The sequence below is a fragment of the Colias eurytheme genome, chromosome 22 (assembly GCF_061535395.1).
Source record: "Colias eurytheme isolate Ceu_HAF_F1 chromosome 22, ilColEury1 Martin Lab GWU primary, whole genome shotgun sequence".
Classification (NCBI taxonomy): domain Eukaryota; kingdom Metazoa; phylum Arthropoda; class Insecta; order Lepidoptera; family Pieridae; genus Colias; species Colias eurytheme.
Window position 1 is genome coordinate 5,609,185 of NC_143001.1, and position 71,122 is coordinate 5,680,306.

Genomic DNA, 71,122 nt, shown 5'->3' on the forward strand with positions numbered 1-71,122 from the left:
ACAATTGGTAAATGTACAAAATAAACATATACAAAGCAATATGATTTTTATCTTATTTGATCCTTAACTCCACAGATCAACCTTATTATTTATCTGCAATACATCACGTTGTTGTTGAATTTTGAAAATTTGACTGCATTACAAAGCTAGTACTTATAAAAATAACAATAATTGAATGTTTCCAGAACATTCGTCGCTCAAAGTTTGTACAACACTCGAGCCGGCTGAACTGAAAAACCAAACTATTGTTGGAAATAAATTTCAAGTGTTGAAACACGAGTACAATGAAAAAAGTTACTTATTTTAATATTGACTAGGCATTTCTGTTGGACTTTTTAACGGCGCGATTTGCAGAAAATTTTGCAGTGCAAGTAAAATCTTCTTCTTTTTAGCCAGTAAAAATTATGAGAAGTGATCTCTCTCTCTCTGCAAGTTTTATTTTGTGAAATATTTAAGCCTGCCTGCTGTTTAGATTATTACCAGATAAGCAGTGTACTTTATTATACATAATATATAGGAGGTAAGGGAGCAGACGCGTCTCCTAATTGGAAAGCTTCGTCCATATGCAACCAGGAGGCCAGGAACGTCGTGAATGTATTACCTACCTTTTATTATTTTCTTTATTTCGACGACTCAAAAGAGCTTTAGAAGCTTTGAGCTTTGAGTCGTCGAAATACGAAGTGTCGTTGAATAAATAAATGTTTGAGTTTGAGTAAATTCTATTCACGAATTAAGTATTGATTGAATATTATAAGTATCTACGATAATTTTAACTGAATGATTCCTGAATTTTCAGCGATATATTTTAATACACCTGCCCTAATAAAATGAACACCGCATAGTTCAAATAAAATGGAATACCTATTGCTAAAATAAAGGTTGTGGTTTTGCCAAAAATGTGATATACCCAGCCATGGGACATTGGCATGATTCCAACGTACATTTAAATAAATAAAAATAAAATAAATAAAACATTTATTGATAACAAACGAAAAAGTATACAAGCCACACAGAAACAGAAAAAATAAAAATAAAGTAAGAACAAAAACATGGTAAAAAAAACTTAAAACTAAAACAAAATATTACACAATCAAAAACTTACAACCTAAAAATTAGACAGGTACTGTGCGGCAACGTCTGTTATCAAAAGGGGCTTCTCAGTATAAAGCTGCAGTGACTTTTGAGTCAACTAGCAGCACTGATTTTCAGAAACCCCTATTGACAGTCGGAGTTACAGCCTGTGTGATGTGTGTGCATTTGGTGTCTGTTACGGACATGACACGGAATTTTTGTGGAATACCCGCTCGAATTTAATTAATTGCCCTCGACTTGCGAGCGCTAAAATCAAAGTTATGGATTTTCAATAAACGGTTTTAGGTTTATTAGAGAATATGGGTTTGCTTTTCCGGAAATTTTTAGGATGCATAATATTTTTTGGGAAGGTAAGCTATATAAAATATTGAATAGAGAAGACGGACCTTCAGCGAATATCTTTGAGATATTCTGAGTATAAGGCACGCTACCCTGCTCGACACACTCTCAATGCTTACGATGTTGTTGACGAGAGATTTATGGACGATAAACCCGACTCCACCTTAGGACTGTTAGTCGCCCTCCCGGTAGAAGAACAAATTACCAGACGTCAACGTTATCGTGTCCTCCCCCTCTCTTCGGACTTCTGATAACCCTATGACATCCCATCGTAATTTAATCAATTCTTCTTCCAGCTCAACAATCTTTTCGTCCGTCCTCAATGTGCGTGCATTGTATGTTACCAGGGCCAGGGGTCGTGTGGAGTGGTAGCCGGATCTCATCTGGTGATTCTTAGCACCCCTTGCCCCGCCGTTACCATGGCCGCTACCGTAGCCAGGAATAGCGGGCCTGCCAGGTACTAGGGACCTGGTTGGTGGTGTGCTATCCATGAGGGGATAATGCAAGTACTCGCCACGCTTGGCAGGCGGGTTGGCGAGCGCAGTTGGTGGTAGGTAATGAATCGCGGAACGCTGCTGCTCGTTCCGGTATGATGTATCCCTTAGTCGCCTTTTACGACACCCACGGGAGGAGATGGGGAGGTGCTATTCTTAAACCGGCACCCCACGGAAATATTAATTAATAATATTTAATTAATATATATTTTTATTTAATTATTGTTCCTGTTTATTGGCATCTATAGGTAAGCGACTACTTAAGATATACTATATGACCCATAATTCCGACTATTATCCTAATGTCCCATGGCCATGTCCTTTATAAAAATAATTTCCTTTATGTTTTAATTGCTGTCTATATAACACAATAAAAGATGATTTACCTGCATCAACAGCAGGCCAACAATGTACCCGGACCCTTGGCAGTACCTAACTTCCCTATCGTGCAGCGAATACGCCTTCATTACGTTGAAAAGAGACTTCTGTCCCAAGCCATCTTTCTCTTTGAAGAAATCGTACTCCGGATACGTGCGTGCTATGTCTCGACGTATCACCTTCTCGCACGCTGATTTGGCCTGTTTAATAAAATTATATAGACTTTAAAAAAAAACATGCTTTAATAAGATAAACTCATTAAATTATTGTATCGTCACCGATTCTCGATAGAAGTACAAAGTTTGAATTAAATCTGTCCGTTGAAAGTGGATCAGTAGATTCAATTAACTTTTAAAGGAGTCGGTTACAAACAAACATACAGCTAATATAAGCGTGTTAAAAATAGTAAAAAATAGAAATTTTAGATGGTTGTGTTTTGCTATTTACTTTTATCTATTCAATCATTATAACGCACAACATCAAAGCAAGACCTTCGGAATATCAGATCAAGATACATATTTACCTTAATATACGAATCATATAACTTCTTCTCTGGCGAGGAGTCCACTCCCGCCAGCAACTGCCACACGATGCCTCTAAAATGATGTGGCACTCACGAGATCACGCACGAACTGGTTGCGTTTCCTCCACTCTGTCTCCCAGTTATTAACCAGCCGGCCCCAGAGGCCCCAGAGATCCTCCTCTCCATTGCATTCGGTTTCTGGAAGAAGGAATTCATCATAAAGAGACCTTCCTTCTCCAGAAAATCAGCAAGTTTCTGGCCCCTCGGATTATGTTGCCCAAACCCAAATTGCCCCACTCTCAACTCATCATCGCCTCTCTTCCCCAACTTTGCGTTGAAATCTCCCATAACAACATTGAAGTGTGTTTTCGAGGTATGTATGGCTCTACTTACGTCCTCATACATAATCTCCACTTCTTCATCGGAGTGAGCCGAGGTCGGTGCGTAAACCTGTATGACCTTCAGCGAATATCTTTGAGATTTTCTGAGTATAAGGCACGCTACCCTGCTCGACACACTCTCAATGCTTACGATGTTGTTGACGAGAGATTTATGGACGATAAACCCGACTCCACCTTAGGACTGTTAGTCGCCCTCCCGGTAGAAGAACAAATTACCAGACGTCGACGTTATCGTGTCCTCCCCCTCTCTTCGGACTTCTGATAACCCTATGACATCCCATCGTAATTTGTTCAATTCTTCTTCCAGCTCAACATCTTTTCGTCCGTCCTCAATGTGCGTGCATTGTATGTTACCAGGGCCAGGGGTCGTGTGGAGTGGTAACCGGATCTCATCCGGTGATTCTTAGCACCCCTTGCCCCGCCGTTATCATGGCCGTTACCGTAGCCAGGAATAGCGGGGCTGCCGGGTACTAGGGGACTGGTTGGTGGTGTGCTATCCATGAGGGGATAATGCAAGTACTCGCCACGCTTGGCAGGCGGGTTGGCGAGCGCAGTTGGTGGTATGTAATGAATCGCGGAACGCTGCTGCCCGTTCCGGTACGATGTATCCCTTAGTCGCCTTTTACGACACCCACGGGAGGAGATGGGGAGGTGCTATTCTTAAACCGGCACCCCACGGAAAATATTAATTAATAATATTTAATTAATATATTTTTTTAAAGTAAAACTTTTATTACATCGTCTCAAACTTTTTGGTCTGTGTAGCGCATGTCGCGTGTATCGCAGCTGCCGAGTAGGTATACCTACTCGGCAGCCGACCGACACGCGACATGCGCTACACAAAGCAGTGTTCGGAACCGTTCGAACAGTTTCACTTTTACCGTGGTTTCATAAAACCACACAACATTTTTTTATTTAATTATTGTTCCTGTTTATTGGCATCCATAGGTAAGCGACTACTTAAGATATACTATAATATGACCCATAATTCCGACTATTATCTTAATGTCCCATGGCCATGTCCTTTATAAAAATAATTTCCTTTATGTTTTAATTGCTGTCTATATAACACATTAAAAGATGATTTACCTGCATCAACAGCAGGCCAAAAATGTACCCGGACCCTTGGCAGTACCCAACTTCCCTATCGTGCAGCGAATACGCCTTCATTACGTTGAAGAGAGACTTCTGTCCCAAGCCATCTTTCTCTTTGAAGAAATCGTGCTCCGGATACGTGCGTGCTATGTCTCGACGTATCACCTTCTCGCACGCTGATTTGGCCTGTTTAATAAAATTATATAGACTTTCAAAAAAACATGCTTTAATAAGATAAACTCATTAAATTATTGTATCGTCACCGATTCTCGATAGATGTACAAAGTTTGAATTAAATCTGTCCGTTGAAAGTGGATCAGTAGATTCAATTAACTTTTAAAGGAGTCGGTTACAAACAAACATACAACTAATATAAGCGTGTTAAAAATAGTAAAAAATAGAAATTTAAGATGGTTGTGTTTTGCTATTTACTTTTATCTATTCAATCATTATAACGCACAACATCAAAGCAAGACCTTCGGAATATCAGATAAAGATACATAATTACCTTAATATACGAAGCATATAACTTCTTCTCTGGCGAGGAGTCCACTCCCGCCAGCAACTGCCACACGATGCCTCTAAAATGATGTGGCACTCCCTGCCTCACGAGATCACGCACGAACTGGTTGCGTTTCCTCCACTCTGTCTCCCAGTTATTAACCAGCCGGCCCCAGAGGCCCCAGAGATCCTCCTCTCCATTGCTCCCAACTCTGGGCTCTTCATGGCTTGAACTCGTCGCTTTAATGGGTCGTAAAATATAGGTATAGTTTATGTTATTTATGTCGATGTTACCGGAAATGTATGTAATCCGTCATTGTATAGAATTCCTAGGAAATGTATGTTATTCCTAAAATCGCACGGAAATGTGTGAAATAAATTGTTTTATACACATTTCCTAGGAAATCTATACATTTCCTAAATAGCTATCGGAAATGAAAAAACATTTAAGATATTGATATGTCGCAGGCAAATTGTATATAATCTGGCCGTTTACAAACGATCGGCATTTTGTAGTAGGTAACTATGCCGATAATTCGTAATCAGAAATTTGTTGTTAAAATAACAACGTGTTTTATTACAGAAAGCATTTACTTTACACATTTCCTAATACGATATTGGAATTGTATACAATTGCTATGAAGATTATACATTTCCTAGGATATGCATGCATTAAATAGTTTTTTTAAACAATATTTTTTACATTTCCTAAATGGTATCGGAATTGTACGCATTTCCTAGGAATTGTATACAATTCCTTGATTTCAAACATGTCCGGTAACAGATATAATAGAGCGTTCAACCTATGGGTACTACACCATCAATTTAAATAATAATTTGATTCGTATGGCATTATGCATTTTCTGAAAATTTTCGTCTCTTCCACATCAATAGGCACACTTATAAACCTATTACAAAATCACCCCTTCAACGATCCCAAAGAAATATTTTCCACAAACATATTTAATATTTCCAAAGAATAAACTTCGAATAACCACTGAGATTCCAAGAAAATTAAGCAATTTCCTTGTAAATTTTTGGTGGGTCACTGATTAATGAAGGAAAGTTTTGCAATGAGGAATAATTGAAATATATTACCGGGATTCTAACTGGGTCGCTTTAGATTTGATATTAGAATGCTAATAGATGAAAAAATATTTTCTGAGCTGAAATTAGAGCGACGCGGCATTAATTACGCATAGTTTTGAAGTAATAAATGAAAGTTTTTGCGTTGGTATCATGGCAGCTAACTAGAATTGGATAAACTTTTTACTGGGTATATTAAAGTGAGTATTACCATTGTAACTATTGATCTCTGATATTAATGTTATATTCGAATTTTAAACAGCGGCTATATTAAATTATAGGTTAAAAATAGATACAAAAAAACTTGAGGGGTGTCAAGGGACAGCGGGATGGAACGAAGTTTTAAGTCAGAAAGAGAGAGAGACAGACAGAGAAACACGCGCATGCCGCACGGCTTACAATTGTAACAAAAAGTGTCGTGACAACTTTTCATCTTAATTTTTTCCGTATAGCCTCTGCAACACGTAATAAGGAACTTCGTTCCAATAAATAAAAAAAGATAACCTTGAGTGATGAAGCATAAAATTAGTATCTACCTTGTTAATGTAATCATTAAGTGTGATAATATCACTTAACAGAAACTTATCATTTTTGATTTAATTATTAAAAAAATAAAAACAAGATAAAACACAAAATGAAGTCACATTGTCAGGTGTAGATAGACAGGTGTTAGATAACGAATTGTCTTTGTCTTTAACTAGAATTTAAAGATAAAGATTATCTATAAAATCTACATAATATGCGTGTCATGCTGCATTATCGTCTAAGATCGACTTTAAATAAACAGCCGCTAAATAACTCATTTCAAATTTTGAATATGCAAGATAATCCAAAAAACCTTCACAAATCTCTATTCCATTATTTTAATATTAAAAGACTATCCTCTTACAATATCATTGAGCGGAACGAACTCAGCAAAACCTAGATTCCCGAGAAAATATATCGGAACCGTCACGTCTCGAATCTTCCAGAATATTTATAGCAAATCATCCTTTTAGTTCGACTTATATTAGGGTTTCCAATAAATCCTTTGTAAGGGTACAAAATAACAGATGCACATAACATCGATCGTCGCTTAGAAAACTCATATCTCAGGGCTGAGCAAATTTCATCTTTTTATACTGGCAATTTTTCATACAATATTTTCCTCGTGGGTAATGCTAATACGCGGTTATTTTGCTGGCGGGAGTACGTATTTTTTGTAGTTTCGGTTGGGATGAATTCATTAAAAATGTGTTATGGTACCCCGATACTTCATTTGAGTTTATTTGGAACAGGGCAATAAATAGTGAAGCCTTTTGTTTGTAAAACAGGTATTTTTCGTGTTCGCTGGAGCATTTTTATTACAGTCAAGTGGTTAAAAAGTCTGTCAGAGAAACAAACACAAAAACGAATACTATTATTAGTTTCTTCTAAAAATTCAACTTAACTATCGCAGTCGCCTTCGCTGTCCCTATGTATGCTTGAATCTTTAAAACTACGCAACGGATATTGATGCGGTTTTTTAATAGATAGAGTGATTGAAACAGGAAGGTTTATAATATTATGTATAATTTATTAGGATTTAGACACAACTGGCAAAGCCGCGGGTAGGCCGCTAGTATTCCTAAAAAGTATTTTGAAGGACCTAAATACATTTTTTTCTAAGAATGACTCATAGAAAATGCGTCATACAAAACTCAAGCGGAAGTCTCGTCAACCGCTAGTTATTGAATAAAAAGCTATGAAAATGCCTCGAACGTGTTATAAATATTCAGATGTGTAGATTTTTTCTTTGAACTGAAGTGCGTGAAGTCCTTTTCTTATGCGAAGTTATAGTTATAGTGTGGATATAGCCTTATTTGTGTCAAAGAATATCTTCTGTAGTTTTAAAAAGCTTTCATATTTTTATAAAAAAATCAGTGTTTGTCTAATTAAGATTTTCCTGAAATATAAATGCAATAAAGTAGGTATTCCTTTTTAAAGTAAATAAGAAGTTTCTAAAGCAGTGGCGGCGGATATGGTTTCTAAGAAAAGTGGTTATTTATTCTTTCTCAAAAGTAGACATTTCGATCTTTATATTTTGTATAAGTTATACTGTTTTAATGATATAAACGTTTTATTTTTTTATCGCAAACAGGAAACGAGCTATTATACTATTTTATGAGAACGACTCCTGCAGCAATATTTTTTTATAATATTACTAGCGGTCCGCCCCGGCTTCGCCCGTGGTACATGTTTACGTTTTCTCTACATAAGAACCATCCTCGTACTTCAAGGAATATAATAAAAAAAGAAGTATCGAAATCGGTTCAGTGGTTCTCGAGTTATGCGCTTACCAACATATTTTGCGATTCATTTTTATATATAAGATTTAGAAATCATTGAAATAATATATTAGTTATTCAACACACATTTTAATTTCAAATAATGACAAAACCATGTCCCCTTTCTAAATCAGTTTTTACTCTTAAAGCAGAGAACCATCTTAAGCTTAAGTCACGAAAAACGCATTACCTTTTTACAGTTCGTTCCGTGGCATTTGACATAATAAAACCTAGGAACCGGGTCTTAGAGAAAATCTAGTAAATTCTACGCAAAGATTTACAACAAAAAGACGCCCGAGATCGTTCTTTAGCTCTTAAAAAGTTCACACTTCGTTAAAGTACTTTATTCTTTGAGTGCTGGGGTATATTTAAATTCTATTATGTTAGAGATCTTGTATATTTCTTTCATATACTGCCTGTTCTTTTAAGAATCTATTTTAAAAGAATTACGCAAATAAGTTCGTATAAGCGGTATTTTCAGTGACTATCTTTTGATACATTGAATTTATATTATATACTAGCGGTCCGCCCCGGCTTCGCCCGTGGTACATATTTACGTTTTCTCTACATCAGAACCATCCTCGTACTTCAAGGAGTATAATAAAAAAAGAATTATCGAAATCGGTTCAGCCGTTCACACGTGATGCCGTGACAACGCGAAACGGGTTTCATTTATATTATATATATAGATTAATATCAGAGATTAATGGTAATACTCAGATTAATATACCGATTACCCAGTAAAAAGTTTATCCAATAGTTAGCTGCCATGATACCAACGCAAAAACTTTCATTTATTACTTCAAAACTATGCTTAATTAATGCCGCTGTCGCTCTAATTTCAGCTCAGAAAATATTTCTTCGTCTATTAGCATTCTAATATCAAATCTAAAGCGACCCAGTTAGAATCCCGGTAATATATTATTTTAATTATTCCTCATTGCAAAACTTTCTTTCATTAATCAGTGACCCACCAAAAATTTACAAGGAAATTGCTAGCTTAATTTTCTTGGAATCTCAGTGGTTATTCGAAGTTTATTCTTTGGAAATATTAAATATGTTTGTGGAAAATATTTCTTTGAGATCGTTGAAGGGGTGATTTTTTAATAGGTTTTTAAGTGTGCCTATTGATGTGGAAGAGTCGAAAATTTTCAGAAAATGCATAATGCCATACGAATCAAAATATTCTTTAAATTGATGGTGTAGTACCCATAGGTTGAACGCTCTATTATATCTGTTACCGGAAATGTTTGAAATCAAGGAATTGTATACAATTCCTAGGAAATGCGTACAATTCCGATACCATTTAGGAAATGTATAAAATATTGTTTAAAAAAACTATTTAATGCATGCATATCCTAGGAAATGTATGATCTTCATAGGAATTGTATACAATTCCAATATCGTATTAGGAAATGTGTAAAGCAAACGCTTTCTGTAATAAAACACGTTGTTATTTTTTTTTATTATAGCTCTTATTGATACAATCGGGTAACAGTCACACCGTAAAATTATAATAATATTATGTTCATATTATTATCTTACTAATTAACATTTTAAAAACAACTATCTAACTTTTAACGTAAATATCACAATATATCAATCAGTCCCCTCGTCCCGCTGTCCCCGCGTATATTTGACGCAGTCAGATTGTATAATCCGCCGTATTACGGCTAGCTGTTTTAATAAGCCGAAAATTCGTCTTTTTCCAAAATTCTACAAAAAGACGGTCGCGAGCTGACGGAGCCCAACTTCGTGGGGCTCCTATTTCTGTGTAGTTTTAAAAAACACGAACCTAACCTAACCCACCCCCTTATCCAAACCAAAAATTTCTGATTACGAATTATCGGCATAGTTACCTACTACAAAATGCCGATCGTTTGTAAACGGCCAGATATGCTGCGACATATCAATATCTTAAATGTTTTTTCATTTCCGATAGCTATTTAGGAAATGTATAGATTTCCTAGGAAATGTGAATAAAACAATTTATTTCACACATTTCCGTGCGATTTTAGGAATAACATACATTTCCTAGGAATTGTATACAATGACGGATTACATACATTTCCGGTAACATCGACATAAATAACATAAACTATACCTATATTTTACGACCCATTAAAGCGACGAGTTCAAGCCATGAAGAGCCCAGAGTTGGGAGCAATGGAGAGGAGGATCTCTGGGGCCTCTGGGGCCGGCTGGTTAATAACTGGGAGACAGAGTGGAGGAAACGCAACCAGTTCGTGCGTGATCTCGTGAGGCAGGGAGTGCCACATCATTTTAGAGGCATCGTGTGGCAGTTGCTGGCGGGAGTGGACTCCTCGCCAGAGAAGAAGTTATATGCTTCGTATATTAAGGTAATTATGTATCTTTATCTGATATTCCGAAGGTCTTGCTTTGATTATGTGCGTTATAATGATTGAATAGATAAAAGTAAATAGCAAAACAAAACCATCTTAAATTTCTATTTTTTACTATTTTTAACACGCTTAAATTAGCTGTATGTTTGTTTGTAACCGACTCCTTTAAAAGTTAATTGAATCTACTGATCCAATTTCAACGGACAGATTTAATTCAAACTTTGTACTTCTATCGAGAATCGGTGACGATACAATAATTTAATGAGTTTATCTTATTAAAGCATGTTTTTTTTTAAGTCTATATAATTTTATTAAACAGGCCAAATCAGCGTGCGAGGAGGTGATACGTCGAGACATAGCACGCACGTATCCGGAGCACGATTTCTTCAAAGAGAAAGATGGCTTGGGACAGAAGTCTCTCTTCAACGTAATGAAGGCGTATTCGCTGCACGATAGGGAAGTTAGGTACTGCCAAGGGTCCGGGTACATTTTTGTCCTGCTGTTGATGCAGGTAAATCATCTTTTAATGTGTTATATACACAGCAATTAAAACATAAAGAAAATTATTTTTATAAAGGACATGGCCATGGGACATTAGGATAATAGTCGGAATTATGGGTCATATACTATATCTTAAGTAGTCGCTTACCTATAGATGCCAATAAACAGGAACAATAATTAAATAAAAATATATATCAATAAAATATTATTAATTAATATTTTCCGTGGGGTGCCGGTTTAAGAATAGCACCTCCCCATCTCCTCCCGTGGGTGTCGTAAAAGGCGACTAAGGGATACATCGTACCGGAACGGGCAGCAGCGTTCCGCGATTCATTACCAACCACCAACTGCGCTCGCCAACCCGCCTGCCAAGCGTGGCGAGTACTGGCATTATCCCCTCATGGATAGCACACCATGAGGCGTCGAGACATAGCACGCACGTATCCGGAGCACGATTTCTTCAAAGAGAAAGATGGCTTGGGACAGAAGTCTCTCTTCAACGTAATGAAGGCGTATTCGCTGCACGATAGGGAAGTTAGGTACTGCCAAGGGTCCGGGTACATTGTTGGCCTGCTGTTGATGCAGGTAAATCATCTTTTAATGTGTTATATAGACAGCAATTAAAACATAAAGGAAATTATTTTTATAAAGGACATGGCCATGGGACATTAGGATAATAGTCGGAATTATGGGTCAAATAGTATATCTTAAGTAGTCGCTTACCTATAGATGCCAATAAACAGGAACAATAATTAAATAAAAATAAATATTAATTAAATATTATTAATTAATATTTTCCGTGGGGTGCCGGTTTAAGAATAGCACCTCCCCATCTCCTCCCGTGGGTGTCGTGAAAGGCGACTAAGGGATACATCGTACCGGAACGGGCAGCAGCGTTCCGCGATTCATTACCTACCACCAACTGCGCTCGCCAACCCGCCTGCCAAGCGTGGCGAGTACTGGCATTATCCCCTCATGGATAGCACACCATGAGGCGTCGAGACATAGCACGCACGTGTCCGGAGCACGATTTCTTCAAAGAGAAAGATGGCTTGGGACAGAAGTCTCTCTTCAACGTAATGAAGGCGTATTCGCTGCACGATAGGGAAGTTAGGTACTGCCAAGGGTCCGGGTACATTGTTGGCCTGCTGTTGATGCAGGTAAATCATCTTTTAATGTGTTATATAGACAGCAATTAAAACATAAAGGAAATTATTTTTATAAAGGACATGGCCATGGGACATTAGGATAATAGTCGGAATTATGGGTCATATAGTATATCTTAAGTAGTCGCTTACCTATAGATGCCAATAAACAGGAACAATAATTAAATAAAAATATATATTAATTAAATATTATTAATTAATATTTTCCGTGGGGTGCCGGTTTAAGAATAGCACCTCCCCATCTCCTCCCGTGGGTGTCGTAAAAGGCGACTAAGGGATACATCGTACCGGAACGGGCAGCAGCGTTCCGCGATTCATTACCAACCACCAACTGCGCTCGCCAACCCGCCTGCCAAGCGTGGCGAGTACTGGCATTATCCCCTCATGGATAGCACACCATGAGGCGTCGAGACATAGCACGCACGTATCCGGAGCACGATTTCTTCAAAGAGAAAGATGGCTTGGGACAGAAGTCTCTCTTCAACGTAATGAAGGCGTATTCGCTACACGATAGGGAAGTTAGGTACTGCCAAGGGTCCGGGTACATTGTTGGCCTGCTGTTGATGCAGGTAAATCATCTTTTAATGTGTTATATAGACAGCAATTAAAACATAAAGGAAATTATTTTTATAAAGGACATGGCCATGGGACATTAGGATAATAGTCGGAATTATGGTGGTTAGGGAGCCAGGTGAAAATTTGGTTAACTATTTCCTCTCAAGAGATAATTCGTCAGACGCATGAGAGTATAGTATTATAAAGCCTCGTGAACGTCAGCTGGCGCTCGGTTGGGGGGGTGAGCGGTTGTAGCCTCCCACGCACATAGGAAAAAAAATACATTCATTCATTCATTTCCTCTCAGCTAAAAATTTGTCAAATTGTAGCTAACCCAATATCTCAACGAAAAAAAATAGTCAGCTGGTTACAACATGGTGTATTATACGTCAGCTGGTGTCTCGAACATGAAAGTTAAATTTAAAGAAAAATTTATTTTCCGTTATTTCCTCTCAAACAAAAATTTACCTGATGATAGCTTATATGTAACTGTGGATAAATATATATGTCAGCTGGCTGTATCTTGGTGGAAAAACCGTCAGCTGATACGGGAGGCTACAACCGCTCTTCCCCCCAACCGAGCTCCAGCTGACGTTCACGAGGCTTCATAATACTATACTTTGATGCATTTTACTAATTACCGCTTGAGAGGAACTTGGTCATAAAATCTGCTGCTGGCTCCCGGACTATGGGTCATATAGTATATCTTAAGTAGTCGCTTACCTATAGATGCCAATAAACAGGAACAATAATTAAATAAAAAAATGTTGTGTGGTTTTATAAAACCACGGTAAAAGTGAAACTGTTCGAACGGTTCCGAACACAGCTTTGTGTAGCGCATGTCGTGTGACGGTCGGCTGCCGAGTAGCTATACCTACTCGGCAGCCGCGATACACGCGACATGCGCTACACAGACCAAAAAGTTTGAGACGATGTAATAAAAGTTTTACTTTAAAAATATATATTAATTAAATATTATTAATTAATATTTTCCGTGGGGTGCCGGTTTAAGAATAGCACCTCCCCATCTCCTCCCGTGGGTGTCGTAAAAGGCGACTTAGGGATACATCGTACCGGAACGGGCAGCAGCGTTCCGCGATTCATTACCTACCACCAACTGCGCTCGTCAACCCGCCTGCCAAGCGTGGCGAGTACTGGCATTATCCCCTCATGGATAGCACACCATGAGGCGTCGAGACATAGCACGCACGTATCCGGAGCACGATTTCTTCAAAGAGAAAGATGGCTTGGGACAGAAGTCTCTCTTCAACGTAATGAAGGCGTATTTGCTGCACGATAGGGAAGTTAGGTACTGCCAAGGGTCCGGGTACATTGTTGGCCTGCTGTTGATGCAGGTAAATCATCTTTTAATGTATTATATACACAGCAATTAAAACATAAAGGAAATTATTTTTATAAAGGACATGGCCATGGGACATTAGGATAATAGTCGGAATTATGGGTCATATAGTATATCTTAAGTAGTCGCTTACCTATGGATGCCAATAAACAGGAACAATAATTAAATAAAAAAATGTTGTGTGGTTTTATGAAACCACGGTAAAAGTGAAACTGTTCGAACGGTTCCGAACACTGCTTTGTGTAGCGCATGTCGCGTGACACGCGCTACACAAAGCAGTGCACGAGCGATACACGCGACATGCGCTATACAGACCACAAAGTTTGAGACGATGTAATAAAAGTTTTAAAAATATATATTAATTAAATATTATTAACTAGCGGTCCGCCCCGGCTTCGCCCGTGGTACATATTTCGCAATAAAAAGTGGCCTATGTCCTTTCTCGGGTATCAAAATATCTCTATTCCAAATTTCATGCAAATTGGTTCAGTAGTTAAGGCGTGATTGAGTAACAGTCAGACAGACAGAGTTACTTTCGCATTTATAATATTAGTATGGATTATAATGTATAATATAATTTCAATGTATGAAATTATATTATATATTATAATATATATATAACTAGCTTTCCCCCCCGGCTTCGCCCGTGGTCCTACATGTTTAAATTGACATTTAATTCAAATTCAAATTCAATCATTCATTAATCATTTAAATAAAAAAATATTCAGGACAATTTTCACACACGGCACGATCTGATCCCATACTAAGCTTTCGCTTGTGTTATGGAAACCAGATGGCTGATAAACATACATACATATATAATTTTAAATAAATACTTATATAGATAACTAGCGGTCCGCCCCGGCTTCGCCCGTGGTACATATTTACGTTTTCTCTACATAAAAACCATCCTCGTACTTCAAGGAATATAATAAAAAAAGAATTATCGAAATCGGTTCAGCCGTTCTCGAGTTATGCGCTTACCAACACATTTTGCGATTCATTTTTATATATAAGAAGATTAACACCCAGACACAGAGCAAACAACACAGAGTAATATTTGTGTGATGAACATAGATAATATTATGTTCATCACACAAATATTTGCCCGGGGTGGGAATCGAACCAACGATCTCTGGCTTGGAAGGCAGGGCCACTACCAACCAAGCCAACCGGTCAGTCATTTGAATTAAATATCCAATTTGTTTCAGTGATAATTTTCTTCACTGACCCACCTCTGAATCCCTTCGACATGAAACCTTTTAAAGAACTATTTGTAATACGTCGAATAATAATACGTCGTATAATAATACGTAGAACTCTTAACAGACAGGGTCTGAGAATTAACCGCAAATGCGACAAAATCAATTCCCACATTAAAGGGAAACAGAAAATCCCTATTGAAAATCAGTGACATGCCCAATTAACAGAATGTAAAGCCAAGCGAATTCTCAAAGGCCTACTATTTTAGTTCTAAACCGTAATCATGCAAGTTTCCGTTTGAAACAGTAGTGTCTCTAATTGGCAGATTTGACTTACAAACAAATTCTGTGACTATAGTAGAGCCATTTTAATAGGCAACATTTGACAGTTCAACAAAATTCAAGAACGTAACCTAGTAACGACGACATAGAATAACATGATATTTCGTTTTGTTAGAACTGCACATTTGCTTGACTTTTTTCAATTACGACTTCATATTTATAATAACAATGACCGATACAAGTAATTTTAAGATTTCATTTTACTGATAAACCATTTTAAACATAATAAACAATTTCTGAATTGAAGAACTGACGTCACTACAATTTTGTGTCAATAAACCTTTTTTCTTTTTAAATACCAGAGACGTTACTCTAAAAATCGAAATCTGACATCTAGAATCGAATGCATTGATTACTTGTGAATAAAAATTATCATAAATCAATAAATTCGATCGACAAATGTTTCAAATCCGTATCGATTAATTCACTTTAATCGATGATTTTAAGCAGGTTACCTCTCTTCGAAGATAAAATTGATAGACCTCAAATGTTGCCTATTAAATTGGCTCGACAATAATGACAGTTACAAGCTGTGTTTGTGTAAGCGTCTGTCATTTATTTTAGGCGATTTTCGTGGTTTTCTGATTTCTAACTCTGGTAGGATTTAAGATTCGTTACGATGCCTTCGATTTCTTGTACTAATGTTTTTATTTAAATGAACTTAAATGTATTTTATTTTGTTTTTATTTTGTACTGTTACTTGTGGTGTTTATTTAAATATCCTTCCATTTTTAAAGATATAGATGCGTTTAATGATCTAAAAATACGAACGAGATGTAATCTGTTTCATACGTAAGGGTGAGAGAGTGCGTCGTACAGTCCAGTCCAACTATTAAATAAAACCAGCAAATATTCTTGAAACAAACAGTTTAAAGGCAAAAAAAAACATTTCATAATAATTTTGTCAGTTGCTATGTTCGAATGAATCGAATGATTAAATCAAATAAATCTTTAATTTTCATATCACAAAAATAACAATCGTATTTTTTCCAAATTATCACAACGTAACATTTTCTCAGAACTTAATCAAGGGTGACTCAAGCACACCTGTCTCGACTTGGGTTGTTCAATCAATCAGGACAGGCCCTTTAGTAACAGATGTTAGTGCTTTGACTTTAAGAAGTGTATATATTTGACATTTAGTTTTATAGCATTCATTTGCTCTATATTTACTATTGCTTTTGAGTTGAACTTCTTTATGCGCGCTGAGAGTAAAATTTCAAGGTCGCATCGTGCCAGTACCGTCACTTATCTTTGGATCTTGTCAAAGAAGTTTAACCTCTGACACGTGTGTTCAGCACACATGCTCTTCTTTTAATTTATAGCTGTGTAATTGTGTAGGTATATTTTTATTCTTATCTTGCTTCATTTGTGTATTTCTAAATCAATATAATAATTGCTTCGGAATACTGTTGGGGCTTCCGCGCTTCTGTAGCACTCAGATGTTAGCAAATTGCCGGACCGACGATTTTCACGCGATAATGAGGAAGAGAGCAGCATCTATGCTGAAGAGAATGTGTGAGAGTTCCAATAGTATTCTGAAGACATTAACTGAGAAAGTAGACGGTCCATTCCTTAAGAGGTGGGCAAATTTACATCGTACACAATATTATGATAATAGATAATTTTTAATGGTTTTAATCTTGTTATTAATCGTATGAATTTAATTGTATGGAATGGTATTTTATAACACTTATTACTAACATAGTTTCTAAGATTAATGTATACCAAATATGGATGAATATCTCGAAATACAAAATTATTTATTATTATCAAATATAATATAATAATAGGCTAATACAGGCTATATCTCATCATGCGAATACCAATAGGAGCTGAGCAGTGCGGCTAAAACCGCGTGACACGGATAATCCATACTAATATTATAAATGCGAAAGTAACTCTGTCTGTCTGTCTGTTACTCAATCACGCCTAAACTACTGAACCAATTTGCATGAAATTTGGTATGGAGATATTTTGATACCCGAGAAAGGACATAGGCTACCTTTTATTGCGAAATATGTACCACGGGCGAAGCCGGGGCGGACCACTAGTTTACTCTCAATTAAATTATTTTTATGAAATCGTAAAGCATGAATGAACATCGTGGCAACAATATGATAATCATACAAGGATTAAAATGGTATCGAACGCTATGAGACTGCGTAATAGATACAAATAATTGATAGTAACACAATGATTACCAACTTTAGCCCGTAGTTTTGCTCGCACAGTTTTCCTATTAAATTAGTCATATTATTATGACTAATTTACAATATTATCTTTTTTAATATTTTTTTTTGCCTAATTAAGCACGTAAGTAATGTGTAGATCATACATAATTATATTTAATCGATATAATATTTGCTGATGGTAAAAATTTGTATAGGTACCCAGTACCCACCCGATAACTCTACGCAATAGTTAAAAGTAGGACGAAAATATCCTTTTCCATATTTAATTCATATGACAAAATTGTCCCGAATCCTCCCAAATCCGTTTATTTGTGTTTGTGCGGGGTAGTAAACGTCACATCTATAAAAACGAGGAAAATATTGTGAAAATAAATATGAAAAGACAGATTTAAGAACACATATAGAAAAATAAAAAAAATATGTGCGTGTATGTTCTTTATGACCTTATTTTTCAAAAAATAATTTACTACTTATATGCAACTTTACAGAAATAAGTCGAATCACGCGTGGTAGGGATAAGAAAAAGATGGCGCGTAACGGAATAATTTCAGGCGTAACGAAAGCGAAAACGTAACGAAAAAAAAATTGAGTGTAACATACACTCAATTTTTTTCCAACCCCGATAAAGAAGTTTAACTTCAAAAATGTGGCTGGAATTTTATATAAAAATATATGTAAATAAATTACGTATAATTAGAGTTTGCAAAACTATCAGTAGAACTATTTAACAATATAACGAACATAAGGTAACACAGTAACAAATAATATAGATATAGTAATTTAATCAGTTTATTTATCAAACCAGATAAAATAGCAATCTACGACAAATCAGTATTCATAATTGAGTTCAAATATTCTATCGGTGTTTAAAGCATAATGAAATTATTAAGTACATTTCTATCAATAGTTTTAATAGCAAATATAATTTCAACATCAAAAGCGGCACGAATATTAGCAGTATTTCCAACACCATCGATAAGCCATCAAGTAGCATTTCGACCGTTAACACACGAACTAGCAAGGAGAGGTCATGACGTCACAGTTATTACCCCAGACCCTGCCTTTCCCAAAGGTCAGGCTCCAGCCAACTTGACTGAGATCGATGTCCATTTCTCTTATGAATTCTTCGCAGGAATCTTTGACATGCATCAAGGAGATAAAGGAGGACTTATCAAGCAGATTCAGGAACTTGTTGAAAGCATTACGAAGATATTTGAAAAACAGTTGCAGGTACCAGAATCAAAGAAGTTATTTGATCAAAAGTTTGATTTGATAATCATGGAAGCGTATGTACGACCTGCTTTAGGATTAGGTCATTTATTTAAAGCTCCCGTTATTCAATTCAGTTCATTGGGAAGTGGTCCCACAATTTACAGTATGTTTGGAGCACCATCGCATCCTCTCTTGTATCCATCTCCAGCTGCGCAAAGGTTATACAACCTTACTCTACTTGAAAAAGCTGAAGAAATGGCAAAGAATTTATTCATTGAATATATAATTTCAACCACAGAAGAATTTGAATATCAAATGATGAAAAGAACTTTTGGTAACGATGTGCCGAATTATGAAGAGCTAGAGAAGAATGTCCAGTTGTTATTTTTAAATGAACATCCGATTTGGGCGAATAACCATCCTGTGCCACCTAATATTGTTTATATTGGCGGTATTCATCAAAGCCCAAAACGAGAATTACCGCAGGTAATATTTTTTGGTAAATTATTGAATTAATTATTTTTTATTTATTCATAAATATTATCGACTTATCTGTTAGCTAATTTAAAATTATTTATTTATCTAGATTAATGAATAGAATGTGGTTAAGTGATTGTAACTTGTGTTGCCAAACTTAATCGTGAAATTTAACATAGCATGTAAATCAAAGAACACTTTGTTACATAATATTGACTAAAGTTAATTACGTTAAATTCTAATAATTAATATTATATTATACTCAATATAAGTTTCAATTAAATATAACTTACTAGCGGTCCGCCCCGGCTTCGCCCGTGGTACATATTTACGTTTTCTCTACATAAGAACCATCCTCGTACTTCAAGGAATATAATAAAAAAAGAATTATCGAAATCGGTTCAGCCGTTCTCGAGTTATGCGCTTACCAACACATTTTGCGATTCATTTTTATATATAAAAGAAGATAAGATAAGATTTGTTTCAGGAATTTAAAACAATTTTAGATTCCTCAAAGAATGGAGTAATCTACATTAGCTTCGGTACCAACGTAAAAGCTTCCCTGATTCCACCAGAGAAAATCGCCGTGATGACGAAGGTTTTGTCTCAATTACCTTATGATGTATTGTGGAAGTGGGACGGAGAAGAACTGCCAGGAAAATCAAGCAATATAAAAACTTTTAAATGGTTCCCCCAAGTTGATCTTTTAAGTAAGTTTAGATGATTTCTAGATAAAATTAATTTAAATGATATGTTTTTGACTGATTTTTTTTTAAACCATTTATTGAACAGAAGAACAAAACATGAAAAATTCCATTTCTATTACCATTCCCTTGTGCTAACGACATCTCACGACATAATTTAGTTATTGCAGTCGTTGAGTCCATTAAACCATCACTACTAACTCATTTAATATTAACTACTAGTGGTACGCCCCGGCTTCGCCCGTGGTACATATATCGCAATAAAAGGTAGCCTATGTCCTTTCTCGGGTATCAAAATATCTCCATACCAAATTTCATGCAAATTGGTTCAGTAGTTTAGGCGTGATTGAGTAACAGACAGACAGACAGAGTTACTTTCGCATTTATAATATTAGTATGGATTATATAAAATCGTCCTTTTTAGGGTTCCGTAGCCAAAATGGCAAAAACGGAACCCTTATAGTTTCGTCATGTCCGTCTGTCCGTCTGTCCGTCTGTCCGTCTGTCACAGCCGATTTACTCGGAAACTATAAGTACTACAGTGATGAAATTTGATGGGAATATGTGTTGTATGAACCGCTACAAAAATATGACACTAAATAGTAAAAAAAAGAATTGGGGGTGGGGCCCCCCATACATGTAACTGAGGGATGAAATTTTTTTTTTCGATGTACATACCCGTGTGGGGTATCAATGGAAAGGTCTTTTAAAATGATATAAAGTTTTCTAAAAAACATTTTTCTTAAAGTGAACGGTTTTTGAGATATCAGCTCTCAAAGTCGTAAAAAGTATGTCCCCCCCCCTCTATTTTTATAACTACGGGGTATAAAATTCTAAAAAAAATAGAGGTGATGCATGCTAATTAACTCTTTCAACGATTTTTGGTTTGATCAAAGTATCTCTTATAGTTTTTGAGATAGGTTGATTTAACTGTAATTTATTATATTTGCTGCTACGGAACCCTTTGTGCGCGAGCCCGACTCGCACTTGGCCGGTTTTATTAATTTATTGAAATTTGTATCATTTTGTCAACAAAGTACCTTAAAAATCATAATAGTATTGTTATAATGTTAAAAGTATGAATTATCCAAATGTGGTATTTGATTCTTTGTAATATTTTTACAGAACACCCGAAAGTCAAGCTATTCATAACTCAAGGAGGTATCCAATCAGCAGACGAAACGATCAATGCGGCAGTACCTGTTATCGGTATTCCAATGATTGGTGACCAATGGTACAATGTCGAGAAATACGTAAAACATGGAGTTGGTCTGCAATTAGATATATCAGAACTAACTGAGGCAAATTTCGAGCACGCGGTGAGGACAGTTATTGAAGACGAAACGTAAGTTTGATTGTTTGATAACCGGGTGGTATTCTGACATTCTTATAAAAGATCTATCATTAATTCCAACTGAAATGCTTGAATCTAGACCATAAGTTATACTTATATATATATACCACTTCAATGTGAACGTATTAGAGCGTATACGCACTATGCGGGTAGCCGCATTGCGGGTAGCCATCCGGCTGACCGCAAGCACAATTATGTACGGAATATTCATTTCTATGCGCACTGTGCGGTCTGCGGTAGCCGCATCGCAGTGCGCATAGAAATGAATATTACGTACATAATTGTGCTTGCGGTTAGCCGGACGGCTACCCGCAATGCGGCTACCCGCATAGTGCGTATACGCTCTTACATTCCTTCTTAGTTGATCGAAATTCTTTTAAAATCATATTCTCGATTACAGTTTCAAGAACAACATGATAAGACTCCGTTCGCTCATGAGGGAGCACCCAGTGCCGCCACTAGAGCTTGCTGTCTGGTGGGTGGAGCATATACTGCGACATGGCGGTCAGCACCTGCGCTCCCCCGCAGCGGGGCTCACCTGGACGGAGTATTATGAAGTGCCCTTAGTCCTCACTGTTTCAGCTGTATGTTTGAGTGTCCTTGTAGTTATAGTTTTTCTAGTATTGTATGTGGTACGGATAGTGAGAAAGTATGTTTGGGACAAAAGTGATATACGGAAAAAGCAAAAAATGAATTAGATAAATTTAGTTAGTGAAATAAATATATTTTATAAACTTTGTTTTTAATTGTGTTCAAGTTGTAAAATTTTCCCGTTAGCCCGTTAGCGTTTCCCGTTAGGAGCATCCGTGAGTCGCAAGTAGTTCTAGTGAACTGTAGCTATTCTTCTTTATTTTTTGCCTGAGTTGACCAAACGTTTAAAGTTTTTCTTTAATTATGAAAGCAGTAAAAACATAATTAAATTTTGCATTATAATATCATTTTCTCGAAATTGATCACCAGTGCTATGATAAGCCGAAAATTCTCTTTTCTATGCAAAATGAGTAAGGTAGTTTGTATGGCTTTGTTCTGAAAGTTTTCTGCTGGTCTGGCTTGATCATAATATACAAAAACGTGAAACAGTGTTTCGTTTACTAACCTATGCTTGTACTTGTTAAATTTCGCTTTTGATAATATGATTTCATTTTGAAATTAATAAAACTGATCTGACTGTCACTGATCGATTTTATTAGGGATCAGCCTTCTGTCAGTCCTGATTGACCCTCGGTTCTACGCTCATGCGTTAACAGCTATGGCGGCAGGTGCATCTGGCACCATTTTAAGAATCACGGTAACATTATTCATTTTTGTAGATTGCATTATCGCAATATTTATTTGATATATAAAACTCACAAAATAATTAATTGATCAAAAAATAATCATAAGCTAACTGTTTTAAGTAGAATAGATATAATAATAATATAATCAGTTGATTAATTATCACACCAGGTTTAATATAATATATTTAATCAGTATGCGTATTTGGTTTCAAATAATCAGTCGGTGTCGAGACACAATGCATTTAAAAAGTTTAGTTCTAGTAATAGTTTTAATAGCAAATAATATAATTTCAATAACAAACGCGGCACGAATATTAGCAGTATTTCCGACACCATCAATAAGCCATCAAGTAGCGTTTCGACCGTTAACACATGAACTAGCAAGAAGAGGTCATGACGTCACAGTAATAACTCCAAACCCAGCCTTCCCCAAAGGACAGGCTCCAGCTAACTTGACTGAGATCGATGTCGATTTCCCTTATGATTATTCAAAGGAAAACTTGGACTTGAATCGAGGAGATAAAACTGGATATATCCGGCAGATTCAGGCCATTTTCAAAATCATAACAATCATGTTTGAAAAACAGTGGCAATTTTCTGAAGCAAAGAAGTTGTTTGATCAGAAGTTTGATTTAATAATCGTGGAAGCGTATGTTCGACCTGCTTTAGGATTAGGTCATGTATTCAAAGCCCCAGTTATTCAATTCAGTTCATTGGGAACTAATCCCCCTGCTTACAATATGTTTGGAGCACCATCGCATCCTCTCTTGTATCCACATCTATCCGCACAAAGGCTATACAACCTAACTCTCTATGAAAAGGCCGAAGAATTATTGAAGTATTCTTTCATACAATATATTATGTTAACCATAGCGGAATTTGAATATCAAACGATGAAAAGAATTTTTGGTAACCACGTGCCGATTTATGAAGAACTGGAGAAGAATGTTCAGTTGTTGTTTTTAAATGAACATCCGATCTGGGCGGATAATCACCCTGTGCCTCCTAATGTTGTTTACATTGGAGGTATTCATCAAAGTCAAAAACGAGAATTACCTAAGGCAGGTACTTTTATTTTTTCAAACAAATAAATGTAAGAAAGACAATATAATAGCTTTGTCTAATGTTATATAATATATTATATATTCCCGGAGCATGAGATGGCAAAACCTCTAAAAAAAATTTTTTATTTTTTTTTATAAGGTTAATTGTTTTAAAATATATCATTAATATTATTACAATGAATTGGTGCAGTGACAAGCTATCGTCATGTGATCTGATTTTATTTCAGGAATTTAAAACAGTTTTAGATTCATCGAAGAATGGAGTAATATACATAAGTTTTGGTTCTAACGCCAAATCTTCCTTGCTTCCACCTGAAAAGGTTGCTGTAATGACGAAGGTTTTGTCTAAATTACCATATGACGTCATATGGAAATGGGAAACAGACGAACTACCAGGAAAATCAAGCAATATAAAAATTTATAAATGGCTTCCCCAAGCTGATCTTTTAAGTAAGTGTTGATAATTTCTAGATGCAATTAATTTAAATTCATGATAATATGTATTTTTAATGCCATTTTCAACATCTCACGATATAAAGTTTTTTCAGTCGTTGATGACAGTGATAATAAAAGTTCTATTCATTTTGAAGCTACAAAAACCAACACTGAACACGTAATAATTGAGATATTTGTTACAGAACATCCGAAAGTCAAGCTATTCATAACTCAAGGAGGTATTCAATCAGCAGACGAAACCATCGATGCTGCCGTACCTGTTATCGGTATTCCAATGTTTGGTGACCAATGGTACAATGTCGAGAAATACGTTAAACATGGAGTTGGCTTGCAAATAGATCTGTCCGATCTTACTGAGACAACTTTTGAGACCGCCGTGAGGAGAGTTATTGAAGATAAAAGGTCTGTATAACATAACATAGATCAATAATGTTATTCTTGGAATGAATTATTTATGGAAGAAATTACTAAAATTTAACGAAAGTTCTTCTTTTCTACCTATATTTATCTTCTTTCTTCTACCTATATTTATCTAATTAATTTCACTCTAAATTTTTCAAATTACACTCGTATTAATATCATAATATTCATTACAGTTTCAAGAACAACATGATAAGACTCCGTTCACTCATGAGGGAGCACCCAGTGCCGCCACTAGAGCTTGCTGTGTGGTGGGTGGAGCACATACTGCGACATGGCGGTCAGCACCTGCGCTCCCCCGCAGCGGGGCTCACCTGGGCAGAGTATTATGAAGTGCCCTTAGTCCTCACTGTTTTAGGCGCATGTTTTAGCGTCATTGTAGTTACAGTTTTACTGGTAGTGTCTTTAATACGGTTAGTGAGGAAGTATGTTTCGGGCAAAAGTGATATACGTAATAAGCAAAAAATTAATTAGGTAACTTATGTTAGTGAAATACAATATTTTTTGGAAGTGTTGTTTTTTATTTATCTGTTATTGTACATTTGTTGTCTGTTTTGCGATCCCTATTTAACCCTTTTGGAAATTATATTTCCGAAGATCCTCCCTCCCTCTGCCTAAGCAACCTTCGTAATAAATTTTAACATTCAACCCTCAATAGTTTCGGCTATAAGTTGTTTGTCAGTGGGTCACTCAGTAACTCATAAAATGCCTCATGGAAGTCAATTGAAAAGAAAGCCATATCTGATTAAGATGGTTATACTTAAAGTTTAATTACTTACAACCAGCGTAGCGAATTCCCATCTATATCGTGAATTAAGTCAATACCTGTTTTATTTTGGTCATACGAAAAAACTAATATTATATTGGTAGCACCTTGGCCTCTAGACAAATGACAGAAACGCTAAATAAAAAATATCGATACCAAGTGACTGCAGCTTATGACGATTTCTACTAGTTCGATCACACTACCGACGACGACGACGACCACGAGCAAAATTCTGATCCAACCGAAATTTGGTAAAATTGTTTAAGACTTTCTATATAACAGTAATAATTATAAAAATTATATCCTTAATTAAACATTTGTACAATTAAAGTAGGTATTATAAGAATCCGTCTGCTTAGAGTCTTTAGACAGTAGAATGCTTATCAATTTAGATTTAATATTGAGTAACGTATACTGCTGTAAGTTAAAAATTCTACTTAATTTGTTATACAGGAATACAATTTTGGAAACATGTTGCATAGTTAAAATCTTCTTTAGCAAATAAATAAATAGTGAAGCAAGCTTTTCTCATTGCATTCTCTAAAGAGGTAAATTTGCCGTCACACTTTAGGTATTTGCTATGCGTACCCAGACTCGTGGATATAATCAATATCAAAAAGAAGGAGGTTCTCAATTCAACCATATTTTTTACGTTTGTCAGAACTTTTGACTCGGTAAACCGATTTTGCTGATACTTCCTGTTTATTTAAAAGCCCGCAACTTTTCTTATTTTCTTCCATTTAAATTTTATCCAGGTTACTATGAAAACATGGCATCGTGAGAAAAAATAGCACCAATACGCATAATCAAGGTTTCAAAGCGCCATTTTAAGCATCACTGTCGCACTATTCATTTTTTTAGATTCAATCTAAAAAAATGTTTATCAAAAAAAAATTTTTTAAGATTGAATATTATTCATTGTCGCAATATTCATTTCATGTATAAAACTTGGAAAAAGATTAATCAAATGATAATCACAAGATAACTCTATTATAAGTAAAATAGATATAATAATAATATAATCAGTTTATTAATTATCATGCCAGGTTAAATTGTAATCATGTATATAATCAGTATGCGTTATTGGATTAAAATAATCAGTCGGTATCGAGACACAATGCAGTTAACAAGTTTAGTTCTAGTTATAGTTTTAATAGCAAGTATAATTTCAACAACAAATGCGGCACGAATATTAGCTGTATTTCCAACACCATCGATAAGCCATCAAGTAGCGTTTCGACCGTTAACACACGAACTAGCAAGAAGAGGTCATGACGTTACTGTAATAACCCCAATCCCGGCCTTCCCTAAAGGCCAGGCTCCAGCTAACTTGACAGAGATCGATGTCCATTTCTCTTTAGATGGCTCAGTGGAAGACTTTGCCTTGCCTCAAGGAGATAAAAATGGATATATCCGACTGATTCAAGATCTTTTTAAAAGTATAACAATAATATTTGAAAAGCAGTGGCAAATTCCAGAAGCAAAGAAATTGTTTGATCAGAAGTTTGATTTAATAATTGTAGAAGCGTTTATTCGGCCTACTTTGGGATTAGGTCATGCATTCAAAGCCCCAGTTATTCAATTCAGTTCAGGAGGAAACGGTGCCTCCAGTTATAGTTTATTTGGAGCACCATCGCATCCTCTCTTGTATCCATCTCCAGGCGCGCAAAGGCTATACAACCTAACTCTCTTTGAAAAAGCTGAAGAAATTTTTAAGTATTCTTTCGTAGAATATATTATGTCATCCTTAGTGGAATTCGAATATCAGATGATGAAAAGAACTTTTGGTAACGACGTGCCGAATTACGAAGAGCTAGAGAAGAATGTCCAGTTATTATTTTTAAATGAACATTCGATTTGGGCGGATAATCATCCTGTGCCACCTAATATTGTTTACGTTGGAGGTATTCATCAAAGCCCAGAAAGAGAATTACCTCAGGTAAGGATTATCTAACGCACTGATCTGACTTATTTAGAAAAAAACCTAATTTTTCAAACAAAGAAATGTGACTTATTTTTCCAAAAAAATAATACCGTATATGGAGTATGAGATGGCAAAACCTCTAAAGATATTTTGTTGTATTTTTTTTTTCAGGAATTTAAAACAGTTTTAGATTCATCGAAGAATGGGGTAATATACATCAGTTTTGGTTCTAACGCCAAATCTTCCTCACTTCCACCTGAAAAGATTGCTGCAATGACAAAGGTTTTGTCTAAATTACCATATGACGTCATATGGAAATGGGAAACAGACGAGCTGCCAGGAAAATCAAGCAATATAAAAATTTATAAATGGCTCCCCCAAGTTGATATTTTAAGTATGTTTTAAATATTAGTACACAAAGGATAGATATTAATGGAAAAATGTCAAATGCCCATATAATTTTCGGCCACTAAATTACCATGTTAAAACAAAACTTCTTGTATCCATATCCAGGCGCACAAAGGCTATACAACCTTGCTTTCAACATAATACATTATGAATTTTAGAGATTAACAGTGATACAATTTGTTCGTTAAACGAAAATCAGGATGTTTCATGATCAGGTTGATTGTATACGCCGTGAAAATTGCGAGTGTAGGCGTGCATCCAGCTCATTTCATATGAAATGAAACGTTTATTCATATTTTTGTAATTGTACTTATAAATAAATTAATAAAAAATCGAAAATTATCAATGCCATGCTGCTCGACTGTCATAATAAAATTAACAACATTTTTCGAATCCATATTTACATTTAGGTAATAATTGAGATATTTTTACAGAGCACCCGAAAGTCAAGCTCTTCATAACTCAAGGAGGTATACAATCAGCAGACGAAACTATTAATGCGGCTGTACCTGTTATCGGTATTCCAATGTTTGCTGACCAATGGTACAATGTCGAGAAATTCGTAAAACATGGAGTTGGTCTACAAATTGATCTGCCTGAACTAACTGAGTCAACTTTCGAGAACGCAGTGAGGAGAGTTATTGAAGATGAAAGGTCTGTTTGGACAAAAACGTTTAATTCTGCCACTAGAAAGAATGATGTGTAATTAGTTTCAACTGAAGTTACTTGCTTTTATAGCATATCATTTTGCACTTTTACGAAAACTTAGGTTCTAAATGTATCGAATAAAATTTACTCTTCATCTATAAAATCTCACTCACTAAATATTCTCGATTGCAGTTTCAAGAACAACATGATAAGGCTCCGTTCGCTTATGAGGGAGCTACCAGTGCCGCCACTTGAACTTGCTGTCTGGTGGGTGGAGCATATACTGCGACATGGCGGTCAGCACCTGCGCTCCCCCGCAGCGGGGCTCACCTGGACAGAGTATTATGAAGTGCCCTTGGTCCTTACTGCTGTAGCTATATGTTTCAGTGTCCTTATAGTTATATTTGTATTAGTATTGGCTATGGTACGAATAGTGAGAAAGTATGTTTGGGGCAAAAGTAATAAACAAAATAAGAAAAAAAATAATTAGATAATATTTTTCATTAGAGTAATAAAATATATTTTGTTCAGGTTGTGTTTTATTTGTCTGTTTAGGATGTGTTCCAGAAAAATATGCCATTATGTGAAATACATTCACCGCCTCTACAAACAGAACACATTTTTTAATAATATAAAGAATGAGTGAATTGTTGTGAGTGCCTTTCTTTTTCAGTATGGGCCACCGCTAATGTATAACAGCCGTAGATTTGCTTAAGGCTCTGAGATCTAAAGCAATACTGTTTATATTTTTAAGTTAAATGTTATTTTATCCAAATAAAAAACTGCATATTGTGTCGGTTAAGAATCACGGTCACATTTAAAATTTTCTAGATAACATATTTATCTTATTAATTATTGCAAACTCATTAAAAAAGAATTATCTAATTTTCATTTAAAAAGATGGGTAACATAATGAAAAACCTGTTACACACTATTTAAATATTATAGTTATTAAATATGAGTTATATATAATGAGCACAAATTAGTTTATTAGAACAGATAAAATAGCTATCTTCGATAAAATCAGTATGCATAATTCAAATGATCAGTCAGTGTCGAGACACAATGAAGTTACAAAGTTTAGTTCACGTAATAGTTTTAATAGCAAATATAATTTCAATAGCAAACGCGGCACGTATATTAGCAGTATTTCCGACACCATCGATAAGCCATCAAGTAGCGTTTCGACCATTAACACACGAATTAGCAAAGAGAGGTCATGACGTTACGGTTATTACACCAGACCCTGCCTTTCCCAAAGGCGAGGCTCCGGCCAATTTGACTGAAATTGATGTCCATTTCTCTTACGATTTCTTCCCACGAATCTTTGACATGCATCAAGGAGATAAAGGAGGACTTATTACGAAGATGCAGGAATATGTCAAAAGTCTAACAAGGATATTTGAAAAACAGTTGCAAGTACCAGAATCAAAGAAGTTGTTTGATCAGAAGTTTGATTTAATAATCGTAGAAGCGCATATTCGACCCACTTTAGGATTAGGCCATGTATTCAACGCTCCCGTTATTCAATTCAGTTCATTGGGAGCTAGTCTCACCAATTACAAAATGTTTGGAGCACCATCGCATCCCTTTTTGTATCCATCCCCAGCTGCTCAAAGGCTGTACGACCTAACTCTCTTTGAAAAAGCTGAAGAGTTGCTGAAGAATTCATTCATTGATTATATTGTATCAACCGCAGAGGAATTTGAATACCAAATGATGAAAAGAACTTTTGGCAATGACGTGCCGAATTATCAAGAGCTAGAGAAGAATGTCCAGTTGTTATTTTTAAATGAACACCCGATTTGGGCGAATAATCATCCTGTGCCAACTAACATTGTTTACATTGGAGGTATTCATCAAAGTCCAAAACGAGAATTACCTCAGGTAATGTTTTTCGGTAAATTATTGAAATATTTTTTTTACGAATTCTTAAATAAGCGACTTATCTATTCGTTAATTTAAAAGTAGAAGTGTTGACGTAAAAAAAATATTTAATAAATAAATAGAATACATAATATGAAACCTAAATTAAACATGTGTTAAGCCAAATTTAAAAAATCACTTTCTTGATTAAATGAATGTAATGTGGTAAACAAATTAAATATTGCGTTGCCGAACTTAATCGTAAAACTAATCATAGCATGGGAAGTCAAAACCTTATAGAACGCTTTGTTTTATTCTTTAAAGTTAATAATGACAAATAATTTGGAAAATCCAAAAGTGCACGCCTCATAATTTTTTTTTAATAAATAGTTATTAATTATTATTTTTGTTTATTTAATAACAATTAAACCACATCGAATCAGACCCTGAAAAATGAAAGGGTTCTATTCCTGAGCATACTCAAGCGTAAGAGAAAAAAAAAGACTCGATTAGTAAAGTATTTCGGTCGCTATCGTGTTAACAAGAAAAAGGATCCGCACATACAGACACACGGACGTCCAAGACAGAACTTTTTTAAACTGTTTTTTAACTAGTTTAAATAACAAAAATGACATCAAAAATATCATGAACGTTAAAAATAGTGTTTTTTCTTAATATGTGTGTGTATGTATTATCTTACAAGTGCAATGTATGATACATAAAGACATTTTAAGTTTGAAAAATCAGATGTTTTGCGCGAAGTGACAGTAGTACCCACCTCAACGCTTCGCTTATGAGGCGTGCAATATGTGTGCGTTAGAATCTTAAATGTAACTAATCTAAGTGGAGCAATAAAAACTTTCTTCAGGTGATATTTTTTTTGTTTCAGGAATTTAAAACAATTTTAGATGCATCGAAGAATGGAATTATATACGTCAGTTTCGGTTCTAACGTCAAACCTTCATTATTACCACCGGAAAAGCTTGCAGTGATGACGAAGGTTTTGTCTAAATTACCATACGATGTATTATGGAAGTGGGACGGAGAGGAACTGCCAGTGAAAGCAAGCAATATAAAATTCTATAAATGGTTCCCCCAAGTTGATCTGTTAAGTAAGTGTAGGTAAAATTTCTAGATTCAATTAATTTAAATGATATTATATTTTTAAGGAAGTGGTTATAGAAGTGGAATTCAATTAAAACTCACTACCCTTGATAGCTATTTCGTCACTGAGGCCACTGTCCATCACTATTCGCAAATTTTTTATATACGTATACTATATAAGTATGAAATTATTCAATGCTGTATTTGAATTAAATTAATATTTTTACAGAACATCCGAGTGTCAAGATATTTATAACTCAAGGAGGGATCCAATCAGCAGATGAAACGATAAATGCTGCTGTCCCTGTAATCGGCATTCCAATGTTTGGCGACCAATGGTACAATGTTCAGAAATATGTTAAACATGGAGTTGGTCTGCAGATAAATTTGTCTGAATTAACTGAGTCAACTTTCGAGAATGCCGTGAGGAGAGTTATTGAAGACAAAAGGTATGAATAATAAATTAGACTAGAACTTTTACTTGCTACTGAAGTTAATTCTCATCGAATAAAATTAATTCTAAATCATAATATTCTCGATTACAGTTTCAAGAACAACATGATAAGACTCCGTTCGCTCATGAGGGAGCACCCAGTGCCGCCACTAGAGCTTGCTGTGTGGTGGGTGGAGCATATACTGCGACATGGCGGTCAGCACCTGCGCTCCCCCGCAGCGGGGCTCACCTGGACAGAGTATTATGAAGTGCCCTTGGTCCTTACTGTTTTAGCTGTATGTTTTAGTCTATTAATATTCATAGTTTTACTGATATTGTCTATGATACGGTTAGTGAGAAGGTATGTTTGGGACAAACATAATGTAAAGAATAGGCATAAAAGTAAATAGATAACTTTAGCTAGTAAAATAAAATGTATTTTTTATAAGTTGTTTTTATTTTTCTCTTAAAAAAATCAAATATTTATTGATAATATAAGATTGGGTGGCATGAACAATTTTTCCGCACTTGCCGCATTCTAAGCCTGGTGTTCTTTTTGTTAGGGCCTGGTAACACTTGTCGCACGTTGACATTGTAGTTATTGCACGCGATGTATTGCACAGTTGAACCGGTTACCGCAGCGGCGCGTATACGACTGACATACATACACATTTCCATCAGAATCCTCACGAATTCTTTTTGAATTTCCACTTTCCTTGGGAGCCAGCAAATCATATACTCCTTCCTTGTATATGTCTATGAAAGATACAATGTTATAAAAGCGAAGAGGCTCGTCTTTGGTACCTTTACGTTTCGCTAGAGCGTTTATTTATTTTTTAGTTAATTAGTTGTTTTAAGTAGTAGTTTTACAACAATGTAATATCTAATTAATAAAATGGTCTAAATACATTAAAGAAAAACAACAGTTAATAGTGGAGACTAAGGTTACAGATTTTCGTATCAAATAATAATAATAATATTTTTTTCTAGTAATAATTCTACTTAACTGTACCTATTAGTAAATATATGTCAATGCGTGTATCATTGAGGTAAAGAAGCAAAAGAGACTTATGATCAGAGACATTGATTTATAATTATTTTATTGATGGCACACAATTTCTGGTAATATTATTTATTCTTCGCGATGTCAAGCTACTATAATGTGTTCTGTGGCGACGCACAAATTCGTGGAGCGTCAAATAGTAGTTTGGTAGAATTGCAAACTACGATCGAGTTATTTGCTCGTATTTTATTGAAGGGAGTACTATAATTAAAAAAATATATATGTTGGTAGTTGAAAGTATAATATAAAACGTGTTAAAACAGACTATATATTATTTAAAGCTTACCAAGCTTAAAATGAATATTGAATACCAGCAGTTCTGATAAAAATTTATTTTGAGCTAAGACAATTTTGAACAGAAATGAATGTTGAAATGGTCAAGTTTTCCAATTCTTATTTTATTTTTTCAGTCGAAATAAACAACTTGTTCTACGAAGGTAAAGGAAAAAATAAATCTGCAACGGAAAAAGTATAAAATGGTTCCCTGAGGAACTCCTATCAGGAAGCTTGAATTTGAGATATATACGTTTGCGTCTTTATTTAAGATGGAAATCTTTTTTGTTCGATTAACTACGTAACTATCAAACCATTTTATTCACTTAGAGTGTTAATACAACAAGTTTATAAAACAGCAGTTAAATAAAAATAGTGTCAAAAGCTTAATGATAGTCTAACAATGTCAAATTTGTTGTAAATTTCTATATTCTTGTGTGCATGACATGCTATCCCCAATCCATACTAATATTATAAATGCGAAAGTAACTCTGTCTGTCTGTTACTCAATCACGCCTAAACTACTGAACCAATTTTCATGAAATTTGGTATGGAGATATTTTGATACCCGAGAAAGGACATAGGCTACTTTTTACCGCCGGTACATAGGATATAGTCCGTTTTCTTATGGGCATGCTTGTATGGAAAGGTATACATTTTTGAGTAAAGCAATGAAATTTGGTTCGAATGTTGTACTCGTCCACCTAAGCCCAAATCGCCTGGTAGCCAGTGTCTACTCCCCGGCAGAAGGGAGGGAGGGGGGGTTATAGAACAGAGCGCCCGGCGCTCGGAAAAAAAATTCTGGCGGATTCATTTGGCCCTTTGAGTCGAGTTTGGTGTCGTTATCAGGTAACTAGATGATGCCCGATTCATTCCCCATACCAGTTTTTTAGGGTTCCATAGCAAAATATGTCACAATCTTTAAAATAATAAACTTTTGGCAGTGGCAAAATCCAAACAAACCAGTATATCTTTATATTTTTGTATGAAACTTGGTTTATAAAAAAATACTGTCTGAAAGGCCATTTCATGCAGATTATAAAAACATTAACATGTAACATATGTCTTACCATTTTCAATGTGAAATAAATTATAGAAAGTACAGGAACGTTCGTCAGCGCAGCGTAAGGGACGGCTAATAGACCCGAAAAATAAGCAATAACATAAAACAAAAACCAGTCAAGTGCGAGTCTGACTCGAACATCGAGTGTTTCGTACTTATTTGTCCTATACCATGTTATCTTGTCTGGTAGGACCTGGTTAACTGATACACACACACTTTCGTCTTTTTAATATTAGTGTGATTTTTAATCATCTTTAAATTATAAATGAAGTCAGGTAACATTGTTAAAAATAAAGATTTATAATAATAGAACGTTTTTGTATTAATAATAATGACAACCACCTCCACAATTACATAATTCGATACATTTGAGCTGGCGTATAAAACACTTCAATCTGGAATTGCAAGATTTCACGCACCGACATCTTATCAATTCAAAGCTTCTCTTTTCTTTTTATTTCAGATGGGCAAGGAATTTTTTGATTGTTTTAGGTCCCTAAATATATACAGCCTGTAAAACTGCCCTTAAGGTGTCTTGTTTAAGGGCAGCTTCTGTGGGAGGCAAATTTTCGATTTGCCTGTCCGTTTTTGTTAAAAATTTGTTTGCGACCCTCATTTACTGTCACAGCGGGGTACAATGTGAAAAACAAACATGTACTTATAATAATTATAAAAAAAATATAAGTTCTGGATAAGAGTATCCTTAAAATATCGTGACCGTCCTTATACCTATCATGCATTGTAATCACAAACTTTTCAATTTCACTGTCTGCATATTTGCCACTGTAAAGTGCTTCAAATCCTCGTGTGACATTCGGATATGCCTTCCATACCTCAAATGCATGTGTACCTATAGTTCTTTTAGACCTTCTAGCTTGGAATACATGATATTCTGTACTAGCCATATCTGTCGACTTTTCTTAACATTATTTTGGCTACTACTACTATATCGTGTGTTCCAAAGCTAGAAGGTCTAAAAGAACTATAGGTACACATGCATTTGAGGTATGGAAGGCATATCCGAATGTCACACGAGGATTTGAAGCACTTTACAGTGGCAAATATGCAGACAGTGAAATTGAAAAGTTTGTGATTACAATGCATGATAGGTAAGGACGGTCACGATATTTTAAGGATACTCTTATCCAGAACTTATATTTTTTTTATAATTATTATAAGTACATGTTTGTTTTTCATATTGTACCCCGCTGTGACAGTAAATGAGGGTCGCAAACAAATTTTTAACAAAAACGGACAGGCAAATCGAAAATTTGCCTCCCACAGAAGCTGCCCTTAAACAAGACACCTTAAGGGCAGTTTTACAGGCTGTATATATTTAGGGACCTAAAACAATCAAAAAATTCCTTGCCCATCTGAAATAAAAAGAAAAGAGAAGCTTTGAATTGATAAGATGTCGGTGCGTGAAATCTTGCAATTCCAGATTGAAGTGTTTTATACGCCAGCTCAAATGTATCGAATTATGTAATTGTGGAGGTGGTTGTCATTATTATTAATACAAAAACGTTCTATTATTATAAATCTTTATTTTTAACAATGTTACCTGACTTCATTTATAATTTAAAGATGATTAAAAATCACACTAATATTAAAAAGACGAAAGTGTGTGTGTATCAGTTAACCAGGTCCTACCAGACAAGATAACATGGTATAGGACAAATAAGTACGAAACACTCGATGTTCGAGTCAGACTCGCACTTGACTGGTTTTTGTTTTATGTTATTGCTTATTTTTCGGGTCTATTAGCCGTCCCCTACGCTGCGCTGACGAACGTTCCTGTACTTTCTATAATTTATTTCACATTGAAAATGGTAAGACATATGTTACATGTTAATGTTTTTATAATCTGCATGAAATGGCCTTTCAGACAGTATTTTTTTATAAACCAAGTTTCATACAAAAATATAAAGATATACTGATTTGTTTGGATTTTGCCACTGCCAAAAGTTTATTATTTTAAAGATTGTGACATATTTTGCTATGGAACCCTAAAAAACTGGTATGGAAAATGAATCGGGCATCATCTAGTTACCTGATAACGACACCAAACTCGACTCAAAGGGCCAAATGAATCCGCCAGAATTTTTTTTCCGAGCGCCGGGCGCTCTGTTCTATAACCCCCCCTCCCTCCCTTCTGCCGGGGAGTAGACACTGGCTACCAGGCGATTTGGGCTTAGGTGGACGAGTACAACATTCGTACCAAATGGCATTGCTTTACTCAAAAATGTATACCTTTTCCCATAAGAAAACGGACTAATAGGTTTTATCCCGGAAATCACACGGGAACGGGAACTATGCGGGTTTTTCTTTGACTGCGCGGGCGACTCCGCGGGCGGAAACCTAGTATTTCATAAAAGCCATTTGTCTCATAGAAATTCATGTTTGCCTTCGTCGTTTTCTGTAGTGTTCGGATTATTAAAAAGGCATTTATTTCAACATTGAATAAAATAGGTCTTATAAATTATTTTTTTAATAAAAAGAAACACTTGTAAATAATTTTTTATCTCACTACACGCAATCACTCAATTAGTTTTTCTTTTATTCCGCCCACAACTTTTGTCACTAACAAACTTTTTCACTGTCCGTGCAATAGTTAATACCAGTAGCCCCTCCATCGTTCCAAGCCTTGTCGTGGCGGGGGGGCTCAGTACCTGGGTTGCAAGCCAGCATCTTGGGGAAGCTAATATGGAATACACAAGTGCCGCTCCCGATTCGTTTTTCATAAAACTATACGGGATGCGGCTATTTGACGTTTGACGGAATGCCATTGGCATCATTGAAGAAGGTCCTTGGAGACCAACGGCTGCAACACAGCGATGGATGGCGGATGATGAACCGCGGCGCGGCGGGCTCAGCGGGAGGATGTCTCTTGCTGGGCATTGGGACTTTGGTCCTCCGCCGGGCAAACTGTTACCTCTAACGTGTGACGTTGTCATGTCTAGCGGCACGTTAGAGACCAGGGGGCTTGCCTTAATCGGCCGGCCCAAGAGGAAGGTGACCTCAGAAAAAACCCCTCCAATTCGGCGTTGGGGCGCCCCCCGGGGTCAAAGCGCGGCGTCGAATTCCTGCCTCCCGCTGGGTGGCAGGTGGCTTGGCGAGTGGATCAAGTCGGAGCGGCCAACCCCCGGATACCGCCCGCCCTCCGGGGCGTAATAGGGTTACCCGGGAGCAGGGGGCACCTCCCGGGCGGACCGTATACTTCCCCCATGCTCGTGGGAACTTACCAAGTACAATATGAAACCCCAACTTGAAGTAGAAGGAGATATGCCGAGAGAATCGGCGATAAAAAGGTGTAATGTTGTGTTGGAACGTGTGACAGGCGCTACCCCAACACCTACCACAATTGCTGGTGGAACTGTCAACCTCTCTTATGCGGTAACAGATGCGGCCGCAGAGTCGGACTCTCCCAACTCTATGGCGAGCATCAATTCGCGAACAACTATGAGTCCCCTGGTTCGCCGGGAGGCTCTATGTACCCCGAATAAGGAGTCACGTTTTTGGCGATGTCGAAAACGGTCTCGGTTGGATGATGGAAGCTCAAGTGACACCTCCATCCCATCCTCGTCTGGAAGAAAACCTCGGACAGGCCTGCGCAAGGCGCACAGGGCAGAGAAGGATAGCCAAGCGGAAGTAGAACACAGAGCATCAGGCTCAGGAGATCCAGAGCCAAAACCTGTGCGTTCACCCGCCGTAGAGTTGCAGACGACTGGCGCAAACACAAATACAGCGACTGAAGACTTACGGAAAAGGATCGAAGCTAACCTGGCGACCGTAGAACAGATCGCCAAAGCGTCCAATCGCCTAAAGACCACCTATGTAGCCGATCTAAGAAACGCTGCTAGAGCAATTAGAGAAGATGCCGATTCCCTTGCTTTTAGGACGTTAACTGACGAAACAAGTGCGCTTCGTGCAGAAAATGAGCGTTTGCGCATAAGGCTAGACCTTCTCCAAAGCGAGATGCGAGAAATGCGACTGCTCATGCATCGGGGCCCGGTCGCGTCTGAACAAACGACGGAGTTGTCACGGGATTTCGAATCTAGAATGATTCGCCAACTAGAAGAGCTTATCGATGCGCGGCTTAAGAGCTTGCAGCCTCAACCAAGTACGCAATCGCAACTCTGCCTCTCTAATGCGGCGGATAGGGGGGGAAACCAGGTCGCTGGTAAACGACAGGAGAGTCGTTCTGAAGTTTCAGAGGATACAAGACCAAGATTAAGGGCAACCAAAACTGTATCCAAAATTACCCAGGATGTGACAAAAAACAAAGAAGTGAATGGAAAAAAGAAAGGAGACAAGAAACAGAAGAAAAAGGGAAAGGGTTCAACGAAAAAGGATAATGAAATACGGATAGAAGAACCTGCGCCTACTCTCTCCCCCGCAGTCGTGGCTCCCACAGGCCGTGATGTGGAGTCGCCCACTATGCCTACAGCCACCTCTTCTGGTGAAGGATGGTCAGTTGTAGCAAAGAAGGGCAGGGCGAGCGCGAACAAAGCTCAACAGGCCAAATTCGCTAGGCACACGGTGGAATCGGGTAAGGCGTCTCAACCAGCCAAACCAAGGCTAAGGGCTCCAAGGTCCGCAGCAGTCGTGCTGACAATCCCAGCTGAGGCCCAGGCCAGCGGTGTTACGTACGCTACGGTTATCAAAGAAGCGAGATCCAAAATTGACCTAAAAGAGGCCGGAATTGAATGTGTGAAATTTCGCCAGGCGGTCACGGGAGCCACTGTTATACAGATTGCTGGACCTGGCAGTAGCGATAAGGCTGACTTGCTGTCGGTCAAACTGAAGAACATCTTTAAGGACCAAAACATAAAAGTGTCTCGGCCTGTTAAAATGGCGGATCTACGCGTGTCAGGCCTGGACGCGTCTATTACAGCAAACGACCTGAAGGAAGCCATAGCTATAAAGGGCGAATGCTCGGCCGAACAGATAAGGGTAAGCCAAATTCAACAGGACAAAACCGGACTGTACGCAGCGTGGGTAAACTGCCCTATAACAGCGGCGAAAAAAGTCACCGAGACGCGTTTCCTCGTTGGATGGGTTGCAGCGCGGGTAAGTGTTCTAAAGCCACGGGAGCTGCGTTGCTTTCGCTGCCTCGAAGTTGGTCACGTTGCTAACCGTTGCGCTGCGGAATGCGATCGTAGTCAGCTGTGCTACCGCTGCGGGCAGCCGGACCATAAAGCCGCAAGCTGTACTGCTAAGCCGAACTGCATAGTATGTGCGGCTGCAGGCAGGAAGGCGGACCATCGTCTGGGCGGCAGCGGCTGCTCAGCTGACAAGGCGCCTAAAAGAAGACAAAATAAACCAACTGCGGGCTCCCAGGCAGAAGGAGCAGATATGGAGACTGTAGAAATCGTTACAGCGTAACATGGCCCTACGGTTTCTGCAATCCAACCTCAACCACTGTGCCAGGGCTCAGGACTTATTGATCCAGAGCCTGGCACAGTGGTCTATGCATCTTGGAATATTATCAGAACCCTACGCTATCCCCAGTGGGCGGGATAACTGGATTGGAGATCTGGACGAAGTGGCTGCTATAGTGGTGACACAAGCAGAAGGTGCAACCCCATTTCGCGCACACATGAAGGGTCACGGATGCGTGGCTGTTGGGCTCATAGACACGGTTGTCATCGGAACATACTTCTCACCGAACAAAACTCTTCCTGAGTTTGAAGCGTTTTTGGGAGAAGTGGGCTCCCTGATTCAATGGGGACGCCCTCACCAAATCATCGTTGCTGGGGACTTTAACGCTAAATCCGTGACGTGGGGTTCTGCAGCTTCGGATGCCCGTGGAGATATCCTCGTAGAATGGCTCGCTGCTCAAAATTTGGTTCCACTCAACCAAGGCACCGAAAACACATGTGTGCGCATGCAGGGAGGCTCAGTGGTGGACGTGACTTTCGCGAGTCCCACTCTTGCCCGCCGTGTCCAGGGCTGGCGAGTCCTGTCGGAGGTTGAGACCTTATCTGATCACAAATATATCAGATTCGAGGTTCTCCCTACGACAGGTACTACGAGGAACACAAACCTTGCACCTGCCGAAAAGAAGCCGAGATGGTCACTTAAGAGTCTGGATGGACACCTACTAGAGTTAGCATCCTTAATCAGGGCGTGGTGCCCGAAACCCGAAGCTATAAATGTAGATGCTGAAGCGGAATGGTTTGCCGAGACAATGATGCAGATTTCGGATGCCGCCATGTCAAGACTTAGAAGACCTCTCCCACAGAATAAAGCTTACTGGTGGTCGAGGGAACATGAGCGGCTTCGATCAGCATGTGTGACTGCTAGACGCCGGTTTACCAAATACAGGCGAAGAAGGAGACGCGCTGATTACTCTACTGCTGAGGAGACTGAAAGATACACTATCTATCAGAATGCCAAAAAGGCTCTCAGAGATGCCATCGCGGTCGCGAAGGAAAGAGCCTGGATTGAATTATTGGACACGCTTAACTTGGATCCCTGGGGACGCCCTTACAGGCTGGTAATGAATAAGCTGCGTCCTTGGGCCCCGCCGCTGACAGCCACATTGGAGCCAGCGCTGCTGCAAAAGGTAGTGACCACCCTATTTCCAGGTCAAAGTTCTAGAGTAACTGATCTTTCGGGCCGAGTCGGAAGCGATCAAGAAGACCGGACCTGCGATGAAACTATTCCAGACGTGTCCTTAGCGGAATTGAATGCAGCGGTAGACCGTCTGAAAAGAAAGACTACCGCTCCGGGCCCGGATGGAGTGCACGGTAGAGTGTGGTCCCTTGCTTTGTCGCATGGATTGGACCAACGTTTCTGTGATCTGTTGACAAAATGTCTTATGAGCGGGAGGTTTCCGGAGCGTTGGAAGACGGGTCGCCTTGTTTTGTTAAGGAAGAGCGGCAAGCCAGCGGATTCACCAGCTGCATATAGGCCGATCGTCCTGCTGGATGAAGCAGGCAAGCTCTTCGAGCGAATTATATCCAGTCGCATTCAGACACACCTGACGCGGATAGGACCAGACCTGCACGAGGCGCAATATGGTTTTAGGCGGGGGCGCTCTACTGTGGATGCGATAGCTCGACTGCGTGATATCTGTGAAGGATCCGTCTCCCAAGGGGGGGTAGCATTGGCAATATCCTTGGATATTTCCAATGCATTTAACACCCTCCCCTGGGACAAAATCTTAGACGGCCTTGCCGGACACGAACTACCACCTTATCTCCGCCGTATTGTCTGCTCATACCTCTGCGGGCGCCAAATAACCTTCCAAAGGCAAGACGGCTGGGGTAGTCACAGTGTTGCATGCGGTGTTCCACAAGGTTCTGTATTGGGGCCTCTTCTGTGGAACATCGGATACAACCACGTGCTACGAGGAGGGCTCCCGCTGGGAGTCTGCACTATTTGCTACGCCGATGACACCCTAGTGGTGTCCACAGGCCGGGACTTCAGAGAGGCGCGACTTCGAGCCACAGCAGGAGTGGCACAGGTGGTCGCTCGAATCAAAAGCCTCGGGCTCAAAGTGGCCCTCGAAAAATCTGAGGCTATATGCTTCCACGGCCACCGGAGGGCCCCACCGCCGGGGGAAGAGATCGTCGTGAGTGGGGTGCCCATCCGAATTGGGCCCAGACTGAAATACCTCGGTCTGGTGCTCGATCCGCGGTGGACATTCCAGGGCCACTTTTCGGCACTGAGCACCAAGCTCAGCACGACGGCAGCGGCTCTCTGCCGCATTATGCCGAACATTGGCGGGCCGAGCTGGGGCTGTCGCCGACTTTTCGCGGGTGTTGTGCGATCACAAGCACTGTATGGGTGTCCAATATGGGCAGATAAGCTGCTGACGCGCAATACAGTCGTACTGCGGCGGTCACAACGAGTGGTGGCCATAAGAGTGGCCAGGGCGTATCGCACCGTCTCCTATGATGCGGTTTGCGTCATTGCCGGGACTGCACCTTGGCATCTTGAAGCCGCTGCCCTCTCACAAGTTTACTGGCGAAGAGCGGAGGCAAGAGCGAAGGACGAGGGCCTCACCTCCGAAATGCTCCTGGAATGGAAACGAGAAGCTCGCGACGCGGTGTTTCGCCGATGGCGTCGGGAACTAGACTCGTCTTGCGTGGGGGCCTGGACTTTGGACGCTGTCAGTCCGGTACTCAGGGAATGGGTGGACAGGCGGTGGGGTCCGCTCAGTTACCGACTGGTGCAGGTGTTGTCTGGCCACGGGTGCTTCGGCAACTACCTGCACAGGATAGGCCGTGAGCCGGCTCCCGCCTGCCATCATTGCAGCAGCCTACAAGATTCAGCTTTACACACCCTTGCAGACTGTCCAGCTTGGACAGACGAACGTGAGTCCCTCCGGAGCCTGCTGGGAGCAGACACCCAGCTGACTCTGCAGACTCTTGTAGAGACCATGGTCTCCTCCGACGATGACCGCGCATGGAAGATCGTCGCCACTTTCTGTGCGACGGTAATGAAGAGAAAGGAGGACGCAGAGAGGGCCCGGGAAAACGACCCAGGGGCGGATCCTCTGCGTCGACGCAGACCCGGCAGGCGCAGGCGTCTATATGACCAGCGCCAGCCATAAAACAACCTAGAGAAAAAACGCGCGGGAGGTTTCCGTAGATACGCGCATACTGTAGCTATGCTCGCGGCAAGGAAACCGGATCCCCCGCGACGTAAGGTGGATAGGCCCGGAATGGAACGGCGATATTGTTTAATATCGGCGCCCATTACACGCTCCCGGGCCTCGGAGGGTCGCCATGACGCGGCAGTCGCCACACAGACGGCGGGGGTATAAGGCCTGGCTGTTAACCCCCGTCGCTCAAGGGTGATAGACGGCCACCGTTGGGTTTTAGTGGGTATGGCTTCGCAGCGAGTCCCACATACCCCCTTGGACAGTAAAACTGCCGAGGGGGATGCGTAAAGGCATTTCCCAACGTTAAAAAAAAAAAAAAAAAAAAAAAGTTAATACCAGTAGAATTATAACAATTAGTACACATAAACATACAGCTAAAACAGTGAGGACTAAGGGCACTTCATAATACTCTGCCCAGGTGAGCCTTGCTGCGGGGGAGCGCAGGTGCTGACCGCCATGTCGCAGTATATGCTCCAACCACCACACAGCAAGCTCTAGTGGCGGCACTGGGTGCTCCCTCATGAGCGAACGGAGTCTTATCATGTTTTTCTTGAAACTGCAATGAATAATAATTATTGGATTTTAAAGATTAAGAATTATTGTTCCCAGCGATGGATAAATATCAAATACATAATGTCCATTATATTGACCTTTCGTCTCCAATGACTCTTTTCACTGCGTTCTCGAATGTTGCCTCAGTTAGTTCAGACAAATCTAATTGCAGACCAACTCCATGTTTTACAAATTTCTCTACATTATACCATTGGTCAGCAATCATTGGAATGCCTATGACTGGAACGGCAGCGTTGATAGTTTCATCCGCTGATTGCATTCCTCCTTGCGTAATAAACAGCTTAATTTTTGGATGTTCTGTAAAAAAATTCATATTATTTAATAACTGGGGCTTAGAATACATGGCTTAGACTAGAGTAGAATAAAATGTGTATGTGTAAATGTGTATTGGTTTCAAACGATACTTAGTGGTTTAAATATGAGTAGATATTAAAGATTCATTACAATCATATCTATTACCATAAAAAGTCATTAAGAAACGACTGGTTACTGTAAATTTTAAATACCTATTAATATTTTTTTTAATTATTAAATTATGCATTAACAACGACAACTTACTTAAAATATCAACTTGAGGGAACCATTTAAAAGTTTTAATATTGCTTGATTTTCCTGGCAGCTCCTCTCCGTCCCACTTCCATAATACGTCGTATGGTAATTTGGACAAAACCTTTGCCATTGCGGTAATTTTTTCTGTTGGAAGTAACGAAGCTTTGATATTAGAACCAAAGCTGATGTATATCACTCCATTCTTCGAGGCATTTAAAATTGTTTTAAATTCCTGAAATTAATTTAGGTCACCAGATTAATCTTTTCTCACTATAATTCTATGCTTTCCTATAGCATTATAATAATAGCTTACGCAATCACACGAAAATAGGACTTTTAAGCTATTGAATAGCTTCTATCGCGGGCCTTGAGCGCGGGGACCGAATCCAGAAATTCCGTAACGAAAAAATCTCACGCTCCCCACTCCGACGGGCACGGAGGTGTGGCTTGAAGGTATAGCATGCAATAGCTTTACCGCGGCAGTCCCCGAGTGCCACACTTTTTTTTCCTTCTCATGTTGTTTTTTATCAAATAAATAAACAAAAATTGAAGTGTGTCAACATTCAAAATATACCTTTGGTGAAGGAGTAAATTTTGCATTGTTTGCAATAAAAATTTCAACAAAGTCAAGTTTAAGAATTTTCAAAAGCAAATAGTTATATAAATCCTAACCTGTGGCAGTTCTCGTTCTGGGCTTTGATGGATACCTCCAATGTAAACAATATTAGGCGGCACAGGATGATTATTTGACCAAATCGGATGTTCATTCAAAAACAGCAACTGGACATTTTTCTCTAACTCCTCATAATTCGGCACATCGTTACCAAAAGTTCTTTTCATCATTCGATATTCAAATTCTGCCGTATTTGATATGATATATTCAATTAAACCAATCTTAAGCAATTGTTCAGCTTTATCAAATAGAGTTAGATTGTATACCCTTTGCGCTACTGGAGCAGGATATAAAAGAGGATGAACTGGCGCTCCAAACATATTGTAGTTGGTGGGATTACATCCCATAGAACTGAATTGAATAACTGGGGCTTTGAATATATGGCCTAAGACTAGAGTAGGTCGAATATAAGTTTCTACGATTATCAAATCAAACTTTTGGTCAAATAATTTCTTCACTTCCGGTACTTGCATCTGTTTTTCAAATATCGTGGCCATACATTCGAAGACGTCCTGAACCTGACGTACAAATCCTCCTTTATCCCCTTGATGTTTTTCAAGGATCCCTGCGAAGAGATCGTAAGAGAAATGGACATCGATCTCAGTCAAGTTAGTTGGAGCTTGACCTTTGGGGAACACAGGGTCTGGAGTTATTATTGTGACATCATGGCCTCCTTTCGCTAGTTCGTGTATTAAAGGTCGAAACACCACTTGATGGCTTATCGATGGTGTTGGAAATGCTGCTAATATTCGAGCAGCGTTTGTAATTGAAATTACATTTGCTATTAAAACTATAACCAGAACTAAACTAAGAAGCCGCATTGTGCCTCGTCACTGACTGATTGTTTGAGTTCATGCGTGATTTTATCTTATATTGCTCTGTTATCTGATATGACAAATTAATTGATTAGATTATTACTTTATCTTAATTATTTGTGTTAATATAACTCTATCCTATTAAATTTAATTGGATAAATCCTTTTTACGATTTTTACTATGACCGTTAACGAAATAGTTACATGAATAACTTCTGTATGTTTAATCATAGTAAACCAGTGTTTTCCTAAAAAGGAAAATTAGAAAATATTCCAATATATTCATAGGAAAAGTGAGTCCTTTCATGTTCAAATAGAGACAAAGAATATAGGAAGCGATGTAATAAAACACATTGTTTTGGCAGAAGAGGGAAGTTTCACAGCGGTTATTGGTACAGGAATAAAATTGTCATAAAAAAAATAAAAGCGTCAAAAATGTATTTGTTTACTTTATGGTTTGGGTTGAATTCTCAAATTATTAATATGGTAAAATATAATATTATCTGTAACATACTTTGATGTTACGGTATATTTTAATTGATAAACAGATACAATAGCTGTTAAAGTAGGACTTTTTTTATATTTCACGACAATTTTCACACACGGCACGATCTGATCCCATACTAAGCTTTCGCTTGTGTTATGGAAACCATGTCGCTGATAAACATACATAATAATATATAATTTTAAATAAATACTTATATAGATAACTAGCGGTCCGCCCCGGCTTTACATACATTATTACTACATGTTTACGTTTTCTCTACATAAGAACCATCCTCGTACTTCAATGAATATAATAAAAAAAGAATTATCCAAATCGGTTCTGCCGTTCTCGAGTTTTGCGCTTACCAACACATTTTGCGATTCATTTTTATATATAAGAAGATTAACAACCACAGAGCAAACATCTATGTTCATCACACAAATATTTGCCCCTGGTGGGAATCGAACCCACGACCTCTGGCTTCAAAGACAGGGCCACTACCAACCAAGCCAACCGGTCAGTCGTACTTTTCATAGGTACAAGTTGTTATAAAATGATCTATGTTTAATCATCAAAATCGATTCCCACATCGAAAAATCCAGAGTTTACAAAAAATATGCAGCCGAATTGAGAACCTCTTCCGTTTATGACGTCGGTTGTATGGTGGTTGTATACAGTGTAATTTCCAAAGACGCAATATTGCATAATTCTCATTATGAAAAAAAATCGAATAAGAAGTTTCAACGCGTAAAAAAAAAAGAAGCGTGGCCTAGTGATTAATAAAAAGTAGATATAATGTTCCGATTCTTTATCACGATTGATTGGTTGCTCAATATTACTATGTACATTTTCATCATGTGTTATAGGTATTGTGAAATACTGACTATTATTAGCCAAGACCGCGGCTTTTTTACCACTTCCTATGTGAAATTCTTATCTATCTTCTAAAACTATTCATCTATGCTTGTAAGAAATTTTATCAATATCGAATCAGACATTTTGACGTGATAATATTACTTACTTAGGGAATTCCAAAAACTCATAGCCGTATTTGTGTTTATAAAATATATCAGAAGAAAATGTCTTGGTAAATTATGTTAATCGTTATTAATAATATATACATATATATATTAATAATAATAGCGTTGTACACTTCTTAGAGAAATTGCACGGTGCGAACCTGTATGCAGAAATATAAAAATTGATAGATAAAAAAAAGTTTGTTTAGCATAATTATGGACATTCATTTATAATAAGGGTTTCAATAAATAATATTTTACCCACTTAAGTATAACAATTGCGTAAAAGGGACTGGTAGATAAGAGAAAAGTATTAATTATAGTAAACACAATATTTATAAATCTCCTGTTGCAACTGCGTTAACTCCATTATGTTTGCAACTGCGGACCTCTTTCGAAAAGACTGAAGATGTTTAAAATTTATTTGTGTGTTCGTTCGTTGATCGTTCAGATTGGGAATAGGTTGCTAATTAAGACGTAAGACACAGGTTCAAATCCTGCCTCGTAATGTATTTTTTTTTTCTATTTTTTAAATTATAAAGAATTTGAAAGCTATAAAACTAAATATCAAGGGCATTAATTATTTTAATTTTTGTATACCTTTAGAGACCTGTAGTGGGAACTAATATGGTGTGAACATCGAGCATGGAGTAAATAATGATGATTGATCCAATTTAACGAGAAAAAATGTATTACATAATGTTACGATGGCTAATATTAAATTAGCGAAAAAAATATCTAAACTAGTTAGTAGAGGGCTAAAACTAGTAGTACAATAAATATTATTATCGCCCTTGTTCTGTTACACAGTAAAACTACGAAGATAAAAGGAATTGCGTCAGAATTTTGTGTGATTATTTCTACTACTTATAGTAATAATAATAATATGCCGCTATTCATAAGTGTTTTACGACTTGATACAAAAATAATATATACAAAAAATTTTATCAATCACGATAAAAGTATTACACACCTAATGGCTTTACCTAATAGAATGCGTTTTTAACGCGCATCAGAGCGCTATATATGCCGCGCTATGATGCGGAATTCGGTTGTTTATACTCGATAATATACTGTCAAATAGAGTGACGACGCTACGCTCTGACGCGAGCTAAGTAAGCATTCTATCTGACAAATTCATAAATTCACAAAGCCTATAAATAGGTCGTAATAATAACAATAAACACTTAATTGCACACACAAAAAAAAAAACAACCAAAAATAATACAGAAAAAAGTAATATGAAGCGGTACAAATAGGCAGCCTTATCACTAGAAGCGATATTTTCCTCGGCGTCATAATATTGCGGCATCAGGTTGGCGCTCTGACGCGCGCTAAGAACGTGTTCTAGGTATATAATATGACAAATCCATAAATATTACAGGTGTGTGTATTCCTTATAATATGTAAAAAGCAACACACAGAAATTTGATAAAATCTTTTTGTATTTTGATATCAAATCATATCAAACAATTTAAATATTATAATGTACATTCAAATTATCTTTATCTGAATGCTATCAATGAACAGCTGTATAGTTATGAGTCTTTTAAATGTTACGCAATTGTTGCAATAGTTTATAATATAACTAGCAATGCCCTGCGGTTTCACCCGCATAAATAGCGATATCGTTACAGTGAAAAGTCTACTATAGGTCGGACTATAGGTTTAATTTTTAATCACATGAAAATCACCTTTACCCCGTCCCGCACTACGGCCTTTTTTTTTTGTTTTAGTGGGGAAATCTTTCATAGATACCCACGGCCTCCGGGGGAGGGGCCGTCGGATTCCTACCGACCAAAACCCCACTGTGTTCCGTCAAGACGCATATTGGTAGAATTCTCCGTGACCCCCGCACTACGGCCTGCTCGAACCAATTTTCTGTAGATTGACACTTTTAAAAATTCGTTATATCTTTTGAATGGAATATCCAATTCTTTTCATTTAAAAAGTATTTTGCTGGTATTGAAACAGTCTATAATAAAACATCATTTAATGGGATAAGGATTAATATATGTGTATGGATAACATGGTTTGATTACTATCGGCACTTCTATTTACTTTGAAAACGTAAAAAAGTTGTTGTAGTAACATAACTACCGAAGATGGACATATGGTATCGCGGACTTTCTTGTAGATATTGATCCATTCTATAATACCGTAGAACATTTTTTTGTTCTATCTTCAATAGATTCCGCAGCGCACGCGATGACAGAAGTTTTATTGAGGATTTTTTTACACCTTGGGTTACATTATTGCATTTTTGGTAAGGATCTCTAATTTTTTTGAAAATGCAATATAGCCTATGTTGCTCAGTAAAGATGCAGCTTTCTAATGGTGAAAGAATTTTTGAAATCGGTCCAGTAGTTTTTGCGTGAAAACCATACATACATACATACATACATACATACTTACAAACTTTTCCTCTTTATAATATTAGTATAGAAAAGTGAAAGTGAAGTCCCATGTCCCCAAGTGGGGTAAGGGGCAGATGCATTATACATCTGTATCTGATCGATTTTATTTAGGGACAAGTAGGTGATCAGCCTTCTGTGTCCTACCAGACCAAGACATTTTTCTTTCTTCGTCACCACCGGGAATCGAACCCAGGACCCCTCGGTTTTACGCTCACGCGTCAACCACTGACTTAGGGTTGCCAACTATACTGTTTTAAACAGTATTCTGCTGTTTTTCACTAAATTCTACTTTTTACTGTTTAACAAAAAAAAAGTATACAAAATACTGTTTTCAGCATCAAAGTGCAGACACATTATTATGTGTTATATTAAGACGCTCACAATTTTTTTTTTATTTAGTCAGAGGGCGCACACTACAATAAATACTGTTTGTTTTGCTAAAATACTGTTTAATAATCTTCATAGACCTGAATATACTTTATTTCTTGTAAAAAAAGTTGGCAACCCTGACCACTGTACGTGTGAATATTTTATATACGAAAGAAAAAAAATATAAATATATTTTTTATTTATTAAAAAAATATAAGTAACCCTAACTCATATTATTATAAATGCAAAACTAATTTTGTCTGTCTGTCTCGTCTTCACACCTCAATGACACAAAATTTGAATAAAGAATCTTTGACTCGATTTTGAACCACTTTAAAATAGTCGAAAGGAGTCGGCTATATACAAACAGGGAAGCTAATATTAAAGCGTGTTTAAAAAAAGCAACCAATCATGTCTAACATCGTTTCAATTCCTCCTTACATCCTCCTCCTCCTCCTAATATCCTCCTCCTCCCCTCAAACGTCGAATCACTGACATCTGCTACAAAAGGCCCTGTCGGACATCTCGATTGATTGAACCTTCGAGGTGTCAGGTGTGTTTAGATCAATCTGAATAAATTTAGTTAGAATAGCGTGGTTATAATATTTGTTTCGTTGTAAGAATATAGTTTAGTATCGAAATCACGATTATTAAATAAAACGTCAAGGTGGATATTATTATAATATTTATATTCATTAAAATAATTTTTAATTAATTGATGCATAACCATTAAAATTAGGTACTGTAATTAATTAATTTTCATTTTGAAACAAATTCGTATGTCTGTATGCACTACTATAAATACTCTTCCAATGTAAACACGACTTTCAATGTAAGATGAGATTACGCTTAACAATTGCAATAAAAAGTTGCGAAATTTTCATAAGACATGACGTTGTGTACGTCGGAGAGTCTAGAATCTACAATGAAATATAAGAATTAAATGACTGATTTATTGTAAGAGATAAACTTATTTATAACTAGCTTTCCGCCCGCGGCTTCACCCGCATTTTCATAGAAAAACCCGCATAGTTCCCGTTACCGTTGGATAAAACCTACCCTATGTGCTAATCCAAGTTACCCTATATACTATTATATGTGCTAAATTTCATTGTAATCGGTTCAGTAGTATTTGCATGAAAGAGTAACAAACACACACACATCCTCACAAACTTTCGCATATTTTATAATATTAGTATGATACAAACATCAATAAGCCGCTTTCAACAGAGCGCTCTAATCTTGCTCTAATTTATCTCTAGTTACATTTATTTTCTAAAAAATATTCCGTTTCGTTCTATTTACTTTAAAATATACTCCACATTCATAGATTAACAAATTGATCAACACGTCATAGTTTTACGTATATTAATAGCAAATATAAATATTTATTTTTCATCGAATCACATTCGCATTTTAAATTCCCATCCATATTTGCTGCGATAAAAAATTTTCGTTGTATTTTGTTTGAATGTACGTATTTCCGAGTAGGCTTTCTAGGACAAATCCTCAATATTCGAATCTAAAAACAAGACACAAAAACAGCGTGTGTGCTGGGCACATGTGTGAGAAGTGAAACTTTTTTGCCAAGATTAAAAATATACGACGTGACGGTATGAATATCAACAGATGGACCTCAATTACTTTATTACTAATTTTGAGGAATTAGATGAAATTGGAGTACCTTTATATTTAAACTAAATAGAAAAAATCCCATCGAATAGAATTTAGTTGAAACTTTCTGCAACATGATTGCTAATCCAAAACTGACAGGCGTTTGAATTGTGAACGCGTTTATGTCGTGTTATTCTGGTTTAAAATTACCTAACGAAAACGTTAAACGTTAAACAGAGACGCAGAAATAAAAGTGAATCACTGATTTAAAATTAAGTTTTATATTACAATAAATTACATTAATTTTATATTTTTGGGTTCACTCCTGAACATTAACTTATTTTTTTTTTACGCCGTAAATTACTTTTTCTACAAAGAAGCTTCCTTACTATACAAAATACCAGGAAAATTATGACTACAATGACACTCAAACATACAGCTAAAACAGTGAGGACTAAGGGCACTTCATAATACTCCGTCCAGGTGAGCCCCGCTGCGGGGGAGCGCAGGTGCTGACCGCCATGTCGCAGTATATGCTCCACCCACCACACAGCAAGCTCTAGTGGCGACACTGGGTGCTCCCTCATGAGCGAACGGAGTCTTATCATGTTGTTCTTGAAACTGTAATCGAGAATGTGATTGTTAACGAGAATTACAAAATATGTATGTTCAACTTCAACCCAACCAAAAACAATTCACAATTGGGTTTTAGGGATCCTACTCGCCTATTGATGCCAAACTGTAAATCAAAACTTTTTCAAAACAATGCGAATGTGATGTGCTTATAGGTATTTAATCACATTACTAAAAAACTGCGTAAAATGCCAAAAAATTTAATGCATAGAAAATTGAAAATATGGTTAGCGGAAAAATGTTTTCTATTCATTAAGGGCCGGTTTTTCAATGCTTTGATAAAACTTATCCGTCCAATAAAGTATTACACAATAATATTAAAATGTCACGTAAGCTGATATTAAAATGTCTCGTAAACTGTCAAATACAGGCAATTAGAATAGGAAGTTTCGGCCCTAAATGAAATAATTTGAATTTGAATTTGGGCGCTTGTGCACTACAAGGAATTTTACTGTCCGGCATTCCGATTTTTTACGGTCCGGTGTGGCATGAAAAAACCGATGAATTGCTTGTGCACCTGTCCGTCGTTACTCGGATCAGTGCGGTACAGTTCAAGGAAGTTTGGCGGTATAATGCTATCATAAATGATTGTTTTTGCATTTTACAAGAAACGAGTAAAAAATATTATAGAAGGTGAAATATTATATTACTTCGTTGTAATAAAAAGTAAAGTTCCGTAAGAGATTTAAAATGCGTGTTTCACTTATGTATTTTAATCGGTGACGAGGAGCTCAAGCTATTCCCACTTGAACTTTAACTTACCAACACTTACTTAGATAATAATTATAGGTCAATGCTTGGTCAATGTATATAAAATAACAATACCGACTTCTCAAATCTCATTGCCAACTAAAAGAAATTAAAACAAGAGCTTGCTTTTAATTGGCATATGCAGTAAAAACAGTAAAATCCAAGCAAGTGGGCATTCGAAAACAATTATACCTACAGCGACTCGTAGACACAAAAAACCATCCGGAATAGGGAAAAGTAAAATGTCGGACAGTAAAATTACGTATAGTGCACAAGCTAGTATTTAGATTAATTGCGTGCCATACCGGACCGTAAAAAATCGGAATGCCGGACCGTAAAATTCCTTGTAGTGGACAAACGCCCTTTGAATGTGATTGGTAAAAAGAACGGAATTTTACACCGATTAATAAATATTTTCGTTTGATGTAGGTGCAATCTATCTTTGCCATATCTTTGCATTTAAATGCCTAATCTTATGGCCTGCATTTAAACAATTTCAGATGGAACAAAAAAATAGATGAGTGGTAAATTCAATTATTAAAACGTTTTGTTTATTAGTCTGCTCCGGTTAAATTATAATAAAATTAAAATGAAAACCTACCTTTTGTCTTCAATAACTCTCCTCACCGCATTCTCGAAAGTTGCTTCAGTTAGTTCTGATATACCTAATTGCAGACCAACTCCATGTTTTACGTATTTTTCGACATTGTACCATTGATCAGCAATCATTGGAATACCAATGACAGGAACAGCTGCATTGATAGTTTCATCTGCTGATTGCATTCCTCCTTGGGTTATAAAAAGCTTGACTTTCGGATGTTCTGTAAAAATATCATATTTATAAATGTTGCTATGGTGTTGCTCTATAATAATTATACTATCACAGTAAAACTTTTAACTTACTTAAAAGATCAACTTGAGGGAACCATTTAAAAGTTTTTATCTTGCTTGATTTTCCTGGCAGCTCATCTCCATCCCACTTCCATAATACGTCATATGGTAATTTAGACAAAACTTTGGTCATTATTGTAATTTTTTCTTGGGGAAGTAAGGAAGCATTAATGTTGGTACCAAAACTAATATATATCACCCCATTTTCCGATGCATCCAAAAGTGATTTGAATTCCTGAAATAATTGCACGCCTCATAAGCGAAGCGTTGAGGTGGGTACTACTGTCACTTCGCGCAAAACATCTGATTTTTCAAACTTAAAATGTCTTTATGTATCATACATTGCACTTGTAAGATAATACATACACACACATATTAAGAAAAAACACTATTTTTAACGTTCATGATATTTTTGATGTCATTTTTGTTATTTAAACTAGTTAAAAAACAGTTTAAAAAAGTTCTGTCTTGGACGTCCGTGTGTCTGTATGTGCGGATCCTTTTTCTTGTTAACACGATAGCGACCGAAATACTTTACTAATCGAGTCTTTTTTTTTCTCTTACGCTTGAGTATGCTCAGGAATAGAACCCTTTCATTTTTCAGGGTCTGATTCGATGGGGTTTAATTGTTATTAAATAAACAAAAATAATAATTAATAAATATTTATTAAAAAAAATTATGAGGCGTGCACTTTTGGATTTTCCAAATTATTTTTCATTGCAGTCGAGTTACTGAGGTTATTATACAAACGGACTATTTATTGTTATTATAATATTATCTATTGTATTGAAGAAATGAATATAGTGAAAAGTATAGACATAATTTATTTAATTCGAAATTAATTAGTAATTATTTTTTACAAGGAATTTGCAAAGGCAAATAGTTATACAAATCCTTACCTGTGGTAATTTTCGTTCTGGGCTTTGATGTATACCTCCAATGTAAACAATATTAGGCGGCACAGGATGATTATTTGACCAAATCGGATGTTCATTCAAAAACAACAACTGGACATTCTTCTCTAACTCCTCATAATTCGGCAAATCGTAACCAAAAGTTCTTTTCATCATTCGATATTCAAACTCTGCCGTATTTGATATGATATATTCAATTAAACCAATCTTAAGCAATTGTTCAGCTTTATCAAATAGAGTTAGATTGTATACCCTTTGCGCTACTGGAGCAGGATATAAAAGAGGATGAACTGGCGCTCCAAACATATTGTAGTTGGTGGGATTGCATCCCATAGAACTGAATTGAATAACTGGGGCTTTGAATACATGGCCCAAGACCAAAGTGGGTCGAATATAAGTTTCTACGATTATCAAATCAAACTTTTGGTCAAATAATTTCTTCACTTCCGGTACTTGCATCTGTTTTTCAAATATCGTGGCCATACATTCGAAGACATCCTGAACCTGACGTACAAATCCTCCTTTATCTCCTTGATGTTTTTCAAGGATTCCTGCGAAGAGATCGTAAGAGAAATGGACATCGATTTCAGATAAGTTCGCTGGAGCCTGACCTTTGGGGAACACAGGGTCTGGAGTTATTATTGTGACATCATGGCCTCTTCTCGCTAGTTCGTGTATTAACGGTCGAAATACCACTTGATGGCTTATTGATGGTGTAGGAAATGCTGCTAGTATTTTAGCAGCGTGTGTTATTGAAATTTTGTTAGCTATTGTAGCTATTACGAAAACCACGAAGGCACGTGGAAAGGCGCGTGTGCGCGCCCGCGGCCTGTAAGCGTGCGCCTCACGCTGCGCCATCTGCGCGACAAACGCGGCCTGCACGTGGCGTGCGTTGACCCGACGCAGATAAGAGCGGCGTGGGGGAGGGAGGGCCATGACGGGTTTATATCAATGACCATGCGTATGACGAATCATCTATAAAAAAACTGGCGTTTTGTTTGGAGTTGTGGAGGCCATGTTTTTTCCGGCACACAATAAACTCCGAACTTCTTAGGACAGGAGTTGGATAAAATATTCATGTTTGTAATGCTTGTATATTTTGAAAATTAAAACGCCTTAACACTTCTTCAATGTGCAGGACTCGACCTAATTGTAATGCTAAGAAATAAAATGTTACTTTTGAAATATTTGTCAATATTATTGCCGTATTACTAACCCGCGCATCTTCGTTCGCGTTAACATTGTGCAATACCTAAATGTACAGATGACGTCATATTATGTATTATTTACTAGCTTACCGCCTGCGGCTTCGCCCGCCTTGTCTAAAACCTAATAAATTATCTATTAAAAACACCGCATCAAAATCCGTTGCGTAGTTTTAAAGATTTAAGCATACAAAGGGACATAGGGAAATACGGACAGAGAAAGCGACTTTGTTATATACTATGTAGTGAAGAAATATGGACATCGGAATTCGGACTTAATATTTTTTTTTATGTATGAGTCGCGTGTCTAGTTGAACCAAAGTCTATATAATATTGGAAAAGGCACTTCACTTTTTATACATATCACTACATAGTACAAAACAAAGTCGCTTTCTCTGTCCCTATGTCCCTTTGTATGCTTAAATCTTTAAAACTACGCAACGGATTTTGATGCGGGTTTTTTTAATAGATAGAGTGATTCAAGAGGAAGGTTTTAGTATATAATTAAGACAAAGCGGGCGAAGCCGCGGGCGGTAAGCTAGTGTATAATAAATAATTTATGCGAGCAATCACTTGTCGTAGAATTTGGGTAGGTGTTTTTATCGGCACTAGAAAAAATATAATTTGAAAAAATTTTAAGCAGATAAATAAAAAAAAGACACTGACAAAATATATTTTATTTCACTAATAATAACCACCTAATTAATTTTTGTTTTATTCCTCTTATTATTTTTACCACACACAAACTTCCTCAGTATGTAAAATACCACTAAAATGACGACTAGAAGCAAACTCAAACATACAGCTAAAACAGTGAGGACTAAGGACACTTCATAATACTCTGTCCAGGTGAGCCCCGCTGCGGGGGAGCGCAGGTGCTGACCGCCATGTCGCAGTATGTGCTCCACCCACCACACAGCAAGCTCTAGTGGCGGCACTGGGTGCTCCCTCATGAGCGAACGGAGTCTTATCATGTTGTTCTTGAAACTGTAATCGAGAATATGATCTTATAGCGGGCTTTTCCCTAGATTAATAAAGAATTACGCATAATGATGAAGGAATTTAATATGTTCTCATTAAAGTGTCTAAACTGATGGTCTAGATTCAAGCAATTTCAGTTGGAATTAAATATAGATATTTTTAGGAATGTCAGAATACCACCGGTTTTATTGTGAAAACTTACGTTTCGTCTTCAATTACTCTCCTCACCGCATTCTCGAAAGTAGCTTCAGTTAGTTCTGATATATCTAATTGCAGACCAACTCCATGTTTTACGTATTTCTCGACATTGTACCATTGATCAGCAATCATTGGAATACCAATGACAGGAACAGCTGCATTGATAGTTTCATCTGCTGATTGCATTCCTCCTTGGGTTATAAAAAGCTTGACTTTCGGATGTTCTGTAAAAATATCATATTTATAAATGTTGCTATGGTTGCTCTATAATAATTATACCATCAGAGTAAAACTTATAACTTACTTAAAAGATCAACTTGAGGGAACCATTTAAAAGTTTTTATGTTGATTGATTTTCCTGGCAGCTCATCTCCATCCCACTTCCATAATACGTCATATGGTAATTTAGACAAAACCTTCGTCATGACTGCAAGTTTTTCGGGTGGTAATAAGGAAGGTTTGACGTTAGAACCGAAACTGACGTATATAACTCCATTCTTCGATGCATCTAAAATTGATTTAAATTTCTGAAAACAAGTTCAGGTCACCTGATGAAAATTTTTCTCTACATTTTTTAAATTGAATTAATAAATTTCAGTACAGCAATCACATATTTTATGGAATGGAGGTCACCAACTGAATATTTATCTTTATCCTATTTCTATTTCTATTTAATCTTAAAATTTGTAAATGGGAAATAATTAATGAAATCATTGACACAAAATCATTACCTCAGGTAATTCTCCTTCTGGACTCTGATGAATACCTCCAACGTAAACAATATTAGGTGGCACAGGATGGTTATCAGCCCAAACTGGATGTTCATTTAAAAACAACATCTGAACATTCTTCTCTAGCTCTTCATAATTCGGCACATCATCACCAAAAGTTCTTTTCATCATTTGATAATCAAAATGCACTGTAGTTGATATCAAGTATTCAATAAAAGCAATTTTTAGCAATTGTTCAGCTTTTTCAAATAGAGTTAGATTGTATACTCTTTGCGATATTGCCGTCGGAAACACGAGAGGATGGACTGGTGCTCCCATCGTATTGAAGTTGCTGGGGTTACATCCCAATGAACTAAACTGAATAACTGGGGCTTTGAACACATAACCTAACCCTAAAGTAGGTCGAACCAACCCCTCTACGATTATCAAATCAAACTTCTGGCCAAACAGCTTCTTTGATTCCGGCACTTGCATCTGTTTTTCAAATATCGTAGTAAAACTTTCGAAAACTTCCTGAATCTGCCGAATAAATCCTCCCTTTTCTCCCTGGTGTTTTTGAAGGATGCCTGCGAAGAGATCGTAAGAGAAATGGACATCGATCTCAGTCAAGTTGGCAGGAGCCTGTCCTTTAGGGAAGGCAGGGTCCGGAGTTATTACTGTAACGTCATGTCCTCTTCTTGCTAGTTCGTGTATTAACGGTCGAAACACTACTTGATGGCTTATCGATGGTGTCGGAAATGCTGCTAATATTCGTGCGGCGTCTGATATTGAAATTATATTTACTATGAGAACTGTTACTATAGCTACACAAGGTAATTGCATTGTGTCTAGTCACCGACTGATTGTTTGAATTGTATTATCTGTTGTTATCGTCGATTGCTTTTTTTATATAGTAAATAAACTGATTAGAATTTTGCTGTATCATATATTATTGCTATACATTACAATAATCGTTGATATAATCTTTTAATGTGGAATTCCCAAACGGTTATATTGTCATATCATTTTTTTTATTTTTGTCCTACTAAAGTAAATCATCTTGTGATTAAGTTTTAAATATAGAAATACAATGAAGGATGGAGGAAGATAACAATAATCAAAAATTTACTTATAATATTATGTTTACGTGGTTTAAGATTCCACGCGAGGATTAGGTATACAAGATTTTGTTACTGGAACAAATCGTTGAACCACAGTGAACCTCCATCCTGATACTTCTATCAGGATGGAGGTTCACTGTGGTGAACGGCTTCCCGTACGAGGCTGCTGGTGGAAAGCTAGGTAAGGTAATAATATTACTAGCCTACTGAGCCGACGGTCCCGGGTTCGATCCCCGGTCAGGGCAAATATTTGTGTGATGAACTCAATTATTTGTTCTTGGGTCTGGGTGTTATTATCTATATATATGTATTTATTAAATATTATATTTATCGTCGCCTAGTACCCACAACACAAGCCTTAATTGAGTTTACTGTGGGACTAGGTCGATTTGTGTAATAATGTCCTATATTATTTTATTTATTTATTTATTTATTTACTAGTAAGGAGCTAGGAGGTTTAAATTAATTATGATCGAATCAGAAATTTAGACGTAAAAACGCGGATGATTTCTTTTTATATTAAAAAACTAGATTTCCGCCCGCGGCTTTGCCCGCGTTTTCAAAGGAAAAACCTGCATAGTTCCCGTTCCCGTGGGATTTCCGGGATAAATCCTATCCTATGTGTTAATCCAAGTTACCCTCTATATGTGTGCTAAATTTCATTGTAATCGGTTCAGTAGTTTTTACGTGAAAGAGTAACAAACATCCATACATCCTTACAAACTTTCGCCTTAATAATATAATATTAGAAATTCATCCACGTGTTTTCATTTATAGCAGGAAACAAGAAAAAGGCTTATTTCCAACAGCTTATTAACATGAGCCTTTTGATCGTTACTTATTTTGATACACTTACCTATTTATAGTATTTCCAAGTATAATTTTACATCTGAAACGGATTTGGAATACATTTGGAATCAAGACTTTACGGATTAAGGATATTTTTATCCCAACATCAAGACCCATTACGTGAAATGAACTGGATATAAAATAATATTATTTATAGTGACGAAATATATAAATCTAACACATTTTTTCACAATAATTTGATAAATAATACTAGCGGTCCGCCCCGGCTTCGCCCGTGGTACATATATCGCAATAAAATGTAGCCTATGTTCTTTCTCAGGGTCTAAAGATTGTCTGTGCCAAATTTCATCAAAATCGGTCCAGTTTTTTATGCGTGAAAACCATACATACATACAAACATACATAATTACAAACCTTTCCTCTTTATAATATTAGTATAGATCAGTATTAGTATAGATTATGCGCTTTAGAACTACCCAAAAATATATAAATACCGATAGATGGCGCTATGTACACAGTATACAGTTTTTTTAATAGACAGTAATTCAAGAAGAAGCGGTAGTGGGCAGGTATTTCCAAAGATACAAAGAATCAGTAATAAACAGTTATAGTACCTATAGAAAAAGTTATAAGTTAAATTATATAGCGCAACCCAGTTTATGAGCATATACCCTCCACTACAAAACCCTACTAAAAGTTATCCAAAAATTATCACATCCAAGTTAAATTAGAAACAGTGCTACAAACATTTCTTTGAAAGGAATTCAGTTAGTTGCGGAATCTTAGAACTAAATTGGAGTCGAACTTTCGAGAATATTGTATTCCGATCCTTTGTGGAAGTAATGAGTTTTTCAATTTGAATCTATTCATATTTATGACGTCACAATTCGCAAATTAATCATTAAAACTTTGCTATTATCTAACTTGGGATTAATATAGCTAGATATAATTATTATGACTACGTTTTATAGTTGTACTAGCTTTCCGCTCGCGGCTTGGCCCGCGTTTTCAAAGAAAAACCCGCATAGTTCCCGATCCCGTGTGATTTCCGGGATAAAACCTAACCTATGTGTTATTCCAAGTTATCCTCTATAGGTGTGCTAAATTTCATTGTAATCGGTTCAGTGGTATTTGCGTGAAAGAGTAACAAACATACATACACACGAAGATCGAATGATGTTTAGTTTAAAAGCAAATTATAAGAAAATATTTTAAAACTACCCTCTCGGTATCTGATATTTTAGTCGCGGTACGCATAAAACGCTTATAACGCGACTATGCTATAGAAAAATGAATATTATTATAATTATTTTGTGTGTTTTTATGTTATGTTTGACTACATATATAAATATGAAATAAAATGTTTAAATACTGGTTTTCTGTACATAATAATACGATACAATACACAAAAAAATACGTGTGGCACTCGAGGACTGCCGCGGTAAAGCTATTGCATAGCATCGCATCGCTGTGCCGGTTGGAGTGGGGGGTGTTAGGTTTTTTCGTTACAGAATTTTTACATTCGGTCGCCGCGCTCAAAGTCTGAGATAAAAGCTATGCAATAGCTTAAAAATAATTATTAACCTTCGATATGTAAATTCGAACTCCGGTTCGAGAAAAATACTTCCATTTGTAAGTAAAAATCGAGCCAAAGGTTAAATTATGTACAAAATTTCAAGAAAACTTTGTCTATTTTAGTCTTTCGCGTTTGACATTTTGCGTAAAGGCAGAACAAAGTTTGGTTAGTTTACAGTATTTCGTATCTATTATTAGGAATAAGATTGATAGGTTATTCCATCTAATTTCGTCTTAAACTCGCACAAAGTTGAATTCTCAGTGGAAATTAAACTTTTGGCCAACATTGGACGCGAACTTCCGTGATGAGTTGGGACTATTAAAAATGTTTATGATTTTTTTTTGGGATACATTTTTATATAGAAAAAGGAAGGTATATACTTAGTAAATGCGAGAGTTTGTTTAATTAATGTTAAAAATCGCTTCCCGTCGCAACGGAGCGGCTTTTTTCGCGAGCGAGGCTGTAGCGGAAAGCTAGTCTATACTAATATTAAAAAGAGGAAAGGTTTGTTATTATGTATGTATGGTTTTCACGCATAAACTACTGGACCAATTTCAAAAATTATTTCACCATTAGAAAGCTGCATCTTCACTGAGCAACATAATATATTGCATTTTCAAAAAAATCTGTTACCAAAAATGCAATAATGTAACCAAGGTGTAAAAAATTCTTTAATAAAAATTCTGTCATCGCGTGCGCTGCGGAATACGTCCTTGAAGTACGAGGATGGTTCTTATGAAAACAAAAAGACGGGTTGCACTCCGGGAGTGCCGGCAGAAGTGAAAACGCGCGTAGTAGAGAGGGGATAGCTGTCTACTCTCCATCCGTCTTACGCTTTTTCGATCACGTGTCCTGACGCGAGTTTAAGATTTAAACCCATTACAGAAAAAGTGCTCAACGCCGCTAAAGAAGTTTTCACTTCAAAAAACCTAAAAATGTAGGTACCACGGGCGAAGCCGGGGCGGACCGCTAGTATTAAATAAACAAAATATTATTAAGCGAGATTAGAATATTACTACAATAAAAAGGCGAGATTAGGATCAACGTCTTTTAAATTAAAATTTAAAATTTATAAACTCAAAATGGAACTAAACTCAAACTCAAATAAACATAATAATATTATGATATAAGACATTTCTTCACAGCACTAAAATCAGCAGTTTGTGTTCTACCATGTATAAAAAGATGTAAAAACTTTTACGGTTCGCGCAAGTACTGCATACATAATATATAGCTAACAACAAATAACAATACCTTTCTAAACACCCATTAACCACGTAAACTGTTATCACATAATCCCACGTGCGAATATCTAAATGAATAATGTTTTTTAGGGTTCCGTACTCAAAGGGTAAAACATTTTATTACTAAGACTTCGCTATCCGTCTAACAGCAGTAATTCTATTTCATGAACATTTTTACACCAGGCTCTATATCCTTAAGGTGATGAATTAATTTTTCTAACATTTACGGCCCTTTTTAAACCTTCGTAATTTTTATATTATTAAAGTTGTCGTGATGAAAATTCTTGACAAGAAAGTTCAATAGTTACACAATACGTCTACCGTTTTAGAAACATGATTCCATGATATTTTCTCGATAGAAAAAAAATACAAAGTTCTCATTGTTATTTTTTTTTAATCTCTGGCATCTTCAAAATAACAAACGTAAAGTTACGACTTTTTGGATATTAACTATAAAATATACAACCTATACGTCTACCGTGTTAGAATTTTGAAATATGCGATGGTTTTGAAATAAACAAGAAATACTTGAAATTAGCGCCTGACCAGCCAATATAGCGAGAGCCGCCCTGTACCTTCCTACCCCGATCGCTGCACGAGTCATTCCCGCTACGGCCGTCACACGGGGAACTTGTGTCGCTTGCGGAATCGTAAAAAAGGGTGACAACACGATAAGACAAAATGAGACAAATGGGGACAATAAAGAAAATAAGAAGAAGAAACATAAAGGTTGGAGGAAAAAGAATGCTTACAATTGGAACAAATTAATGAAGTAAGTTGGTTTTATTTTAAATTTGATGATAATTGTATTATAGACGATGTTTGATATGTACCCCTGTTTTAAGTACATAACGAAAGTGTAAGATTTTTTCATTTATAGCAAAAATTATCTTTTCAGAAATCCGGAATCCAGAAGGAAAATAAACCCACTGATTGTTCACAATGTGAACCCACTCCTTCGTAGGTACCTTTATTCAGTCAAAAATGTATGTTATCAACGCTCTACTGGTTTTATCGCATGATTCCATTTTTAGCAAAAAGCAACAAAGTGCAAAGAAATAAAAAATCATGGTGAACTTAGTGGAAGTATGGTGGACGTAATATGGAATTATGGAACAGGAGCTCGTTGGAGTAGTATTATATTTTAAAAAAATACGAAAAAATTTCAAGAATTTCTTAGTAGGTGGTAGATAAGTATGTTGTATAAAGAATTTGATGTTGATATTTATTTCATTTATACTTACTACACCTGTGCGGGAAATTGCTTAGTACTAAAACCGGTTTATATTCATATTTACATAATAATGTGAGTTTTCATTTCGAAAAATTTTGTGTAAGTATATTAAATTGAGTTCCTGGGTGATCTGGAAACACAATTGGGCCCGGAGGAAGGCGCTGCAGTCACTCCTCCTAATCACATGAACAGATTTGGATGAATATTTGTGTGCACATTTCATTGTTGTGGGATGATTGGTTGATTCGTTTTCACATTAGCTAATATTATGTATTTTTGTTGTTAGAAAGTAAACTTAATTTAATGTTTATAATACATTATTATTGGTATAAATAAGCCAGTGTTCGTCTCACATTGCTGTACCTGCCTACCTATCCTACCAGGGCCTAACTTTGTTCTGGCTATTTTATTTTGATTATTTGTAATGAATAATTACAATTATAATAGAGTGCAAAAAATAAATACATGCGTCAATATATTTTGTGTTTTTTTTAAACAATTTTTTTATTTAAAAAAATATCATTCCGACCGCGGCTTTGCCCGCGTGGAATTATGTTATATCGTGAATCCTGTTTTATCCCACAGAAGTGTTCAGTTCGGATAAAAAGTATCCTATGTGTAAATCCAGGCAATTAGCTATATTTTATCAAAATTGGTAATGTAGTCTTGACGTGATTAAGTAACAACTAACAAAAAAATATACAAATTAACATCCAAAGTTTCGCATCAGTTTTACTGTATTAGCGATATCTTCCACTCTTGACTTTGACTGAGAAGAATTAGGGTTTATAACTTCTTTCAGAAATAGTACCTTTCATTTCTGGGCATGATGTAATATCTACGTCAGCATCAAATTCTATCTAAATCAATTCAGTAGTCCGCGTTATTGAGTACCATTTCATTTTTTCAGAGTAACAATATTTTTTGTTATTTTAAATATTATTTATAACCTGTATTATTTTGTAATAAAGTAAACATTACGAAATAATAATAATTAATAATTATAAAAATGTCTAAGTAGTTGTTAAAAAGAAGATAATTTTGTGTTTATAAGCAAGAAAATAAAACCAATAAATCAAAATTAAATATATGTATAACAATATTATAACTGTATGACGACTCCATACATGTTTGTCCCGAGTCGGCCAGCGGCAGCGCGGCGTGGCGAGTATGCAAGAATGACTTCGCGCACACCCGCGTTCGCGATAGCGAGCTATTAGACTCCGCCCGCCAAGCAGTGGATTTTTTTTTTGTGTATCGTCTTAACAGTTGTAATTTCAGTGATGATGTATTTCTCTTGCCGCTATAACAATAAAATTAAAATCGACGCGACCACGACGCGACAGTTGGCTCGATCATAGATTCGATAGGTGATCAATTGTTGCCTTTTAGCTTGTTTGAAAATAAAAATTGGAATGTTAAGAATCACAGGACAGGGTAATTATTAAATATTATAACATTTTATGAAAGACTAAAAAGTGATTGACATAATATGAATAGAGCTATTTCTTATCGGCGCTTGTCTATCGAAACTGCTTTCCAATCCTGTGCTAAATGTTAAATTATGTATGTATTATGATGATGCGTTAAGATTTCTGAAAGAAGTCTAGTTGATGAAGAAATGTTTGTATTTGTGGTGAGTTTGTAGGGAATCCTTAGTGCTGTGAGTACGACTCACACTTGACCGGTTTTTCATCTAATGAATTGCGCTGTGGTTGGTCGCGCGGAATCGTTTTGCGTTGCTGATAACGTTGTTTTAAAATTTAGGTGTTTACATGAGATTTTGAAATGCTTCATGTTCGTACCTTTTATAAACGTACTGTTTACTAGTTGGACTTTAATGGTTTAACGTGGACAATTTAGAAATTTTGATTCGGATACTTTTCAAGTCAACATGTAGGAATCTTAACTTTATGACACAAATTAACTTTTTGTAACAAAAGATTACTACTTAATTTTTTGTAACAAAATAAAACTTTATAAAGCAATGCATGTTTACAACCCAAACAAACCGATATTGTTAGAAAATTAAACAAAGCTTCAGTTTCTACATTTATATTTCAATACCTTTGAATCGAAATAGTGATCGACCGTTTATTCAGCTTCATGTGAACAAGTAGCAGATGCTTTGCAAGATAATTCGACATATTGATTAACTTGGTATTGCTGATAACCTATTTTTTTTTAATATTATGAAATGTTAGGCTGACGTTTTAAACTTTTAAGACTGACCAATTATCTGCTCTATCTGGCCAGAAATATTTAATTGCATGAGCCGAATGTAGGACCATCCTCTAACAACGAATACACACTTACGATAGAATATTATGGAATTAATGAAAAATTTCTCAAATGTTAGCCACTTTCATACATTTCTACGGAACTAATTTTGATTAAATTGGGAATGAAGATTGAATAAACTTTGTCGAGACAATATAAGTGAGTGAGAATAAATTTATACCGCTGTATCGCGGTAACAACAAGCCGAGAAGCCGAGAAGAAAGAAGCGAAGCCGCAGGCGAAACGTACTCTATATACCATAAGCCTTTCTAATGGCTGGTTCACACTTTGATTAGTGCGAGTGCAGGTGATTAGTGCGAGTGCAGGTGTGTAGTGCGAGTAGTGTCCAATTCAACTGCGAGTGCAGGTGATTAGTGCGAGTGCAGGACAATGGTGAAATTCGCGACGCTACACACTACGCTAAACACTAAACACTAAACACTCCTGTCCAGACGTGTTTAGGCAGGCACACTGCGAGTGAGGGGGAAGGGAGGGCGCGCGGGACGTGGCTACTCGCAGTCCACTCGCAAAAAAATAGAATACGCTTCTATTCACTTTACTACACAGCCTACTAAACACTCGCACTAAACAGTCGCTGTCCACACGTAGTACTACTCATCACCTGCACTCGCACTAATCAAAGTGTGAACCAGCCATAAGTTCGAGAAAGCTGCAAGTGCTAGCGTGACCCAATTCACGCTAATTCCCATAGTATTCGCAAACAATCGGAACATGCATAGCATCTCATATTATGAAACTTGCGTATTCCAAGGGATTGTTAGGACAACTTCATCCATACAGAGTTATTTGAGATATGAAATATATGAACGTTATGTTGGAGCGTTTGGAACGCAGCGTTTTTAAAGATCTTTCATGCATTCTTATGCACATTTCGATGAGATTTATCGTTACTGATAAATCAATTTTATTACAGCTATAAGCGTATGCAAATGAGACGAAGACAATAATTGATAATCAATTGAATCTTTTTCGTCATTTTTGTTTTATAAGTTTCGTAAATAGTCTGACTTTATTTTAAAGAATAAGTTAATTGTTATTTATTAGATAACATAGTTTCCAAAAATACCAAAAATACAAAAAAATAACTAAATTCGGTTAACTGTTTTTTATCTTTTGCTATTTTCTAAGCTACAAATTAAATTAGAGGTACGATGTACGCTACTGTAAATAGTGGGTATTTACTTTCATTAATTGAGCGGCAAGATAGTTTTCCTTGTATCTGTGGTGAGGCTCATATCTTTGTTAAGTGACCCAAATTAACTGTAGTAGGGAAGAAGTCACGAGTTTTGTAGCATTCTTGTTTGAGTATTATATACTTCAAAATGTATACTTATTGTTGATACTAGGAGTATGCTTCAAAATATACACGGAGTTCGATCGCGATTGATCAAATGTAAAAAATTACGATAGTGCAGTTAACTATATAGGTCAAAAATTGTGACTACTAAAATGCAGTGAAACTTTCGAAACAAAATATTAATCTATTGATGTTATGACTATTCAATAGTGCTAGAAGCTATCTAGTTGAATGCATGAATTCCAAGTCTATACATTTTCTTCTTAGGGTAATCAAATGATACCTTCGATAGTGCTAGAAGCTATCGATAGTGCTAGAAGCTATCTAGTTGAATGCATGAATTCCAAGTCTATACATTTTCTTCTTAGGGTAGTCAAATGTTCCTTCCTGTCAAATGGAGCTTTATGTGTTTATCACCTATAAATTTTTTGTAATTGACTCTGTATACAATGAATAAAATATAAATATATCTTCGATATTCCAAATATCCACGCTCGTGAGTACACAGCCTTATTCATGCACCCATCCAATTTATAACAGTTTCTATTCTGGCAGTGTTACAAATCTCGGCATCGAGAGAACTAGGACTAACGAGTTAACAATGCGTTTGAAAATTTTGCGCGCCATTTGATTCGAGCGCTGGCCAAGTGGTCAATTTCGGATGCAATCAGTCGTGAATATCCCTGCAGTTGGGAATGGTGAACTTTTATCAGGCACGTTTAGGTTTGACCCTGAAGTATGATATCATTTGTGGTTATTTGTAATGGAATGTAAGATGATACAGGATACTGGCTTAGAAATATTAACTGTCTGCTTCAATAGTATGGATTAAATACTATTTAGCTTACGTTTGAAGGCAGGAGGTAATGATGCCATTTTATTCGAGCACTGGCTTAGTGATCAATTTCGGATGCAATCATGGTTAGGGAGCCAGGTGCAAATTTGGTTAACTATTTCCTCTCAAGAGATAATTCGTCAGACGCATGAGAGTATAGTATTATAAAGCCTCGTGAACGTCAGCTGGCGCTCGGTTGGGGGGGTGAGCGGTTGTAGCCTCCCACGCACATAGGAAAAAAAATACATTCATTCATTCATTTCCTCTCAGCTAAAAATTTGTCAAATTGTAGCTAACCCAATATCTCAACGAAAAAAAATAGTCAGCTGGTTACAACATGGTGTATTATACGTCAGCTGGTGTCTCGAACATGAAAGTTAAATTTAAAGAAGAATTTATTTTCCGTTATTTCCTCTCAAACAAAAATTTACCTGATGATAGCTTATATGTAACTGTGGATAAATATATATGTCAGCTGGCTGTATCTTGGTGGAAAAACCGTCAGCTGATACGGGAGGCTACAACCGCTCTTCCCCCCAACCGAGCTCCAGCTGACGTTCACGAGGCTTCATAATACTATACTTTGATGCATTTTACTAATTACCTTGAGAGGAACTTGGTCATAAAATCTGCTGCTGGCTCCCGGACCATCAGTCGTGAATATCTCTGCAGTTGGGAATGGTTTGGCCTTGTAACGATATGAATTGTGGTTGTATGCGTAATGGAATGTAAGGTGACACTGGCTCATGAATGTGAACTGCTCTTTAACTGGTATGCAGCAGGGTGGGTTAAGGAGCACTTAGCTTGCTTTTTATGGCAGAAGAAAAGGTAATGATGCCATTTGATTCGAGCGCTGGCCAAGTGGTCAATTTCGGATGTAATCAGTCGTGAATATCCCTCAAGGATTAGTTCTGAATAATTAGATGATACTTCCTTTTAGGTTATCGATTGTCTCTAACTTAAAATAATGGTACGTATTAAGTTGAGTTAATAAAGATAGCAGTCACAATCTAATCTAATCATTAATTTCAGAGGCACGCGTGCAAACGCGTCTATATTATCATCTGATTTATTTTGTGGTCTTGACAACGTAATTTGTATAACTTTATTACAATGTATGTTTTTTTTAGAAAATATAATATTCCTATATTCATGAATCATGCCCAATTGGTAACCTCCTTCATCAAAGTCATTTCATGTATTCAAAAATATACAAATAAAAAGTCGTTCCATTTTTCATACCGCCCTGCTATCTTAAGCAAAATTTATTAAAGAGCAAAAGCTTCCACAAATAAAAGTACAGAGAAATAAATCTGATACCACATGCTAAGCGTACTAAAGTACAATTTTTCTTTCCAATGATAAAACTTTGGAAGCAATTACTATAAATCCTGAATAATCACTAGCGCTCGACCTTTACTTAAATGATAGTTAACCCTGCGCTTGCAACTTAGTTTTATTACACTCTTTCACCCTTGGGTACTTTATGACAGAGCTTATCATAAAAGTGACTTAGTCTCACCACTGTTTAAGAGGTAGTGAGGAGCATTCGCAAGTTTGTACAAAGAAAGTGTTAGTTTTTGTAGAATGCGGTTAAAGGATAAATTTGATGAATGCTTGATATAGTAACAAGCGCTTCCTCTGTCTCTGCATTATGTTATTAATATTGCCTTGCCTTGCCTAGTTTTATATATTTTCTAAAAGTCAATGTTTTTATGATTTATATTATGCTGTCATATTTAATATATTTAACATTAAACAACACGACACAAAAATGAACTTCAAAATTACTGCCACAATAGAAGGACCTTTTAAAACAAAAAATAAACGTTCCACACCTAAATAATTATATAAAAAACCAAACCCGAGTCCATTCTCCAACATCAAAAAAACATGCACGAAATACAGAAAGATAAAACCCGGATCAAACGACGGTGTAATTATTATCCATCCAGCAAAAATTATACCATAATTGTCACGGGTGTTAAATACCCTACGCACGCGTTACCGGGTTAATAGGTTATCGTCTGGTCTCTTTTGGCAAATTTCCAATTAGGGAACAAGGAAATGTCTAATGTTGTCTAATCGGCTGTTTATTTGTGTCCCGGGAATGAGGGGTCTTTCTTGTCCAATTACTTTTTCGTTTAGGACTTTCCAAATTAGAAGAGTGCGTTTGTAGAGCCTCTCGAAGTTTCCTAAGTATATTATGTTCTTGATAGAAATGTGGAAGGGAAGTTCGAGACCATCGTGTTGGTTTTCTCTATTAGAATCGACATTAGGAAGATGGATAAATTCCTAACATCATTATCAACCTATTTTTATTAACATCATAAGTAAACTGTTAAGTTATTAAGTTAATTAACAATAATTGAGCGCCTAACAACTTCGATTGGGCTAAAACGACAAAAGTCAGGTTCACTTTTCTTTGGTTAATTCACTGTATCGGCAAATTGATCACCAAAAATAAAGTAAAATCGTAGAAGACTCTTGAATCTCCTTAAATAGCTATGAATATAGGTGGTGATCAAATTATGAATGTATCTACCATAGCTAACAGAGAATTCCCATCCAAAAGATTGAGTTTGAAGACGAGCGTTTGGGACAATGTCCTGTTGTTTATGGAACGCTAAGCAATTATGGTAATTCTGCGGAGTAAACAAGTTTACCTGTAATTTGATCAACTAGGAGCATTGTCCTTTACCACCCTCTAATTGTATACGCGTTTCCAGAGTGATTTCAATTATTTACTTCTGAATTCCTGGGAACTTTAAATCTTTTGGTTAACTATATTTTACATGTTTTTATTGGTCAAATGACTTATGAGTTGTCATGAAATTGTCGTTTTTTGTTTATATTTTCACCGACTTCAAAAAGAGTGAAG

At 36.8% G+C, this 71,122-nt stretch overlaps 7 protein-coding genes and 1 long non-coding RNA gene across 8 annotated transcripts; 5 read left to right on the forward strand and 3 right to left on the reverse strand.

Annotated features, from left to right (window-relative positions):
* Nucleotides 1–18,751: 18,751 nt before the first annotated feature.
* Nucleotides 18,752–22,380, forward strand: LOC149898700 (UDP-glucosyltransferase 2-like). Its single transcript, XM_090115058.1, has 4 exons — nt 18,752–19,597; nt 20,076–20,298; nt 21,418–21,637; nt 22,047–22,380. Exons 1-4 carry the CDS (start codon nt 18,776–18,778, stop codon nt 22,342–22,344), a joined length of 1,563 nt encoding a protein of 520 aa, XP_089971184.1. The 5' UTR covers nt 18,752–18,775; the 3' UTR covers nt 22,345–22,380.
* Nucleotides 22,381–23,148: 768 nt separating this feature from the next.
* On the forward strand, nt 23,149–25,347 carry LOC149898701 (UDP-glucosyltransferase 2-like). Its single transcript, XM_090115057.1, has 4 exons — nt 23,149–23,984; nt 24,215–24,437; nt 24,626–24,845; nt 25,040–25,347. The coding sequence occupies exons 1-4, from the start codon at nt 23,160–23,162 to the stop codon at nt 25,335–25,337; spliced, it is 1,566 nt and encodes a 521-aa protein (XP_089971183.1). The 5' UTR covers nt 23,149–23,159; the 3' UTR covers nt 25,338–25,347.
* A 1,396-nt stretch (nt 25,348–26,743) lies between these two features.
* Nucleotides 26,744–29,112, forward strand: LOC149898702 (UDP-glucosyltransferase 2-like). Its single transcript, XM_090115152.1, has 4 exons — nt 26,744–27,568; nt 27,725–27,947; nt 28,396–28,615; nt 28,802–29,112. Exons 1-4 carry the CDS (start codon nt 26,747–26,749, stop codon nt 29,097–29,099), a joined length of 1,563 nt encoding a protein of 520 aa, XP_089971278.1. The 5' UTR covers nt 26,744–26,746; the 3' UTR covers nt 29,100–29,112.
* A 562-nt stretch (nt 29,113–29,674) lies between these two features.
* On the forward strand, nt 29,675–32,422 carry LOC149898703 (UDP-glucosyltransferase 2-like). The gene is made up of 4 exons (XM_090114819.1): nt 29,675–30,496; nt 31,365–31,587; nt 31,809–32,028; nt 32,125–32,422. The coding sequence occupies exons 1-4, from the start codon at nt 29,675–29,677 to the stop codon at nt 32,420–32,422; spliced, it is 1,563 nt and encodes a 520-aa protein (XP_089970945.1).
* Nucleotides 32,423–43,328: 10,906 nt separating this feature from the next.
* Nucleotides 43,329–45,641, reverse strand: LOC149898704 (UDP-glucosyltransferase 2-like). The gene is made up of 4 exons (XM_090114820.1): nt 44,820–45,641; nt 44,157–44,379; nt 43,676–43,895; nt 43,329–43,581 (listed from the first exon to the last, which is right to left on the reverse strand). Exons 1-4 carry the CDS (start codon nt 45,639–45,641, stop codon nt 43,329–43,331), a joined length of 1,518 nt encoding a protein of 505 aa, XP_089970946.1.
* A 6,160-nt stretch (nt 45,642–51,801) lies between these two features.
* Nucleotides 51,802–55,665, reverse strand: LOC149898705 (UDP-glucosyltransferase 2-like). The gene is made up of 4 exons (XM_090114821.1): nt 54,715–55,665; nt 53,827–54,049; nt 53,525–53,744; nt 51,802–52,161 (listed from the first exon to the last, which is right to left on the reverse strand). The coding sequence occupies exons 1-4, from the start codon at nt 55,663–55,665 to the stop codon at nt 51,873–51,875; spliced, it is 1,683 nt and encodes a 560-aa protein (XP_089970947.1). The 3' UTR covers nt 51,802–51,872.
* A 956-nt stretch (nt 55,666–56,621) lies between these two features.
* On the reverse strand, nt 56,622–58,666 carry LOC149898706 (UDP-glucosyltransferase 2-like). Its single transcript, XM_090115154.1, has 4 exons — nt 57,845–58,666; nt 57,418–57,640; nt 57,118–57,337; nt 56,622–56,921 (listed from the first exon to the last, which is right to left on the reverse strand). The coding sequence occupies exons 1-4, from the start codon at nt 58,664–58,666 to the stop codon at nt 56,633–56,635; spliced, it is 1,554 nt and encodes a 517-aa protein (XP_089971280.1). The 3' UTR covers nt 56,622–56,632.
* Nucleotides 58,667–62,899: 4,233 nt separating this feature from the next.
* On the forward strand, nt 62,900–64,286 carry LOC149898707 (uncharacterized). Its single transcript, XR_016458041.1, has 3 exons — nt 62,900–63,346; nt 63,473–63,534; nt 63,609–64,286. It is a non-coding gene; the product is annotated as an uncharacterized LOC149898707 (long non-coding RNA).
* Nucleotides 64,287–71,122: the final 6,836 nt, after the last annotated feature.

What these genes read in the sequence shown, in the direction of transcription:
- LOC149898704 (XM_090114820.1), bottom strand. Translation starts at nt 45,641, where the DNA reads ATGCGGCTTCTTAGTTTAGTTCTGGTTATAGTTTTAATAGCAAATGTA. An exon ending in CAGAACGAGAACTGCCACAG is followed by an intron (nt 44,380 to 44,819) that starts GTTAGGATTTAT and finishes AATTAATTTCAG; the next exon opens with GAATTTAAAACAATTTTAAA. An exon ending in CCCTCAAGTTGATATTTTAA is followed by an intron (nt 43,896 to 44,156) that starts GTAAGTTGTCGT and finishes ATTTTTTTACAG; the next exon opens with AACATCCAAAAATTAAGCTG.
- LOC149898706 (XM_090115154.1), bottom strand. Translation starts at nt 58,666, where the DNA reads ATGCAATTACCTTGTGTAGCTATAGTAACAGTTCTCATAGTAAATATA. An exon ending in CAGAAGGAGAATTACCTGAG is followed by an intron (nt 57,641 to 57,844) that starts GTAATGATTTTG and finishes ACTTGTTTTCAG; the next exon opens with AAATTTAAATCAATTTTAGA. An exon ending in CCCTCAAGTTGATCTTTTAA is followed by an intron (nt 57,338 to 57,417) that starts GTAAGTTATAAG and finishes ATATTTTTACAG; the next exon opens with AACATCCGAAAGTCAAGCTT.
- LOC149898705 (XM_090114821.1), bottom strand. Translation starts at nt 55,665, where the DNA reads ATGGCCCTCCCTCCCCCACGCCGCTCTTATCTGCGTCGGGTCAACGCA. An exon ending in CCCTCAAGTTGATCTTTTAA is followed by an intron (nt 53,745 to 53,826) that starts GTAAGTTAAAAG and finishes ATATTTTTACAG; the next exon opens with AACATCCGAAAGTCAAGCTT. An exon ending in AGAGTTATTGAAGACAAAAG is followed by an intron (nt 52,162 to 53,524) that starts GTAGGTTTTCAT and finishes TCTCGATTACAG; the next exon opens with TTTCAAGAACAACATGATAA.
- LOC149898701 (XM_090115057.1), top strand. Translation starts at nt 23,160, where the DNA reads ATGCATTTAAAAAGTTTAGTTCTAGTAATAGTTTTAATAGCAAATAAT. An exon ending in TCCCCAAGCTGATCTTTTAA is followed by an intron (nt 24,438 to 24,625) that starts GTAAGTGTTGAT and finishes TATTTGTTACAG; the next exon opens with AACATCCGAAAGTCAAGCTA. An exon ending in AGAGTTATTGAAGATAAAAG is followed by an intron (nt 24,846 to 25,039) that starts GTCTGTATAACA and finishes TATTCATTACAG; the next exon opens with TTTCAAGAACAACATGATAA.
- LOC149898703 (XM_090114819.1), top strand. Translation starts at nt 29,675, where the DNA reads ATGAAGTTACAAAGTTTAGTTCACGTAATAGTTTTAATAGCAAATATA. An exon ending in CAAAACGAGAATTACCTCAG is followed by an intron (nt 30,497 to 31,364) that starts GTAATGTTTTTC and finishes TTTTTGTTTCAG; the next exon opens with GAATTTAAAACAATTTTAGA. An exon ending in AGAGTTATTGAAGACAAAAG is followed by an intron (nt 32,029 to 32,124) that starts GTATGAATAATA and finishes TCTCGATTACAG; the next exon opens with TTTCAAGAACAACATGATAA.
- LOC149898700 (XM_090115058.1), top strand. Translation starts at nt 18,776, where the DNA reads ATGAAATTATTAAGTACATTTCTATCAATAGTTTTAATAGCAAATATA. An exon ending in CAAAACGAGAATTACCGCAG is followed by an intron (nt 19,598 to 20,075) that starts GTAATATTTTTT and finishes GATTTGTTTCAG; the next exon opens with GAATTTAAAACAATTTTAGA. An exon ending in CCCCCAAGTTGATCTTTTAA is followed by an intron (nt 20,299 to 21,417) that starts GTAAGTTTAGAT and finishes ATATTTTTACAG; the next exon opens with AACACCCGAAAGTCAAGCTA.
- LOC149898702 (XM_090115152.1), top strand. Translation starts at nt 26,747, where the DNA reads ATGCAGTTAACAAGTTTAGTTCTAGTTATAGTTTTAATAGCAAGTATA. An exon ending in CAGAAAGAGAATTACCTCAG is followed by an intron (nt 27,569 to 27,724) that starts GTAAGGATTATC and finishes TTTTTTTTTCAG; the next exon opens with GAATTTAAAACAGTTTTAGA. An exon ending in CCCCCAAGTTGATATTTTAA is followed by an intron (nt 27,948 to 28,395) that starts GTATGTTTTAAA and finishes ATATTTTTACAG; the next exon opens with AGCACCCGAAAGTCAAGCTC.